Source organism: Ambystoma mexicanum, chromosome 6q, assembly GCF_040938575.1.
Source record: "Ambystoma mexicanum isolate Mex_15411 chromosome 6q, UKY_AmexF1_1, whole genome shotgun sequence".
Taxonomy (NCBI): Eukaryota; Metazoa; Chordata; class Amphibia; order Caudata; family Ambystomatidae; genus Ambystoma; species Ambystoma mexicanum.
Genome location: NC_090937.1, coordinates 1,591,624,557 through 1,591,696,645, shown reverse-complemented (window position 1 = coordinate 1,591,696,645; position 72,089 = coordinate 1,591,624,557). Strand labels below are relative to the sequence as shown.

Below are 72,089 nucleotides of genomic sequence, written 5' to 3'. Positions count from 1 at the left end.
GCACCTGCCAGCAGGCCCCCACTCATGTCCCACTCATGTCCCCCTGCACCCTCACCCCCCAGAATTGCGGGGCACCTGCCAGCAGGCCCACATTCTTGTCCCACTCATGTCCCCCTGCACCCCCAACCCCCAGCATTGCGGGGCACCTGCCAGCAGGCCCTCACTCATGTCCCACTCATGTCCCCCTGCATCCCCACCCCCCAGCATTGCAGGGCACCTGCCAGCAGGCCCTGACACATGTCCCCCAGCCAACACGTCATCACAATCTAGATCCCTGGCCCTTATGGACAGCCTCCACATGCCAAACACCCACCCATGTATCGCATCCACCCACTTAGAAATGCCAATTACATGATACAACCCCAATGGAAAGTATGTAAATGAACACATGTCCCTCGCATACACACAATGGGTGTAAGCGAATGTCAAAACCCATATCATGACATGCATGAAACCAATGAGATGATACTACACATTGAAGTTTGATGAAAAAAAAATGTATTAAAAGCAACATAAATGGGATTAAAAATAAACAATCGACAATGGGAATTAAAAACCAAAAGCAGCATGTCTGTAAAATTATGAAAAACCACAAATCATAATCCAAAGGAAAGGTGTCCAAAGTCACAGTTCAAAAAAGTACATCCAAAGGAAAAACAAAACCGAAAACCATTGCTCCATGGGTAAATCCAAAAAAAAAAAACTATAATCCAACAGTCAACTATATACAGATAAACAATCCAGGGTCCATGATCCCAACTGAAGAAATGAAACCTATCTAAAAATACTACATACAAAAATGTAGTCCATTGTCCAAAAGGTCCAAAATAAAATAAAAAAGCAAAGGAAACCTAACACTAACTACATAACTATTTACAAGGGCAGCGGGCTAGTCCGACGGCTCACTGGTTGTTGTCATGGGCCAGGGCATCATCGAACTCCTGTTCAATGGCTTGGAGGCGGGCATGTTCCCTGGCCCCGAGGTCTCGCAGGGATAATGCAGTGTCCAGCTCCAACTCCCTGCGAATACCTTCGAGGCACTCGGCCTGCCTCAGAACCCTCCGCATGGAGTACTCCGCCCCGACGATTGTGAGCCGTTCCTCCTCTGCCCGCTGCCGCTCCGCACCTATCTGCTAGCCCAACCGCTCCCACACGGAAGACACTCCCATTCCAGGGTTCTCCTGCCCTCCGGCCGATGCCTGCCCCCCTGATGTTGATGTCCCTGAGCCATGATGCCTCCCACGTCGAGCCTGCTGCTGCCTCCGACGCAACTGCCTGTGCCAGCACGACGGCATCCAGGCTGATGGAATCCACCGACGCCGTCGTGCACGTGCCCTGCCCGATGATGCCGTCACATCCTCCATCTGCTGGGGTCCAGTTGCTGGTGTGTCCACCCCTGCTGGACCTCCGACTCCCGACTGTGGCAGGGATGGGATCCCCACCGAGTTGGCTGCGTTGGTCGGGGCAGGTCCGCAGGGGGCCCTGGTGGCATCTGGGCCGGAAGACGGCATGGAGAACGACTGGCGCATAGCCTCCACAGAGGAGGAGAGGGTCGCCAGAGTGGCCGACACATGTACGAAACCCCCGACCACGGCCGCTCCCAACTGGGCTACGTTGGCACGGTGCTCTTCGTGATGACGTGCGTGCTCCCCCCGGGAAGCACGCACCTCATCACGAATGACAACCGTGCGCAACGCGACACCAATCAGGACCTTCTCCATACGGCCTGGGGTCCCCTCGTCCTCAGGTGGAGGGGAGTCAGATGACATGGACATCCCCCCTACCTGCGGACGGGCCTGGGATGGGGCATCCCTGCTGGTGCATGGTGGTCAGTCACAGTGTCAGGGACAGTGACATGCACAGGCACAGGCACCTCCTCGGCGACCTGTGCTGCCCCCTGCCCCTGGACTGCACCACTTGCACCAGCAGGGATGCCCCCGCCAGGCCCCATGTGCGGCTCAGTAGCGGCCTCCTCCTCCTCTGTGGAAACCACCAACCTGGATGGCTCCACCCCGTCTTCCGCCGTTGCAAGCCCCTGTGGGGGCTCACCCACCCCTTCCGCTGCAGCCGTGGGGACATCCCCGCCACTTTGCTCCACAGCGCCGTCTCCGCCCTCTTCTTCACTTTGCGCTGTGTAGAGGGAGACATAGAACACAAGCATCAGGGTACTGTACAATGGTCCCCTAGACAGGAAGCAATAGCAGATGAGTGGCACTGTCAAAGATCACTTCCATCATGTCCCTCCACAACACATGGGTCAGTGCAGGCAAAACACATGCAGTAACAGGCATGGCGCATGCTATGGACATTAGCACACATGTCCAAGGGACTCTTGAAACATACAATGTTGTTTTTGAACTCACATGCATCATGGGTCATGCCGATCACATGCACACACTTCACCGTACTTTCATCCATCTGGACTCTTACACCCCAGACACAGTGGATGCAAGGATAACTAGGCTGCATCAGTGATTCTGAACATTGTCACAGACATGTGTCATGCATCCATGGCATTCACAAGTCACAGACACGCAGGTCAGACACACAGACATGGACACCATACATGTACATGGCATCAGCACCCATCCCTCACCCCCACCCATGTCCAGGAACAGAGACTGGCATGCTCTCATGTGTCCATTCCGCATAGGGCTCCCCATGTAGCATTTAAACACATACACCAACCGTGTGCTTCACACATTACTGGTCTCACAAGCATGACCATGATGTCCCTGCACACACACACGCGTACATGGCCTATGTCACATATACAGGCAAGTATCAGACAACCAGCACACTGCAACATGCCCTGTCTCACACAGCAATACTTGGCCACTTACCGCTCGACTCCAGACGGGTCTGCCTCTCAAGGATCTGGGCATGGAGCGCTGGGCGTACGCGTTCCAGGACCCTCAGCTGGATGGTACTCATGCTGCCCCGGCCCCCCTCCACGAGGCACCGGGCCTTTATGAGGGTCCTGGACCTCAAGTCCTCCCAGCGCTTCTTGACTGGCTTGATGTTGCAGGTTGCCACCCCCTCCGCGTTGATGGCAACCACAAAGTCGTCCCAGATCCTGTCCCGTCCTTCCTTGTCGGCGCGTAATGATCCGAAGAGGGCATCATAATGCCCCAGGACAAGCTCCACCAGGCCACCAACTTCCTTCTGACTGAAGTTGGTGGCCCTCTGCCCCTCTGGCTGGGGGTCGCCAGTGGTCTCAGATGGCGTTTGCCCCGACATGGCGACCCCCGAGGCAGGCGTGGGTGGGCAACTGGGTCCTGGGGCTGGGCTGTGGAGCGATGGTAATCCAGTCGGGAGTCTTCTGTTCCAGCAGGGGTGGGCACCGCAACTGGACCCCTGCAGATGGCTGATGTGCAGGCACCAAATGGCAGGGCACGGTGGCAGCAGGCAGGCAGCAGCAGATGGCTCGTGTGAGGCTGATCGGGGCTCTGGGGTGCAGTAATTCGGCCGTTTGGGCAGGAGCGTGATTTTCCGTGTGCTTACGCATGGCCCGCTTGATACGGAGTGATTTAGCATGTGAAAATTCTGCACGTCAGCGTGTAATTCGAGGAAAGGCCCTTAGCGCGTAACCGCGTCTGCACGCATACGCAATTTCATTGGACCGAAGGCTCTTCAAGCCTAAGCGCCTCTGTGACGTGACGCGCGCGGGCGTGCACGGGCGTTTCAGCACGCGTGAAAAACTGCACATCCGCGTGGGAATGCGTGTAATCCGAGGAAAGGGCCCATGCGCGTAAGTGATGTGACGCGCACGGGCGTTTACCTCAGCACGGGTTAAAGGTGAGCAGGGCAGCAGTTCGCTGTACGTGCCTTTGGTGGAGACCGACGTGTGTTGCTGCTTCCTGTTTCGCGCGCCATCACAACTTCACAGCTATCAAGGACGTATCTCTTCTTTTGGCGGGGGTATTGGCTACGCGTGTTTTTCTGCATCGCACTAGTCAGACGGTGAGTCGCACACGCTATTTTTCCCACTGTGGGGCCCCCTGTGTATCGCACCCATTTTTGAGGTCATAGTAGCCTGCGTGTCCCACGCGTACGCGTTATTCGTGTTACTGGGTGCCACCGCGTACTGCGGGAGGTTGATTCCACGCACATAAGCTGCTGCAGGGTTGCGTGCACGGTTTTACTGCAGGTTTGGGGTGCCTGAGCGTTGCGTGACCCGTCACTACATCACCGGGGTCACATACAGCCTTGCAGGTGCAGGGGGGCTGTTAAGATCTTGCTTCCCACCCCCTTCACTCCAATTGCTGAGGTCAATTGTGGTGTACACCTCCCATTGGCACTACTCCATCTGTACCGGCACTACTACATCTGTGCCATGGTTGGGAGGACACCAAAAGGTGAGGGGCGCCTCAGCTGGGCGTACTCCTCATGGCGGGCATGGTCGGGGACGTGGCCATGGTGACCAGGGAGTAGGGGGACTCCAGGGTGTCCAGGGCGGCCACAGAGGGGGAAGAGGCAGGGGTGCGCCACTTGAGCACAATGTTGTGCCATGTGTTGGTGCAGTCATGCCACCACCCCCTGTGGTTCCAGGGGATGCAGCTTCTGCATCAGGCACTGGCTCCAGTGTGACCCGGCAGTCCGTTCCATCGACTGCCAAGGGCCCAAGGGTAGTGGTAGCTGCAGGTGCAGCTGTGGACACTGCCACCCAGGCTCAGGGTCTGCCAGCGCAGGCTGCGTTGGCGCTTGAGGAGCCCTTGGTAGATTTCCAACAGGCCAGGAGGGAAACCATAGGGGCACGCAGGGCTGCTCTGACCAAGACACGTGTCCCTGGGGCAGTTATGTCATCTGCTGCCCTGAACAGCCGGGTGTTGGCAAGTGCAGGGGCAGATGCACCCAACAACACCCCGGTTGTGAGTCTGCCAACCAGGACCGTTGCGGTCAATGACCCTGCCACAGCGGATGTTGCCGCGCAGGGTCCATTAGAGGGCACCCAGATGCCACTGACACAAGTCAGGCCTTTGGTCGTTCCTCCACCTGCCACTCCCTTGGCTCAATCCACCGAACCCACTGGCCATACTGGTCAGGGTGGCATTAGCCAGCCAGGGTCTGCGTCACAGTCCAAGAGGAGGAAGGTTGCACCTGCAGCACAGGCTGGGACCCCACACACAGCCACGACCTCCTGCACATCGAGGAAGAAGCCTTTCTGCAAGCAGGAACTGGACTTCCTTGTGGACTACGTGCGGGGTCACAGCCGTGACATGGTAGTGGGTGCCAATAGTCAGACTACGGCTGCCCACTGTGACACCCACTGGAAGCATGTTGCGGAACATGTCAGTTCATTCGGCCATGAGGTGCGCACGGCGCAAGAGTGCAAAAACCGTTGGAATTACCTCAAACACAGCGCTAAGGCTAAGCGTGCCTCAAATTACAACTTGACTCTGGTGACTGGCGGTGGGCCTGCACCAGAGGAGGAAGAGCTCACTCCGCATGAGTCACTCGTTGCGGAGTTCATACCACCTGAATTGGTCGAAGGAGTGGGAGAGATGCTGGACTTTGATGCCCAGTCCAGTGAGTGTTGATGCGTGTTTGTTGAGGACGTGTGCGTTTCACTTGTGGGATGTGTTGTGCATGATTGCCACTACATGTGACGTGTACATGGTAATGATGTGTAAGTAATGCAATGCTTCCGTGATGCATGTCTGCTCTGCTGGATGCTGGACATGTGGAGCAGATGGGGACTGTCCGCATCACCACTATTGCACCCTACTCACATGCTGGTTACAAGTATGCCCCTCCAGTCCATGTTCCAGCTCACTGGCCCTTCTGCATGTGGCGTGGGGTGACCTTCCTCTCAGCCCAGGCACAATGTCATTGCATGACCGACGTGCATGTGTCCTCTGCCTGCATGCGGGTACTCCATGTAGGCATGCTCCCTTGCCCCTCCTCCGCCACTCTGCACCCCAATTCCACCTTTGCACTGGTCTGCTTCAATCTTGCCATTGTGTACTCTCCTGTTCATGCGTCCTGTGTACATGCTAACTTCCAGCGTACAATCTGCCAGACATATGCCGTGTGGTACAGCCTTAGTACTTGATGTAGGGTATCTCACTTGTACTGTGCATAGGTCAGATGTCCCGCAGGGACATGAGTGCCCATTCATGCTCCATGTGCATTGCACGCATGCCCCTATGTGTCCTTGACTGGATGATCACTGTAATACAAGTCCTGGGTGACATACATTGCATGGCATCTCATCAGCCTTCCCATGTCAAGTGTGGCTCAGTACTGCATTGCACACATGTTTAGGGTCTGACAATCTGTGTGGCTCACAGGCCTCAGCCTGTTTAATGGCCAATGACTCTGTCCGACTGTTGTAGTGTCTTCTTCACACGTGGGCGGGCTCCAGAGTTTTCATCATGTGTCCTGCTTACTGTCCCATCATCATTTGCAGTGTTGTCACTTGAATCACATTAAGCTGTGGATGCCAGTCAACACTGCCTGTCAATACACAGGTCTATGGTCAGCCTTTTGATACCATGCTAGGCATCCCTACTTTTGTACTTGGGTGGGGGGTGCTTTGCTTGTAGATATGCTACCCATTGAATGCACAGTGCACGTGATGCCTGAATTTGACCTTGCACTGCCTTCACATTTCCTGACACACACCATGGAGTCCTTGTACATGTAGGTAGTGAGTGACATACACATTTTCTGCACTGCATAGACCCACTTCCATGCAAACTGCCACTTTTCAACAGGTCTGATCACAGAAGCAATTCAAAGTTGACCCAGCATGCATGCCAGGTTCTATGTTGTGTGCCAGGTTCTATGTTGTGTGTCACATGTCTGCCTGATGTGTTTGTTGTCGGTGTGTGTGTGTGTTGTGTGCTTCTGACATGTGTAGTGACCTTTTTTCTCTCTATTTTTCAGGTGATGACGCAATGGAGGCGGAGGATGGTGTTGTCATGCCAGACACAGGGATGTTACCACTACATCAACCCAGCACAAGTGGGGGTCGTGGGGTGGTAGGCCACAAAACCCCCCAAGTGCTACAGTCCATCTTGTCTCTTGCTGCCTATGAGTCCAGCCCATATGACTCTGACGTCCATGTAGAGTTGGATGAGCATCAAGTCCATGTGTCAGGGGTGAGTGATTCTGATGTGGACACTCCTCTGTCCGCGACACCTGCACTGAGGGGTCAGACAGTCTTGGTTCCTCTGCCCATGGTGGATCGGGACGCAGGGTCCCCCTCCACACCAGTCACTGATGTGCCTGGGACATCATGTCGACGGGGCCATGTAGTCGTGCAGCCGCGGGCGGTGCCAACACAGCGAGAACACCCAGTCCTTGGGTCCCGCAGGGGTCAAGCCCAGCAACGCGGTCACCGCGCGCAACCGCAGTATACTGAGTGAGAGCAAGACATGACTGCCAATTCAGAACGGCAAGGGGCAGCAATGGAGAAATCGCTGAGAGCATGGAGCGTGTGGCCCGATCTGTGGTCCCCCTGCTAGGCAGGTGCTTCTCCAGCAGCAGGTGGCACGGTCCACGGCCCGCTCGCTCAGGCTGGGCATGGCGGCCTCAGACAGGGCATGCCAGGCTGAAATGTCGTCTCTGCGTAAAGCAATTGCTGCTCACGCAGAGGCGCACAGATGCCCTGAGGGAGGAGTATGCTTCCCTCAAATCCACTCTGGGTGTCCTTATGATGTCCCAGATGCAGCGGGCAGAGGAGAGGTTTGCACAGCTTGAGCATACCATCTCGGCTGAGCTACAGGCTTGCCGGGAGGTGCAGCGGTTGTCCAGCCAGGCCTTGCAGGAGGAACTCCGTGTTACATGTGCTACCTTGCAAGAGGAAGCACGTGTATCACGTGAGGTTCTGCATGCAGACCTACGTCACATCGCCACACAGAACCAGGGTCACCCGTCCGGCAGACTTGCTGCCGACGAGGGGCAAGCTGCGGCTAGGCGTGGCCAGGCTACTGTGCCACGTCCTACTGTCCAGGATGAGCCAGACTCGGACGACCATCTATCTCCCACATAGGTCGGGCTGTGCAGGCGTTGAGCCCATGGAGGTTTTTATTTTGGCTCAGCATCATCGCATGTAGGTGTTGAGCAGCACCCTGTACCTCCCCCCTCCTGGGTGCCTCCCCTCCCCCCCAGGTGGTATGTGGCCATTTTTGATTTTTCGTTTAGTTTAGTTAGTTAAGTTTCTGTTTGATAATTAGTTTAATTAGGTAATGTAGGTTTTTCATAGTTAGTGTAATTAGTTAATATAGTTTAAAATTGCTTGTCTATTGTGCTTTCATGTGACGGTGCGGTGCTTTGTGGGTTTTGAAAGCATCCACTGTCTGTTCCAGCTGGGCCCTTCAGGCTTGTCTTGTGTATGTGTTTGCTGCTTGGGGTCCTTGACTCACATATGCCACTCCTGCCTCCCTTATCCATGGGCTCGCAAGGATGGTTCGGTGTGACAGCCTATTGCACAAGGGCTTTGTACTGTCATATCTGTGGCTTGTCTGGTGCATTGTAACTTGTGTTAACACCCCTAGTGGGGATGATTGCAGTGTTATTGACCACTGTTCAGCTTTTGCTAGATGGGGTGTTTCATGATTAATGTGTACATTCATTGCTATGCATTGTGTAGTATGTTTCTTATCTTTACTGTACACGTGCTTGTTGTAATTCATGCCGTAGATAGTGTGTTCCACACTTTGGATGTTAAAGACGGACTGATGGTGTGATTTCTGATGTACGTCTCTGACATGGTCCAGTAATGAGATGCCTGAAGAGAGACACACAGATGACTTTAAAGCATTAATCATGTGTTTCATGCCCTTTCTGCAGGGGGATGAGCCTCCAGACCACCTTTGCCAGCAGACATGCCAATTGGACGTCTGGATTCTGGACACATTTGTTGGTGCCCACATGCACATGTGTGCGCAAGCAGAGGCACAGGGATTGCAGACATACATCCTAGAACTGCTGACGTGTTCCAAGGAACTCCAAGCAAGGTGAGCAGCATAGGGGGGCCACAACACAGCAAAGCTTCCACCAGGCCAGTTGCACATGCAGGCTTAGTAGCAGCACCGAGGGTGAGCTTGGACGAATATTGGTGTTGAAGCACACAATACAGCTCAGATGTGTTGGTGGACTGATGGCTGTTGATTATAAGGTTGTCTGGGGCACCTGCAGGGACAGTGGCACATACCCTCCGGTACACCAAGGTTCATTGAGGCACTTGTATCACCCATGTAGCCTTCCGAGACATGGAAAGGAGCAGCTCACAGGGACATACAGCAAGGGACATACTCTGGTGCAGTGCATTTCATTTCCATGTACATTTTGAAACATGCACTGCCTACTTTGTTTCGGTCATGGTGGAACATGACTTGTTCTGAAGTCATGCCTTGCTATATGGGTCTGTCTGCTTACTGAGGGAACATTGCATGTTGTGTGAATTGTGACACATTGGTGTTCCATTTGCCACGCACCAACCGGCGGCTGACTTACTGCATTGACTGTGTATGACCCATCACAGGGGTAATGTTACATATGGGTACGAAGCATCCACACCAGATTGTCTGTTTGTAGAGTAGTTTGTTGCTATGGGGCATATTTGGTGGTGTGTTTTTGTGTTATGGGCACGCACAGATTATTAACTGTGGCTCGCTTTGCAGCATTGAATTGCTCCTGTAACCGGGCCTGAGTGCGCAGGCAGGAGGCCAGCACTCAAAACCAGAGCTAAGTGTCTTGTTTTTCTTTCAAACTGCTCTGCATAGGCTTGCTGGGGGGTGCACTAATGCATGGATGAATGTGTAATTCAATTTGGTATGTTTTTTTTTCCCCTAATCACCCGGAGTCCTATCCAATTCTAAGCCCTGTACCCTCTACCCAGTGTTCCTGCCTCCCGTACCTATCCAACCAACGTTCCCTAACCCTCTTTCCCCGCTGGGGTTGCGGATGCCTGTGTAAGCCCCAAGCTTGCAGGCGCCGAAACCCTAGAGGGGGTGGTTGGTTCGTGCCACTCCTAAGCCTGGACTCCAGAAGGCCCCGACAATGATGTACAGGTTTGTTCGGATTGTGTATGTGTTCATGCAGGTAGTAGATTTTTGTGCATTCCCTACTTTCATGTGTCATTCCTCCTCCCCTCTCCTGCCACTCCTTCCAGTTATCCAGTGTGCCAACGCCTGTCCCGACTGCATATCCCTGACCCTCCTTCCCCACCAGTGTCTCAGAGGCCTGTGTGAGTTTGACCTTGCAGGCACCCGGGCCACGGTGGGGGTGGTTGGTTCGTGCCACTCCTGCACCTGTACACGGGACCTGTGACAGTACACATCCGTTCGTGGTGCATCATTCTATGTTATGTACCACACATGGTTCACATCCTGTTGTGACATTGTTTTACTGTGCTACCTTGGTTGTTACATCATTGTGGTAGTACTTGGCCTTTGTGAGGTACTGTTACTTCAAGTCATCTACTGGAGGCTGTTCTGGTTCGTTTTTCTGCCTTGGATTTTGTGTTTTTGCAAATGAAGGCGGACTCTGAGGGTGCAGGCACCTTTTTACACACAAGGTGGGAGATGGTGACGAAGGGGAAGGGTGATCCTGTGGCCAGGTGAAATTGAGGGTTGAAGGCTCCATGACCCAGGTGCAGTTGTTCAGTGGGTCATGGTCATTTGTGAGGGGGGGTGTTTTCTTGCTGATAGTTGCCTTGCCCTACAGTGTGATGGGAACCCTGACATTGTAATTGTGGTATCCTATGTACATGTTGTGTTCTGCTGATCAATGCCTGTTCATGTGTTGTGTTTACCTTTCAGGTGTGAGGGGATAGTTGTGGTTTGACATGCTGGGGTGTACACATGGAGAATGTTCACATGTGATGTGTAGAGGACACTGATGGTCACTTGATTGCACATGCATATGTTGAGTGCATGTCCTTACTGACTCACACTATGATGCACTACATGTACAACCACCCTTGGACATCCACGTGTACACTCTGTTTGCCTTCTGGTGCCCACTTTGTCCCTGCAGCACATGTTCTGTGACCAATTATGGATCCTGTAAATGCCTAATTTGCTTTTTGATGTGATTTGTCGCTTAGATGTGATGCTCAGGGTGTGCATCACACACAATAGCTGTTCACTGTGCTGCGCACTGAGCAGTGTGTTGCAGGAGTTGGACACAGCACACAGAAGCTGCAGTGTTGATTTTGCAATGCACAATGTGCATGTAGACAGGCATTCATTGTTATGTTACGTCTACAACTTTTGCAATGCATTTGGGAATGACTTATTTTGGGTGGGAGGTTGTTGGTCAGTCATTTCATCTGATTCCATGTCAGGCATCATTGTCTGATGCCAATGTATATTTTTAACATGGCAATGTGTACCTTATTGGTACTGTGTTGGTATATGGCTATTGCTTGCCATGTCATGTTGTGGTTTGGGAGGGTTTGAGTGACATAACAGTGATGGTCATGGCCTCTTTTGCAGGTGTGTGTGATTCACACCTTGCATGTCAGGGTCAGCCGCTTTTCGAAGCAACGAGCTGGGGGTAGATCTCTCTCCGCGGCAGGGGCCTCCCTCTGGAACAGCCTTCCTGCCTCCCTGGAACTTGAGGAGAACCATCTCCGGTTCCGGAAGCACCTCAAAACCTTCCTCTTTGCTTCTGCTTTCTCTCTCCCTTGCTAAATTCTTCACTGAAACTGCACTGGATCTGCAACTGGGCCACTCTCACCGACCTCGGTCCCTGGCCCAGCCACTCTCCACTTGCACTGCCTCCCTGGTAACCCCTGCACTGCGGGACTGTCTCTCTATCCCTACAGCCCCCCTTCCCAGCACTTGTCTGCACTTACCTTTGCAGTTGCCACCAGCTGGCCTTTTTATTTGTTTTTTATTCTACTTACCCTGTACTGCACTCCCCCCCTCCCCTTCCCCTTGCACTTTTCCCTTCCCCCTACCCCTGCACTTGCGCAATCTAAATGACACCTGGCCTAGTAGTATCGTTGTCTGTCTTCCCTTGTTCCCCCCTCCCTGCCTCGTTGCACCTTGAAACACTTGTGTATAGGCACGTTACAAATGCCATATCATGTCATGTCATATGTGTGCCTTTTGGTCACACAGGATAGCTTGTGTTTAAGTAGCTAGGGATGCAGACAATGTGGCACTTCCATGGCAACAATCTCAGGGTGGTAAGGTTGTGACAGTTGACTGTCTCTTTGTCATCATCGATTGTCACCTGGTATGTGCCAGGCCTGTGTGCAGTCCGAAGGGGTGGGAGTTTAGGTGAAAAATGTGGCTACAAGCTGGGTCCGGGCTTCCTCGCCACGTGCCCTGTCCCCTCCCATGGGCAGCACCTGTGGTTGGGGATGTGGGGGCACCACCATGTCCACCGGTACGCCCTGCCGTGTTGCAACATTGTGCAGGACACATGCTGCCACAATGATCCTGCACACTACTGGGGGTGCATAGAGTAGCTGCCCGCCAGAGCGGTCAAGGGAGCGGAAGCGTGACTTGAGCACTCTGAATGTGCGCTCCACTATGGCCCTGGTTGCAATATGGGCGGCGTTGTATCTTACCTGGGGTGGTGTGGTGGGGTTCCGGATTGGCGTCATCATGTGGTTGCTCAGAGGGTAGGCACTGTCCCCTGGGGAGGTGTAAATGGTTGCGATTATTGGTGTTTGTGTATTTGTGTGCGTGTGTGACATGCATGCATGTGCAAGGGCATTTGTACTCACCTAGGAGCCATGTGTCGCCATGCTGCCCAGCTTCCAGGGCTCGGCTCAGGGCGGACATTCTGTATATGAAACTGTCATGGTTGGAGCCAGGGTAGTTTGCAAAGACAGAGGTGATGATTCCCTTTGCATCGCATACCACCTGTACATTGATGGAATGCCAGTGCTTGCGGTTTCGGTAGATGTGCTCAGTGGCCCTAGGTGGACGTAGGGCCACATGGGTGCAATCTATGGCACCGAGCACTTTGGGGAAGTGTGCCACCCTGTAAAAATCCAGGACAACGGCCTGCCTTTCTGTGGGTGTTCTGGGCATGTATATGTGCCTGCGGACTGAGGGGCGCGCTGTCATGATTGCCAGTACCTGGTGTAGGCAGCATGACTGTGTGGCCTGTGAAACCCCCCCACTATGGCAGTAGTCCGCTGAAATGACCCAGTGGCCAAGAAACGCAGGACATTGAGCACCTTCTCCAAGGTGCTCAATGCTTGGGAGCAAAGGGTGGGGGATGTAAGGTCATCTTCCCACTCCCTGACCAGGTCTAGGATGATATGGGGTGGAAACCTATACCTGCCGTAGACCTGGTCATCAGGCATCCCAAAAAGGCTTGTCCGTGGTGCGAAAATGCGTGCCCTGGCTATTCTCCTCCTCCTGCGGTGTCCCACGATCAGTGCTGCGACAAATTGGGCATTCATCGTAGCTGTATAAACGTGTTTGTTGTTTGCAGGCACTTTTATACTGTGCGCGGGGACGCTTCCGCCTGCCTTCGTGTGGCGGACGCGTTGACGCCTGTGTGCGTCTTTTGCTGTGCGCTGGTTTCCCGTATTCGAATCCATGAATACGGGTTGTTCGCGTGCATGTGGGCCTTCCGTGTAGTTCCCTGCAGTACTTCCCCAGTTACACCTTCTTTTTCACGCGTTATTCCCCATTCCGCGTGTTACGCCCACTGTTCCACCCACTTTGGTTGTGTGCGCCGCGCTATGTGCGATTTTGCTGTGCGCATATCGCACGCCGTGTGTGCCCGCGTGCGCCATGGCAGGATTTGGCGCACGGACAGCGGGAAACACACGCAGCGTCTTCCTTGAATCGCACGCGTGCGCTGGGTTTCTCACGCTTGCGCCACCTTGCGCCTGCTTGCGCTGGGATTTTCGGCACACGTTTGCTCCATGAATCGACCCCTTAATGGTTTGAAAAAGTCTAGCGCCAACAACAATATTTTGACTCACCACTAGAGGACAGTGTTCAACAAGTAATCAGGTGCTGCAAAATAATGCCTTAAGAGCGGCACTCAATATTCCGAGAGTCAGCCAGAAATGTCCACTGGCTCCCAATCCAGTATAGAATTGCCTTCAAAACACTTTCTCTGATACACAAGTGCCTCTAAAATACAGCCTCAAAATATCTAGTTAGCACATGTACAAGAAATCAAACAGACCTACCTGGTCTACACATGCACACCTTCTAAAGATCACTAGATTTAAAGTACAAAACGCAGGGAGGGTGTGGGGGGGCGGGAGGGAGGGGCTTTAACAGTTTCCAGGTACTAGCTGCCAAACTTTGGAATTCTACGCTCCAGCTCTAAGAGCAGACCCTTCCTTTTGGAGCTTCAGAATAATTTTCTAACGGGGATGATATTACCCGCATCCTCATAGGATTCATACTGTTGGGAAAGATTCTTCAGTCGGGGACTGTGTAACGCTTTTATAACACGGCACACTCCTGCCAAGGGCTCCTTCACCTGACAATGAATATGGCGCACAATAAAAAGGCTTTCTATCTTTAATCAACCACGGGTTCTTTATTTGAGTAGGCACCCAACCCGTCTCGCACCCATCCTTCACAAACACCCCATTGTCACAATAGACTTGGAACCAGGTTGGTATGTATCAATAAGATATTCATTAATGTTATGGTTTAATGAAAATAAATGCAAGATCAAACAATTTGACAGCAGCAACCAATGTTGTGGTAATACAAATGCAAAGATTCCTAAAACACAATTAGTTCAAAATCCCCACAATTCACATGAATCTTTAATGGCAAACAGAAAAAAACGATTTTAAAGCATGAGATGGTACTAAGGTTAAGCCCTCCCCCTGCAACACTCACCCTCAAACCTCTGCTAACTTAATTCATTTTGGATGGAAGGCAGTGGCAAGGAGTCAGGATGAAGAGAGATTTGGAATACAGCCCACCACCCCAAGATGGGAGGCCAGAAAAGAAAATGAAAACCCCTTTAATGAGCAAAATGGCACAATTGGATTTTACTTGTTACTCGCACAGCAGCTCACAACCGTGGTGGGACAGCGAGGAAAGAAACTCATGTTGCTATGCTTGAAGAGGGAAGTAAGCTTCAAGTCTACTAAACAGGGCACCGTGAACACCAGGTAAGAAAATCGATTTTGGGAAAGAAAACAAATGCAAAAGGAAACACGCACAGCAATTGTGAATTTAGTGTTTACACAGGATTTGTGATGACAGCACCCAAGGAAAAAGGCTTAGATGTTAAAATAGGAAATCAGTTTTAAAGCTAATGACAAAGGCAGATACCGGATAGGATTCTAGCAGAAAGGGATTGTCCTCAGTGGGACTATGGTTTGGGTTTTTCTATGGGACAGCCGCAAATCAGAATTCATGGGTAAAGCACACAGTACATGGGCAAATTCTTTTTTGTTACACAGAGACTAATTCTATTTAGGCTATATTTGAATGACTATAGTTAGTAAAAACACTCGACAAAATTGTTGATTTCCAATGGAAACAATAATGAACGTGAATTTTCAATGGGGAAATTAATTGATTTACTTCAAAGTAAGGCTAAGGACTTATATAGACTACTGAAAGATTTCTCAAAGCAATACGCTAATATACACAGGCTAAAACAGATTCTGGTGAATAAATGATATTGGCAATTTGGGACTTTCAATGGAATTTTCAATGGGATGCAAGATTCAAAAGAGAAGGGTATGCAATTTGGGACTGGGATTAGTTGCTACTTACAATGCAAGCTTGAGTTTGGGATTCTGGACAGCCAGCGAGGTCGCTGGTCACTCTGGACACCTCGTGCAAGAGATCTGGTTACTGCGCTCTCTTGGATGGGGTCAGCTAGGCAAGTGTCTGGTCCCTGCACTCTCTTGGAGGGGATCCGCTGTGTGTCTTGCCATGGAAGGATGGATCGGTGGATCTCTGGTGTCTCTCTGTGTCCCCCTTAAATAGCCCAAATGGCATCATTCATTTTACAATCTGGTGGAAGTACTCAGGAATTACTCCTATCCTGGGATAGGACAGCCTACCATTCCTCCGTCCTGATTGGCCCAAGTGGTGAGCCGGCCGGCTCACCACTTAGCATGTTTGAGTGACAGCTAGGCTGAGTGAATGGGGGTTTTCTGCATAAAAGCAGGACTTTGGGGACTGGAACTTCAGAAGTCGCCACAGGACCTAAGAATCCGACGAGGGAGAAGCTGAGCCGACCTGCCACGACACCACCACCGGTGGAGCCCTGCTGGACCGTCTCACCACTTTTCCCAACGACAGAGGAGATCTCCCGCCGGAGAGTCTTCTTTTTTTGACTGGTGGGGATAACCAGTTTTACCGTCTTTTCGCCTTCCCGACGTACCTCGTGGCCGCCTTGCCTGTGCCAAGCACCCCGGCAACCGGGATACCACGTTTTACCACGACCGCGAAACGAAGGTACCACCTTTAACCGGAAAACTCTGCGGCTGGTTTCTTCCCTGCTAGTGCAACGACCTTCATCTTTCCTCCAAGTCGAGATCTTCTCTTCCCCTGGGCGACGACGTGACTTGCACCCACTGCCAGGAACAACTGCCACCGCTGGAGGATCATTCCCACTTAAGGTACCGTGCCCCGCCTGGCTTCCCTTGCTACCAACTGTACGGGGTAGATTTAGCCCCCGGCTTTCGAACCTGGGTTAGCCTGGGACACCCTGGCTTAACTTTCCCAAGCCTCTCTAAACTCTTTTTGGTACTCTCTGCAAGACTTTCTGAGCCTAGTGTAACTGTGTGATCTTGGGCGCATTTGTGCTCTGCTCTCTCTAAGAGTGGGCCCAGCCTTTGGACTTTGGCTCACCAGTGACTTTTTCCCTCCTTTCTCACAAACTTATTGGAGTGCCATCTAGTTAAGCGCCCACCTCTGTATGAAAATAAGTGGTGTTTTACTGTGACTTATCTGATAAGGAAAAAGGGGTGTATATATTACAATAGTAACTGTGTTTAGAATATTTTACAATAAGAATGCTGGAGTGTTTCAAACAGTGTGTTTTTAAATAAATAATTATATACTTTGATACCAAAGCTCTGGTCAGTGTTTGCTTGTATTGGTGTGTCTGAGTGCCTATTGTGTATACTTTGCATACTGCATAACTCTTCTTGAGGGAAGTCTGACTGCTCAGCCACAGCTACCAGGTAAATCTGGGTGGTACAAACTGCTACCAAGTGGGTTTACTGCCAACACCAGTAGTCTTAAATCTTTTGCAGTGTTCCCTAAGGGAACTGCACAGGTTTCTGCCTAACAGGCATCATTTGTCAATTTGCATTTATGACATTTCTTTGTCTCTCAAGTCTACTCTTTAGCAAAAATTAGTTATGGATCAAAACTCCAAATGTATACTAGCCACAGCTACAAGAAGTAGATATGTGGATTTCAATGGGTCACAGGGAATTGCCCAAACCAATTGCCGACTCTGTGCGAGGTAGCATCGCCCTTTGGCACATTTTTGCTTTTTTCATGACGTGCATAATAATTAAAATTCTGCCAATGTTTACACATGTTCATAATTACATTTTGCATCTTTATCCCCAAGTTTACTATTTGTCCCAATGGTAAATCAGCCAGAAACGTGTGGCCATTTCAGGTCACAAAGTGCTAGAAACATGCACTTGGTCTCTTTACATCCACCTAAAATCACATGTAAAACTAGCATAATACTAAATTATTACTTATTCAGAGTGCTGGGAAAAATTTCTTAAAATGAAGAAGTCCTTTAATGTCAAGGGAGAGGATTTGTCACATATGGGGGCAGTGCTACAACCCCCACAGAAAATTGTCTCCTCCTGGCTCTGCTTGCAACAAAGGACATTCATGATGCCCTTTGAAGTTTAACAGTTCATCCTGCAGAGGGGGTGCTGGAGGAAATCACACTTCTTGGTCACGCCCTAGCCACACTGGCTTCCTTTGTTCCCTCCTCCAGTACTACCTGGTAGTCTGTCAGGGCAGAGAATCCTCACACTCTCGGCTACCTCACATGCCATTGTGGGATGGTTCACTTATTGGTGAGATTTTTCAGTGGGAGGCAGGGCTTGCAAATGAATTCTGTGCCCGAGTCACAAACCAGTTTTACTAGTTTCTGAGCCTTAAACATAATGTACCTTGTATAGCCAAATCCCCACCCATACATATTCACAGACATTTCTGTGCAAGCAAAAGCTATCATATGACGTTGGCTTTTAAAAGATATTTTTCCTTATTTTTCAAAGACAAAGATTCATACGTGTGCAAGCCTTCCATTTAAAGTTTCAAATGCAGTTCTGTAGGTCAAAGGATTTTCTTTCAATTAATTCTTTGGAGGGGTTTGCATGTACTGTTGGTTCATGGACACAGAGGGATACTGGACAGGGTTTCTTTGATTTTGACACAGAAAAGAGGAAAAGCCAAGCTATTTCTTTCATTTGCATTGCTTTGAGCGCAATGGTTCACATCAAAGGGAAAACAAAAGCCGTGTTGAGTTGCAATGTAGAAACCCTTGCCCCTCATGTGAATTATCAATAAGACAAGGCTGCTTTGGATGTCGTGCATACTTTTTGTTCTTCAGATGTAAGAAAAACAGACAGAGCAGTGTTCTGAAGGCAGGGCATAACGTCTTGTTATGCAGAAGAAAATGAAGCAAACGCAGGACCGTTTTTCAATGCAGTGTTCAACAGCTTGCCACACATGTGTCAGGAAGACAAAAGCACAGCCATTTTGGTTGCACTGTTTAAATGCAGTTTTTAGGTGAGGGGGATTTCTGCTTAGGGCCTTAAATTCACCCCACAACTGGAAGCCATTATAAGCAGCTCTGTTTTGGAGTCGGTAAGAGCCAATTAACTGAGTGCCATCCAGGTTTGGATTTTAATATGGATGTAATTCACGGCTTCTGTATCCTCCTGGTAGTTAACCGTAAGTTCAAAGAGGATCTGTGTGTCATCTCCATAGTTTGCAAACTTAACACTCTGATCATCAAGAAGGTCGAGGAATGGTCTGATGTAAGCAGAGGGGACAGGCTCGAACCCTGCAGAATGCACCATGAACTTGAGAAGGATCTAGCTTGAGCTCCGGTGACTGCCCCTATAGAAGTTCTGGGACCCAAAAATGATGCAATCCATTTTAGCCTCATATGCCATGTGTAGTCACCATATCAAGCATCCAGCCTCACGTGCCCGAGTGCTGCTATTGTATGCCAAGTGCAGTCATCATCACAAATCAGCAAAGGCCAGCTTCAATGATGAAGTTGCTTAAATCATAAGTTAAGCTGACACTCGGATGCTTACGGGCCGGCATAATATTCCAGGCAAAGCCTCACTGCTCATCTAAAGTTATCATATAGAAAGTGCAGCCTTGCAAACCCAACGGATGCCTTTATAGATCAAGCATAGTCTCAAATACTTAAGTACCATTTGGGCATATTTGTTTGCAATTTTGAGGATGGGTTTTATAATTATTTTTGCTTGAAGGTTGAAGGAAAACATTTGTTGTATGCAAATGTATTCTCTGGATGGCACCAGGCAGAAGGAGGGCAGGGGAGACAAATACCTTCCCAGCTTTGGTTCACGCTGGCAATTTAAACCTTTGCCACACTAGGGAGGAATATGCATGTTGCATGGGTGGTCAGTGGGCAATCACTTGCTTGAACGTTGATCACATGCTTTTTACATTAAAAGTCCTGTAGGTAATCTTGTCTCCTTACCCGAGAAATTAAAAGATTCATCAGATGGTCTGGTCTATACATCAATTGATGCAAGTCAGATCTTTTTCGTCTAACAGATACCACTGAACACCCTCCTGATATTGCCCTCTACAGGTGGGCTGCTGAATCAATTAAATACTTAGGCGGGTGCGTCTGGAGGGACGAGTGTACGTGTCTGAAACTCAATCATTACGGATCCCTCGCCACGCTAGAGTTCAAAATAAAGGATTGGTTGCTCTTTCTCACTCCCCCTTTGCTAAAATTTCAATTGCAATAATGTTGCTTCTAGCAATTTATACCTGTTTGGTTGGGGTGCAGCTTGTCACTGAGCTCTGCTCTCTACTTGTATATCTGCCTTGGTACGCTGCACTGCCCATTTAAGTTCTTATTCTTTAGTTCAGAATTACTTTCTGCGGGGAGTAGTAGCTCAAAATATTGAAAGAGTGGGGCTGTGGAGCTATTTTACAGACAAGCAATGGCCACATGACGTTCCTATTGTATGAAGGCCGGATTGAATTCCAAACACAGAGTGTTCCAAGTGAAGCTCCTGCCTAGCGTATAGTCCACCAGATCTTGACTGTATCGCTTGAGTTTGAGTGCTAGCTGCCTCAGATGCCGACATACCTTTCCCACCACTACCATGCCCATGCTTTGGAATGCCCATTATTAGCACCCAGGGAGAGCGGCCAGCCATTCATGTAGCCAGCAAGGTGGGCAGAATCTATTAGAGTCTGCCTGCATTCTATCAGCCAACATACTTTCCTCTCCTGGGCGTTCACCATCTTGTGTTTGCCACCCCCCTTTGCCCCATACCCCATTGTGCTTTCATCCCCCAAGCCACGATGTTGCTGCCGCTCAGCCAGTGAGTTTACTGCTGCATTACCCTTGGTGGTAAAGTGGTGTCAATACCCGTTTTTGAATTCCACAGGACTCCATGGAGATGTTTATGGATTTACTTCAGGTAGTGATTCTGCCACAGTAAATCCCCCAATTTTCAGAGGTACTTAAAGGCCTCCTATATCATTGAGTCCCCTACTTCTCCATTCCCGTTCATGGTCACATAGCCTCCTTTACTATTAATAGCTAGCCTGTAATTTCACGTAATGCATCCCAGAATGGAAGCTATAAACCCTAGCGGTGGGGTGATACAGCTCCCACAGATCCAACAGGTTAAACTCTAAGGAGCCCCTTTAATGCCCTTTGAACCTTACTGTCTACTTCATATTGGTCTAAAACATCAATGAAATCACCTCCCAGCAAAAGGCTATCCCGCGGAGTGATCTTGTAAGTGTTGTGTCAACTCGTTGAAAAATGTGCTAAGGGACGGAGGCATGATGGCAGCACCATAATGTGCTTCCCAACGGAGCTGCGGCCGGTGCATAAGATGCAGCTTCATTGGGTGAATTGTGGAGACCACCAGAGAAGTGGAGATCAGGGAGTGGCAGTTCTCATCCTACCGAAGACAAGAAGACTGTTTGGGAGTGAGATAGCACCCGCATGAAGTGGAGTGGCTGTTCTGCAATGTTACCACTGGTGCGGAGGTTCGCTGCTGGTCCCCAGCAGATTAAGATTAGGGCTGGGAAGAGCATGATCGGCGAGATTGTTACAATATCCTGGAAAGAGAAGAGTACACAGAGTGGCTAATGGCGGTGAAAGATGATAAGCAACCAGGTGCACATGGTGCGGGAGAACAATCGGTAAAGTCCTAAGGGTTGAGGGGTTGAGATTGCTCAATGTGGGTAAACAAGTCGCAGCGATGGTGTTTTTATGGCAGGGAAGCAAACTAAAGAATGCTCTGGATAATTTCATCCACTTGTGGTGGAGATGCACTCCCAACTTCAAGAGTCAAACATTTCTGCTGAGTGAAGGCATTAGACAGCTAGGCCGTCCTTCAGGTCCTTCTTAAACTCTTTAAGACCTAGCAACTTGCATAGGGTCTTTAAGAAAAGTATACACAAAAATTCTGTTCACTGAGAGAAGAAATTAGGAAATCTCTTGAACGCATCATGGTGAAAGTTCAAGTGCTGGAGAGAGTGGCTCTTTACAAGGAATCCATCACCAAGCTTTTAGTCAAAATCCTTACATGTCAGAGAGATGTGTTGGCCTTACATGACAACTGCTGGATAAATGTGAAGACTTGGAAAACATGTTCAATAGAAGTAAACCAAGAGATGGAAGGGGCATACCTCCATACCGCCAAGGGGACCTCCTGCCTGCCAGAGGCCAAGGTTTGGATCTTAGGATAGACAAATCACATGTTCTTCTGGCCTTCATGGATTTTGGGTGGTGTCAGCTGGATTGATGACCTCTTTAACGAGGAGAAATGGAAGAGTGCTAGAGACTTACAACAAGAATTACATATTGAAAATTTCAGATTTTCAGATTACAGGAAATTAAAGATTGCTGTTGGTGAGATCAATTGCCAGGCTAGATTGAATCTGGATTTTCTTAAAATAAAATCTTTGATAGATGAGGGTGGCTTAGCTAGCCAGAAGATGGTGCATGAATACAATAGCAATGATTTGCTGAGGAATGAATGGAGTCAAATAATTGGCTCTGACATTACAGTGGAGACTTGGACAAGGATGTGTGCAAATGTCAAACTTTATTCCTTGGGTTTGACTGAAAGAACGAGACAAATTAAGATCCTAAATAGGGTTTATTGGATCCCGGAGAGATTATCGAAGAGAGGTTTGAAGGATGATCTGGAATGTTGGGAATGTGTTCACTATTTGCCTAACTGCTATCTGTTAATTCCTAAGCTCTTACTCTGTACACTACTGTAACCAAATATGAACACCCCCAACTGTACTTTGTAATTTAGCGCATATGCTGTAACCAAGTAACCGCTTGTCTTAATTGTAATCCTGCCTACGTACACTTTCTTGTAAAAAGCACCGCAATGTCTTTGGGTTGTAGTGCGCTCTAAAAATGTAAAAAAATAAAATAAATAAACTGGTACGTTGGAACATATGATGTGGGATTGTAGAAAGGTATGAGGATTTTGGAGCGATATTGGTGAGATTTTTGAAAAGGTCCTGAATGACTCAATTGATTTTAGCCTTGAGACATTAATTTTGGGGAATGATTCAATCTTGGATGATCTCACTCAGTGCCAAAAGAAAAGGTTTTTTAGAGGCGCTACAGTGGGTAAGAAAATCCTTAGAAATTGGAAATCTACTGTTACATTAGAGAAAGAAATTTGGCTGAATGAAATGCATATTTTGGCAGATTTGGAAGAACGTTTATATAGGAAACAAGGCAAAAATGTATTATTTGTGAAGATTTGGGGAAAGTTGTTGGCGTTGTATTGAATCTGACTTTGTATATTATAAGATGTGAACTGTGGGTTTCTATGGGGTTTGTGTCTGTGATATTATTTTTGATATTTATGTAACTTTCTAAATAGCCTCTGTAAATAGGCTGTCAATTTTTAAATTAAAAATAAAGTTTAAAAAAAAAATAACAGAGTGGATCAGGACCCAGGACTAGCGCGATCAGGCCAGAGAGACATCCTCCTGAAGCTGTGCTCATTTTGAGCCATGGGGAAAAAAAAAGAAATCAGAAAGCAACAAGAAAAAGACCTAGCTTCAAAGAAAAGGATGTAGAGTGATGTTTTTTTCGAGATGGAACCACCGCCGCACAGAGACAATCCTCCCTTCCTTGTTTTTCTTGTGTGAGACAGCCAAAATGTCCCGGGAGGATAGCTCAACGGCAACGTGTTCGCCTTGGAAGCAAGACGACACGAAGGGACACAGGTTCGATCCCCAGGTCTGCGCTTAGAAACCTCTGGGTATTTGAGCACGTTATAAACACGCAACTAAGACAAAAAAAACAAATACGACAAAAAAAAAAATTCCTTTAACAACGCCTCAATGCCTGTGGGCTGTGTGAGCACTTTAAAAATGCAAATAAATAAATAAATGTTACATTTTTAAGTATTAAATTGCCATCCCCTGGATTTAGAGTTTTATGCTGAGGCAGACCCGTGACCATCCAGCCTCTACACAGATTTTGTGATTCATCCCCTTTCAAATGAACATCAGTTTTGAGTTTCTCAAGTATGTAATGGCCTTTATCATCTTTAACTGGGTTATTGAGTCAATTAACGTTCCAGGACAAAAATGGCAATGCTCTTTTGGTGTGCAGTTTCCCCTGCAAGTTCAGGGGCTGAGTGTTCACTGATGACGCCGGCATGTCAAGTTGTCAGGGGATATTCAGTGATGTCTCAAATGTCACCACTAAATAACTATCTAATGCACAGGGGACAAGGGCATTGAATCTTCCTCTACTTCTAGGATTCTTTTTACAGTTGATATTCGCTCAAACTGTAGACCTATATGATAGCTTCTTACTTAGGTGTGGACAAAATTGCCTTTACATGTCGAGTTAGCCAATTTCTCTGCTAATGATATACAGTTTTTAAGAGTTTGTAACATGCGAGTAATCTTGGAATTCTAAAATGTATTGTGACAAACCTGGGCATGTCGTCCCTTCTCTCCTAGGGGGGTGGGGGAGACCTTTCCCATGGGGCCAGAGCAATACGTGCACAGTATAATATTCCCCCTGGGGGTGGTTTTCCAAGGGAGGATCACATGAGGAAGGAATTCCCCTTATGGGATTGGGGACGACCATTATCAGAGAACGCGGTATGACTTTGCTTCAGTACACTCAACCCCTTCTACAATACTAAATCTTCCTTCACCCTTTCTAGTTAAAGCCAATTGAGTTTGTCGTCAAGTCAGTCAACCAGATATACGTGACAAGACTGAAAGACCAGAGAGGACAAAGTATCATGCACATGGTTTTGAAGCGTGTTCTGTGAAGGTGATGACCGGGAGTCCAAGGATCACTCTAGAGAACCAGAGTGAGCGGTCTAGTTTCTCGAGGCAACTGCCAAAGGAGTACAAAACATGCAGCAGTTTGAAAGAAGCTTAGCTGGGACACTTGTGACGGAGAGCAATCCTCTGAGGAGGAACAGCGGGAGCCATGTACCAGAGCAGCAGATGCGAGCTTAAAGGGAAGGCATGGCCAGAGAAAAAGGAGAACCGGAACGTGGTCCAGGATGGAAGGACTACTCAGACTGCTGCTGAGCGAATCCTCTCGGCACTCCAGGTCCCGGCGAAGCGTGAGAGCGAACATGCAGCTGGGAAGAGAGAGAGCCGCTGCAGACCCTGTCGGTTACCCGAACACTACCGGAGCATTGAGAAAGGACGCAGCTGCCTGGGAAATACCAGTGCCTGCAAGGATGAAACAAACATGTACGTGATTTTCCCCGAGAGGTGCTAGAGGTCCGGGGAAGCAACGGGGTGAACACAGAAGCTGGAAAGAGGGTCTGGATCCTGAAGCATGTAAGAAGTTGGGAATAAAAGGGTATGCGACCCTGAATGTGAAAGAAACAAACCAAGAAGAGTTGTATGCTTGGCAGGATAGTGAACCAAGCGAACACAATGCTGCAGTTCGAGTCTGGGACCAGCACCCAAATAAGAAGTCAAGAATAAGAGGGTCTGGGGCCCTGATGATAAAAGATGCAAACAAGAAAAAGTTATATGCTTGGCAAGGAAGTAAACCAAGCAGTCACTACGCTACACTGCGAGTCTGGGACCCGCACCCATATGAGAAACCAAAGTTTAAAATGGCAAAGATAAAAGGTTCTGGGACCCTGTGAGAGAAAGCGAGGCAGTCCACGAGAGAACACTCGCTTGGCAAGAGAGTGAGCCAAGCCATTTAGAATATTGCGAGTCTGGCACTGGCACCCACTTGAGAGGTTAAGAATAAGAGGGCCAAGAACCGTGGAGCTGACTAAAGTAATCCTACACTTGATAGCGAACTGTGCAAAGTGTGACAAATCCCTCAGTTACATCACTACTCTCCAGTAGGGGGACCTTTCCCATGGGCCAGTTGGGTGAAGCTTCTACCCAAGTGTCCCTCTGGGGGTGGTACTCAGTGGGAAGATCCCATGGGTGTGGATCCCCTCTAAAGGAGAAGTGAGGACAGTCCAGGGGGAACGCAGTATCCACACCATCATGCAATCAGATCTTTGTCACCTGAAGATACAAATAGGGCTCAGGCACCCTTTTTCTCCTTTTTCTTCTACTAATTTCCTTATACGTGTGCATCATGCAGATAGTACAGTGACGAGGAAGAGTTAGGAAAGAGTGAATATGGATGATTCCAAAACTACTGCCACACAGACAGCAGGGTAATAGAGAGCCCTACACTGACCCGATATGAACAAGCTAGCTATTGGAAGCTAGAAAGGCAATTGGGCATACAAACTTAAGGGGACGTGCTGCAGACCTGAACTCCTGGAAGAAGCCAGGGATCAAAAAGGCAGAACAGAGCCATGACCTACCTGGTGCCGCCGAGCAGTGAAAAACCAGTGTGGTGGAGCCACCGCGAGTTGCAAGAGCACAAGAGAAGCCGCAGAAGCTTACTGGTGCTGCCGAGGACCTGGACCCTCATTGACCAAGAGCAAAAGTATGTGATGGGGGACTGGGAAGTGCAGGGAAATCTTCCTCGTCCAAGTGGGAACGAAGAGAGAGACCAGTTGAGAATGAAGAGGGGGTGAAAGAGAACCTCAAAGAGACCAAAAGAGAGGCCTGGCAGTATAGTGAACCGGGTCTAGTGAAGAGACATTATAGAGCCAAGAGAGGGATCAGGGACCCAAATCATGAGAAACCGAGAGACTTATACATACGAAATGATTCCTGGCAGGTTAGTGAACCGATCAAAAACAAAAAGGGGTGCCCGATTATAAACCTTGGTCCCTCAGGCTATACATCGTATTTAAGAACAACAGTATGGGCCAGTGGATGAGGGATGACACTTAGCACTTAGTTTATCATTTCACATATATTATATTGATAAACACTTTCCTCAAAACAATTTCAGATTTTATTATTATGTAAATCATTAAAAGTAAATCAAATTACAAACATCAATTTACACAAGTTAAAACATAAATTCTCCGCTCACAAACACACATTTTCACCCTCCATTCACTCTCGTTTTATCTTCACACACTTCCCACACTTAATCTATATTGGTCACCTTTCACTGTACAATAATTCACTATATCTGGTTCCCTTTATCCATTATCAGATAACACAATCTGTATGTTGCTATTCCCACAGATTTCATTGACTACATGTGTTTCGGTTGCCGTAGTTGGACTCCATAAATAATGTCCATTAGATAATGCAACCTTCGTCAGGACAGAAAACAGTAATCTAAATATATCCTATTTCAGATGGTAGGGTGAGCCACACCACCTATGTTAGGCAGAAACCTGTGCAGTTCCCTCTGGGACCACTGCAAAAGATTTAAGACTACAGGTGTTTGGCAGTAAACCCCCTTGGTAGCAGTCTGTACCACACAGATTCACTTGGTAGCTGTGGCTGAGCAGTCAGACTTCCCTCAAGAAGAGTTAGGCAGTATACAGAGTATTCACAATAGGTCAAAAGAACACAATAGAACAAGTAACACTGACAAGAGCTTGGTGTAAAAGAGATATCATTATTTATTTAAAACCACATCTAGTAAAACACACAGGCACTAAGGTTAAGCAGTTAAGAAACACGGTCACTAAAAGATATACACTCCCTTAAAAGAATATTAGACAAGTCTTAAGTAAAGCCCCACTTATTTTCAGACAGCGGTGAGCGCTTAACGCAGATGGCACTCTAATAATTCGTTTTAAAAAGGGAGAGAAAAGCAGAGTATAATTTGAAACAGATCCCAACACTTTCACAAGAACATAACAAGAGAGGAAGGCAAAGTAAACCGTGAAGTTAGAGTTCAGAAGGCCGGATCCACTTTAAGAGGATCAGAACGAAATGTGTCCAAGGTCACACGGTTGCAGTGCACAAAAGTCTTGAAAGGGTTCAAAAAGAGTTGGACCAAAGAAAGGGACCAGTTAGATGGTCAAGGCGGCCAGCACAGTCCAGAAGGTTAAGGGATTATTATTACCTTGTAGCAATCTTTAGAAAGGGAGGCCTGGTGGACACGGTACCTTAAAGTGGTGAGAATACTCAAGCGGGGGCAGTTGTTCCTGGCAGCGGATGCAAGTCGGTGCTTCGTCCGGGGGAAGAGAGGATCTCGTCGGGGAGGAAGACAGGAGTCCGTTGCACTGCCAGGGAAGAAACCAGTCGCGGAGTTCTCAGGTAAAAGGAGCGGTCCTTTTATTTGCGGTCCAGTGGTAAGTGGCTATCCGGTCGCCGGGGTGCTTGGCACGGGCAATTCGACCACAAGACGTCCTGGGATGTGAGGAAAAGAAGGTAAACTGGCTGTGCCCACCAGTCAGGGGAAGAAGCCTCTCCAGACGGGAGATCATCTCTGTCGTCGGGAAGTGGTGAGTCGGGTCCGCAGGGCTCCACCGGTGGTGTCGTCGTGGTAGATCGGCTCAGCTTCTCCCTCGTCAGATTCTCAGGTCCTGTGGCGACTTCTGAAGTTCCAGTCCCCAAAGCCCTGCTTTCATGCAGCACACCCCCATTCACTCAGCCTAGCTGTCAATCAAACATGCTAAGTGGTGAGCCGGCCGGCTCACCACTTGGGCCAATCACACAAGAGTGCGACTTGCGTTACCAAGGTAACTCATTCAATGGTGCCTAAACCCCCTCCCTCACCCCCTATGGTACCCAGACAGTGGCACCACTTTTGGAGGCTTCTGTGGAGAAGCCCGCCAAAAAGTGGAACAAAGGGCTTGACTTGGGTTGGAGTCACAGAAGAGAACACAAACGCCATTTTAGAATCGAGTCCTGGCAAAAAATACCAACCGGCGAATTAATATTAATTAAATAAACCGGCAGTATGTTTGAGGCTATGAGAATTAAATAATTAAAGTTGGTAGCCTCGAACAATGGGAAAATCCCATAGGGATATATTCGCGGTCGAATATAAAAAGTAGTATCCACTGCCACCAGCCAAAACTCGATCAGGGGGGATGGAGACGTACCCCCTCGACTAACAGACCCCGGGGCAATCGAATTGCCCCGACCAGTACATCCACAATATGATGGTTTGTACCGGTGCCTGTTCATAATTTGGGACTAGTAAAGCCAATGGTGACTTTACATGCCCTGGGAGACAGTAGTTAGTCCCAGGGTATGGAGTCTATGGTGGGGTGTCACTATGACACCCCTGTGTCACTGCACGGAGGGTGCTGTGTAAAACACATAGTAAAAACACATGAGACCCTATGGAGTAAAGGACCCCATAGCCCATAAAACACATTAACAGTCAAAGGCACACCATAAATCATGTCCAAGAGTGGGAGAAAGAGAGTCTCACTCTTGGCAGGAGAAAAAAACAAACTCCAGAAATCCAGCAAAGCTGCTCGGGGACTCACTAGGTTAGGAAATTCAGCCTAAAGAGAGATTTCTCCCTAACAACCTATAAAAACCAATAAAATCCATTGTCATTTCCATATATGTCACCCCTCCTCAATTATAGAGTACTTTTAATGTATTATAAATAAACCCTTAGTAGTCACATGGTCTGGCTCACCTCCACATAGCATTCTGTGGGGGTAATCCAGATGTATGGACGTATCCGAACTTCGCCTCTAGGCTTACACCACAGCCTCCAGTCTCACCTATAAAGCGAAGTAATAAACACTTTGTTGTCTACAGTCTAAAGGGTACAGCTCAACCCCAATCGCAAAATCAAATATTATAGCCCCTAATTAGAGACACATGCATGTACTCACGTTCATCGTGGCAAGTGCTGTAGATAGCCTTGGCGCGATGTATCCAATGGCATATTTATCTCAAACATTATTAAGAAAACAGGGGCATTCATCTCCCTAGAAAACACATCATTTATTTAGAACAAACTCTTAGTTTTTATTCTTTTATAATTAGTGTGTCTCTTGACAGGAATGAGGCTATATATACTTACTCTCACGATCTCCGTTGTTGTGTTAGCCAGCTGTCCCTTGGATCAACTGAATATATTCCCCATTCATGGGTTAATCTCTCACTATTCGCGCATCAAACGAGGGACTCTATATTCAATACCTTGCGTCCTAAGGGACAATAATTATAGATCAAGTTAGTCCACAAATGCGTATGAACTCAGTCTCTAACATACATTTCTCATATGGGAACATAACATTAGGCCTTCTTCCTCTCCATATTACTGTGACATCCAACATAAAAATGTTGAAACTCGTTACTAAAATACGTCCCAAACTTCTGCTTATCTATTCCGTCAGCTACCCTGATAGAGCTCAATAAATATTCTCGGGACATTTTTGACCTGCAATCCCTTGGGTATAATGCCCGTCTTGAGATACTCAAGCATAAATTTACAGTGAAGTTCAGTTCTAGTCCATTTTTTCATTTTTTGGGAAATTTTATCCATATCATCTTGGCCGCCCCTCATGGTCGCCACTGTTATAGCATTAGTCAATAATGCTGGGGTTTCAAGGAGCTTCTTAGAGTGCTCCTCTGAGAAAGAAAAAATATTCACTTTTCCCCATTTTTTTGTGTTCAAATTACACTATATCCACAGTGCACGTTATTACATTTTACGAGCTTTCACCCGGTGGGTTTACGCCAAAATCTTCCCTATGGGTAGTTCCTACGGATATGTAGGAATTGTACAGACAAACAAGAGTTTTTAAAACACGCAGCACAGTTAAAAGAAAGACTTAGTGAAAGAGGTTACCCCAGGTAACAGAGAAAGGATAACTTAAAAAGGGCACCCAGTACTAGTCAGGATGTATGTTTAAAACCCCGGGAAAAGATAAAAGACTGGTCTGTGTTACGACCTGCAATCCAGTCAATAATGATATTAAGAAGATCATAAATCGGAACTGCGACCTGATAAAACAGCCGGGGAGTCTGTGCAAAAGACCCCTTTTTGCATTCAAAAGGAGTCAGAACCTAAAACAAAAGGTTGGTTCATACATATCAAGATACAAATAGAGACCAGACGGTCTTAAATCAGTGGGACCTGCCTCCAATAGTAGGCCATCACAGGTGTGGCGACTGTGTAGCATGCCCTCTTACAGAAGCAAGACTGGAATTCAACTACGAACAAGTGAAGTGGAAGTTAAGAACTCATACAAATTGCAGGTCAAAGAATGTAATATACATCATCATCTGTCCATGTGAGTTAATGTATGTGGGAAAGACAATACGAGAGGTTAGACAGAGGGCCTGATCACGAGTTGGGCGGTAATGCAGGGGTTTTTTCCGTTGAGCATTATTAGCACTAATGCCAAGCCCCCTTGCGGATAGTCCGCCAGATCACGAGTTTGCGTTCACACGCACAGGGACATGGCGGTAGCGCAAATAGCGCTCGACGGGAGAAAGGCCCAAGAACCCGTAAATCCAGCACACCGTGCGCTACCACCATACTGCGCTAATAGCGCGTGCTATTAGCTCGCAAGAAACGAGTTACCACTGGAACGGGAAATAAATCGACGGCCATCTTGGAAATCACAATCAGTCAGATATCACAGCCCCTGCAAGCCATCCACCCCTGGGAAGAGTGAATTATGTCACAGGAGCGCACTAGGGGCAAGTCAGCCCTGGACAGGGTCAGGAAACCAAAATGTAGACACCAGGAGCTGGCCGTACTGGTGGAGGAGGCAGAGATCCACTATGATGAACTGCAGCAGCGCAAGACAAGTGGGCAGCATCGTGCACAGATCTGGCGGAACATCAGCCAAAGGGTATCTTCAGTGGGGTGCGTGCCCCGGGATGGTGAGGAATGTCGCAAGTGCCTCAATTACTTGCGTGCCAGAGTCCACGGCACACTCTCACAGCACAGGAGTGCAAGCAGGGGCACTGGAGGAGGGCCACCACCACCCCCACCCAAACTCACACCCTGGGAGGAGAAGATGACTGCCCTAATCGACATGGGCACCATAGAGGGAATAGGTGGAGCGGAGGCAGGCACTGGTATCGAGCCGACTGCAGGCGAGTCCCACGCCGAATGCATTCATCTGAAAGGACCACACATGCAGACCCTGAGTGAATGAATGCGATGAAATGTGTGTGAGGCACTGCAGACACCCGTAACTGAGCCCTTGAACCACTGAACCGTAGTGGCGCCTAGACTGCCCTGCACGTGCAGTGCAACAATACAAGGGCATGGTGCATCCCAATCCCGCATGTGATGATGGCACACAAACATTTCCATGCAGTGTTCCTCCACACTCACACATTCCACCAATCATTACATCAGGATTGAACAAAATGCAAGTGCCATGCATAATTGCTACTGCCTACAATCCCACTTGATGGCATGAACTGCTTGATACTCATGTAGGTTGCCTTGAACTCAATCCACACCCTATGTACCCCACAGGCAAACAGCGATCTTCACGTGATGACGATGATGGTGAGGAGGCCACTCCATCACAGTGCCCAAGGCAGCATACCTCGACCAGCAACACCACGCCGCAAAGGGGCCGCGCGGAAGGGAACCGACGCCGGACCCATCCCACATCACCACAGCCCAACCAGACCGCTGCAGCACCCACATGGCCGCCTGGTGTCAGCATCTACCTCACCCCAAGCCACCATGCAGACTTTCAGAGCCCGATGTGGGACTGACACCTCCAGCTGCGCATCAGGCAGAACATTTGCATTCCCCCGGAAGCAGCGACGCCGAAGGGATGGGCAAACCACCGGGGACACCAGGGCCAGTCACACAGGGAGCACAAACCCCATGTGTGCATGTGCGTCGTGTCCACACACCAGAGCCAGATGTAGACACACCATCATATGGCAGCCCTGAAGACTGGCACTCAGAGCCCGGCAGCCCCATCCAAGCCGCCAACATGTCCCCATGCAGCCCCCCACCCACAGAGCACAAGTGGCAGGCCAGTACCTGCCACACCGGGGGTACCTTTCCTCACGGGAGCAGCTTTGATGGGACGTCTCGACATAATTGAGGACAAACAGGCAAAAGTGGAATCCATGGCCAAAGTGCACAGCCGGCACATCAAGGCCATCAGCGCGTCCATACGGCATGGCTGCAAGTACATTGCCCGAGACAACGTGCGCTCACGGAGCGTGGTGGAGCAATGCACCTCAGCCCTGACAGGTTTTGGCCAAAGGGTACGGCTGTTGTGCGAGGCAGTATCTGCACTAGCTGAGCAGACGAGGGAATCAAACCACCTTCTCCGTCAGCATCTGCAGGCAACCAGGTCAGTCCCATCAACCTCCGTTACACCCACGGAGGGATCCCTTGAGCCTTCACCTAGGCACCGTTCATTGCGCCAACTGAGATCCCCCACACCAGAGTGGCTAGTGCATGGAAAGCGCCCGCAACCATCATAGTTGGACATGGCATTGTTGTGGGTGCCTTGAGAAGATGCACCTACCTGCACTGTTCTAGGGAGTTGGGGGAGGGGGGAATTGGGTGCTCGGAGTTCACTGGGGGGAGGGAGGAGAGAATCTCTGAATAAATCACGTTTAAAATTCATACAAAGCATGGACAGTTGTGATTGTGATTAAGTGCTCTTTAATGTTCAAGTGACATGTGCAAAATGTAGCCGTCACCCGTATCAAAAAAATGTTCAATCAAGCCCTGTCTGGCCAACCTCCCCTCCCTCAACCCATTCCTGTGTGCACTTGCAACACCTTCTGGCACATCATCATCTTCACTCCCATCCTCAGGTGGCTGCACATGAGCATCAGGGGGTAGTGGCACATTCCTGCGACAGCAAATGTTGTGCAGCATGGCACATGCAAGTACAATTTTCCCAACTTTTTCTGGTGCACACATCAATGCCCCTCCCGTACGGTCTAGGCACCGGAAGCGTGCCTTCAGCATTCCAAATGCCCTCTCCACGCAGATGCGTGTACGTCCATAGGCAATGTTGTATGCCCGCTCAGCTGCAGTGTGTGGACGACGCACAGGGGGTCATGAGCCATGTGTACTGCGGATATCAAGAATCACCTGCAGGGGAGAGAAAGCAGTTATGGGGACAAGGTAGGTTCAGTGGGTGCACAAGGCTCATTCAACAGTGACATTGTCAGCAGGATCAAGTTTGTGTCGAGAAGGTCATGCTATCTATCTTGCAATGTTGGCATCCAACCTTTGACTTCCAGGACATGCATGGTGTGAGGTTGCCATACAGCTGTGTATCTATGTATTTGTGAGTTATGTGCATCACAATCATGTATTACATGTGGCCTACTTATCATTTGGTCACTTACATTGTGGAGTGTGCTGTGCTAGGAGCAGCATTGAATCACTGGAGTACTTACAACTTGCTACGCCTCCGTTTCTAAATGTAACAGTACTCTGTCCCTTGTCACTGGAGGAGGGGACCCTTCCATCTGCTTGTGCAAGCGACATGTGGTTAGCCCATGTGTCCTTGGCATTCCCTTTGGCTGCTGTTGCATTTGCTGGTTGCCACTATTATGTACTGTTCTCCAGGCATGTGATTGGCCAATCAGGGGTCAGTGCTTCAGGGATGTACATTGTCGTTAATCAGACTACTTTTCTGTGGTGCTTTTGTGGTTGTGCCGACTTTCGTGTAACATTGGCATGACTGTCGGGTGGCCAGGGTGGGTGTCTGAGCTGTGTCAGGGTGGGAAGCTATACTGCAACACACACATGGTCCACAAGGCTTTCTGGGTCAAAAATACTTTCAGCTCTCTCTCCGTAAATACTTCCCTCCCGAGCTCTTCGCTCCTCCACCTCCAACTCCCTCAGGTTAAGTAATTTTTAAAAAAATTAGCTGGGGGTAGATCTGTCTTCAGCTAGATTCCCCTTCTCCAGTGTAGCCAACAGAAGGCTCAGATTCTCCCTTTCCAGTGGAGCCCAAAGTAGGCTCAGATTCTCAGTGGAATAACTTTGCAGAAAATGTTGGAGTAGGGGGGAGGACATGACAACTGAAGAAAAGGTGCCCCAGCCAAATGAATAGGGAGAAAATGGTGTGCCATGAAAGTTGGGGGTGACAAACACCCCTGTCCCCCCTAAAATTATGCCCATGCAGAGTTTCCTTATCCAGTGCAGCCAACAGCAGGCTCAGATTCTCTCTCTCAAGTTCTGCGGTCATTCTCCAGAGTCTGAGTATCTAGCCTCCGTAGGCTAGCACCACTCTTCTCTCAATGGTCACTGGATCCGGATGGGATCAGGGCTGTTGCCCTCACCAGGTTCCTTAGAGGAGTCCGGCCTATGTGTGTCCAACACTCAATGTGAAGAGGTTTGTTGTAATTGGTGAAAGAGAATCTAAGTTGGTGTGACTGGCAGATTATAAAACATAGGCACATGGCAGGGGGGGGCGGGGAGTAGGAAGTCTCGTTACTCAACTATTTTTTTTGACCTAGCTTGAGTAGAAATTAAAAAAGGTTAACTCCCCAAAGGCCCGCCGCTCATACTATTAAATTAGGTCATCAATCAAAATAGCTGTGAAAATTAATTTCTACTCCCCTGCACAGGTGAACCACCAGGTACTATGAATGGAAGAGAAAAGGGCCCCTTATGCCCGTTGCAGAAAGAAACCGTATCGCATTTTCTGTTTATTTGCACTGCAGAGAAATGTAAAGCCTTGCCCACTAATCCTGGCATCAGAGATATCCACACAGCTGAATTATCTTGCAGAAACATGTCCCACGAGGACAATAGATTTGCAGTAGATGATTATTTGGGCACGGCTTGGTATAAAAAGGTCCAAACACGTGAAGACCTTAGCAAGCAATAGAAAAGATAGATACTGGCAACTAATTAGCATAAATATGTCTAAGATACTTCACGCTAGAAAGTTGGTATATGCAATAATTTAATGTAGCATAGATCCACAAAATTGAAATACAAGTGATGACCAGCAACAAACTAAAAGTGAATGTGCATCACCGAATGTGAGATAATTTCAATACTTAATCAACCTGTGGATTGACACTTGGCAAACTGTAAGGTTGTATATTAGTGCTGAGTTGTCTCTATTACCAGCAAATTGATCAAATGTGTGACAACTTGCTCTCCAGACAAGATGGAAATATATATATATATATATATATCTCAATCAGACAACCTCCCAGGAGGATAGCTCAATGGCAACGTGCTCGCCTTGGAAGCAAGACGACATGAAGCAACACAGGTCCGGGCTTAGAAACCTCTGGGTATTTAAACGTGTTATAAATATGCAACTAAGACAACAGCAACAAAAAGAATTCTGTAACAGCGCCACGGGCTGTGTGAGCACTTTAAAAAAGCAAATAAATAAATAAACATCAATAAATTAAAATATTATGGTCAAAGAAGTTATTAGCATACAATGCTATTGAGTTTCAATCTAATTCAATCACATCACATGTTATAATTACTATTAGATGGATTGAAATGCATTAATGGTTTGTTCTGTACATTTTGTGACATGGGCGGAAAGGGCAACCAATATATTGATTGTATCTTTGTTCTTAAATAATGTTGACTTGTATTACCTGATGCTTTTATGGCATTTTTGCTGACAAAGTATATATGGTGAGGAATGAATACAAGGTCCGAGCCAATGGAAAAATTATCCTGAATGTAAATGAAAGAAAACTCAACTATACTGCCCCAACCGGCAAGTATTTTTCTTTCTGAATCATTATATTAAATTTTGAGAGACCATGTGCGTTGGGGTGTGGGAAAATGGAAATGATGGGATAGACCTAGTAATTGAATGCTGCCATGTTACAAATGGATTAATGAGTTGCATGGAAGATCTCTGTGAGAAATCTGAAGATGTCTCACCCGCTAGTCCCTCGGGATCTGTCATCCAGGTGGCCAGGACACGTTCATCGCTATTGGAACCAGTTCATGGGGGTGGACCAGTGCGGGAGGATCACCTGGATGAGGGGTCTTTGGGGAGTGGAAGTGGGACACCAAAGGGTGAGATGCGGTATCCCTTTCCTGGTAACACCTTTTCCCCGAGAAGCTCAACCTCCTCCCCTTTCCTGTCCCAAACACTTTCACAGAGACAGTCCATCATGAGCGACAACGGACTAACACCAGAGCCGTATACATGACATGTCCCAACACCATGGTCAGGCAAGATCAGGCAATTATTGATTATTACACACACCCGACTCCCATCACATTTCCCCACACAGATAAAAGGCAGAGCACGAAAGCACACTCTGAGCGAGGAAAATCACACGAGGAAGAAGCAGTTCCAAGATGGCGATTTAACACAAGGAGAAAGGCGGCGAGACCAGAGTGGGTTGCAATGAGGGAAGTACCCTTGACCTCTAGAAACTGTTACTTTCACAAGCCTTGAAATATGAGAAGCCTAAGACCGGGAACTGAAGCTGAACAAACCTACGGCATTGATCAAAGGTTCTGTGGTGCTCCCGTGTCGATAACCCAGGCCAGGAGGAGCGATTGCCACCATGGTACTGTCCTTGGCTCCTGCATGAAAGCTGTGCCAGTAAAAGCAGCACAGCTGGTGAGTAGGAGAACCTGATACGAAATCAGCTTGTGTTTGAACAAAGGTTGCAAGTGGCAACATTGTATGAAGAAATCCACAAAGGACAGTGTTTGAAGCGCAGGTGATGAGAGTTGCGAACAAGTGGAAACTAAAGGAATGAATGTACTTTGAAAAAGCCAACTAAGATACTGTGTACAGAGTAGTCCGGCACTACGTGGGTGCTCATTCGAAAGTCTCGGTTAGGTATCCAACCGAATAGCAACTGCATTGTAAAAAGGGAACTTTATATCGAAGTGGTCCTGCAATAGGTAACACTAAACCCTGTGCACATTCGAAAGTCTTCAATAAGTATAAAGTGAACTGTAGTTGGTCTGACCCTGGCTGAGGGAGACTAATTTAATGTGAAGAAAAGATCTGAGCGCGGCTGAGTGGGATCCGGGGTAATCCGCGAGTCAGCCAAGAAGGAATATTTGTGGAATCTTAAAATAAAATGGATCTGAGACCGTAAGAGGTGGATCTACCATAACAGAAAAGGGATCTGAGCCCAACTGAGGGGGATCAAGGGAGAGACAACCTAATCACATAGTTATAAGAAGAAAATAGGTTTCTATTTTTGTTTTGTACAGCAGGCCCTTTAAATCAAGAGACTTTGATGAGAAAACAGACTTGGACGCCGAAGGCCCTGATGCTGAAATTGAAACTGTAGCCTTGTGTCGAGGAAGCCAGAGTGTGTGCTTGGCTTGAGTGAACCGCCTTGTCCCGTGCTGAAAACGTGGCGAAGGGTGACCAACGGCACAAACATCCCGACTTATCATTTTGTGAAGACTTCTTTCTTTTGTCTGAACATTCCCCCACACTATTTGTAAATTAGAAGTAAGGATTGGCATTAGGTGTTTTAGGCCCTTTTATTTTGACAAGCCTCCATTAGTACTGCCTTATTACTATTTGATGGTAGTAACTTGCTATCATCTGTAGATTTAGGTTTAAGATAGTCGTTTTTCACCCCTTGTGAAAGTTCAATAAACACCTTTGAACTGTGGTCACTTGTGTCCGTGTTACTTCGATTCCATGCCTTCCTTACACCTCCCATTACAAATTCCTACAGAACGCAATGCCTGAAAAAGTTTACATTTTAAAAATAGTTGTTGAGAGTTTATCCCGCTCTCACATGGTTTTCCTTCGTGGCATAAATGCCCCATTAACTCTGGTGTTGTGCTATTACTGTCGTTCAAATTTTGTATTGTCTCAACATTAAGTGCTAGAAAAAGTAAAGAATGCATCCAAAATCTATGTTTCAGGAGCAACACAATAAAGTTATAGCTTTTCAAAATCACAGATCTCCAAATACTTACACACATTCCCTATCAATCTCTTTATTATGCAACCATTCATGGCATACAAACAAGAATATACTGAAGTCCCAATTGGATGTTACTTTTGCAATGACCAGTCTCATACAGATGGCTACATGAAAGTCATAATACAGTCAGGGTGGCAAGAAAGCTATATTTACTCACATACGTGTTATGTCAAGAAGCTTGGCTTCAGTATTTTGTGTTCAATTTTGTAAATGGTTAAATGTCACTACAATCATTTACATTCCATTACTTTCAGACGTATAGTAAGATTTCCAAAATGGGGTTCCTTGGTTTTTGTTTCATTTGTGCTAAATTTGGATTGCAGAGTCACAGCGTGTGAGGCATATGCATTTCTTAGTTTTGCACAATGTGCCTTGAACTTGCTTTACACAGATGTAGATTTTGGTATGCACATGATACTCAGAATGAATGGCAATATTTGTGCTAGTATTTTTCAGCGTTTTCATAGGTTTAATAGTTTGGTATAACAGCTTTGATCTCTAGTAGTCGTTTGATGGGTGTTCTGTTTCTCAGTTGAGTGCATCTTTGATATGGGAGATGATTTAATAAACTTCCTCCTCAATTTCAATGTGTTTCCTGGCATTTCATTAAGTTTGACAGCCTTGTGAAATACCTTGAACAGTCTTTTCATGGTTAAGGCCTCTCACCTGTGTGAATGCTCCTATGTCTAATTCGATTTGTCAATGCACTGAATGCCCCGTCACAAACACGGCAAGCGTTTGGTTTCTCACCGTTGGGCATTCGCCAATGAATCATCAAGTATGCAGACCAGTGGTAACTCTTTCCTCATCCACTACATGTAGAAGGCTTTTCCTGTTGTGTGCATTTGAGGGAGCCGGAAACACGGAAGCGCTTATAACATATTGTGAATTTGCATGGCTCTTCATCTGTGTGTATTCCTTCATGTTTGATTAGCTCTGCAGTCCTTTTGAAACATTTTCCACATGTATTAGAGGCCTATGGTTTCTCTCAAGAGTGCGTTATTTGAAGTTGGTTTAAGTGAGGAGGTAGGCTAAAACACTTTCCACACTGCTTACGTGTGAATGGCTTTTATTATGTGTGTGTTTTTGTCTGTTTAAGGATTGATAATGAGCTGAATTTCTTGCGACATTCTTTAGACTCATTAATAAGTCTTACACCCTTGTGTAGTCTCTGGTGAACAAGCAGACTTGTTAACCAAGTATAACTTTTACCACACTCCTTACAAAAATAAGGTTTATCATTGGCGTGTATTCTCTGGTGAATGCTCAAGTATGTGCGCCGACCGAAACTCTTCCCACATGTATCACAATTATAGGGTTTAACTCCTGTGTGCACTATATTGTGTTTGTGAAGGTCTCCGGACCGGGCAAACTTCTTCCCGCATTCCTTACATGTGAAAGGTTTCTCTCCTGTGTGTGTTCTCTCATGTATGATGAGAGAGCTTGACTGGCTATACCTCTTACCACACTCACTACATACATAGGGTTTCTCACCTGTATGCACAGATGTGTGCAATTTAAGGTGGTATGATCGACGGAAACTCTTGCCACATTCATTGCAACTATATGGCCTATCTCCAGAGTGTATTCGTTGGTGAGTGATAAGGGATTGAGACAAGGTGAATCGTGTTCCGCAATCATTACATGCATATGGTTTCTCTCCACTGTGCGATCGCTTGTGTGTGGCTAGGTTCGATGACTGGTTAAAGCATTTTCCACATTCATGACAGGTGTATGGCTTTTCTCCAGTGTGTATTCGCTGATGTGTATTAAGCTCAGATTTGTTCCGGAAGCTCTTTCCACATTCATTACATATATATGGTTTCTCACCGGTGTGTACCCGCTGGTGCGCAACAAGGTGTGGTTTCTGGCTGAAATTCTTGCCACATTCGGTACATGCATATGGTTTCTCTCCTGTGTGTGTTCGCTGATGTAAAGTAAGTTGTGCTTGCTGTTTGAAACTCTTTCCACATTCACTGCACTGATATGGCCTCTCTTGCGTATGTGTTAGCTGGTGCGCTGCCAAATGCACTTGCTGGCTGAATTTCTTTTCACACACGTTGCAGGGGTACGGCTTTTCCCCTGTATGTAGTCGATGGTGCAGTTTAAGGCTTGATGACACACTGAAACATTTGCCACATTCTTTACACAAATATGGCTTTTCTCCTGTGTGTACTCTCTGATGAATGATAAGGCTTGAGCTAGTACTGAAACCTTTCCCACAGTCACCACATATGCGTGATTTCTTTCCAACACTCCTCTTCTGCTTGCGAGTTTCTTTTGACTGGCTGCAATCCTTTTGAACAGGTTCATGAAATTGGTTGCTTTTTTGATTTGTATGATGCATCCTTTGTGGCTTCTTGACTTTTCTTCTACCGTTTTGATGTACCGCAGGCTTTTTAGAACACAGTCCATGATTTAACTTCTTATGTGTATTGCTGGGCCCCATGTCTGTTAGTTAAAAATAAAATGACACATTAAGCAATGTATTGTTGGTCACACATTTGACATTCACCACTTAAAAACACCATTTCAAGTTTAATTAATCAATGATAGTGTATTTTGTATTAAGAGCAAACAGTATTCAGTATCCAAGGTAAAATTGGCAAGTTGCCAAATTACCATATAGCATTCTCATTGAACATTGTCCACTGCAAAGATGTATAACTGAAATACAGGATATCCTGCAATGCAAGCTCAAACATTTGTTAAGGTACACCAGGGAAATTAAAAGCAAACACCTTTGCTGCCTACCAACTCCTGCAGTGCTGGAGGATCACATGGATGAGGGGTCTCCAGGGAGTAGAAGTGGGACACCAGAGGGTGAGACGCGGTATCCCCTTCCTTGTAACACCGGTTCCCCTTCCTCCCAGGTAGAATAGCTAGGAACTCAACCCCCACCCTTTCATTCCACTCCTTCAAGAACAATGCTAAAACATGGCTGCTCTCCCAAGATTCATGAGACCTTGACACAGTCCAGACTCCATGTGGGGTACAGGACTGAATATACATTTTCTCTCTGCTCTGTCCCTGTATTATACGCTGTTAATGGTACCCTTCGGTACATGTATATATGCTGTATATTTTTGTAACTCACTGTAACTACTGCTTTTTGTAACATGTTTAAGAATATGCGCCCGGTTGCACCTGTGCCTGGTTTTTTGCGCTTTATAAATAAAGTAAAATCAAATCGAATCAAACTAAATAGTGGATGTTTGGCTATCTTCTAGAGCAGGATTACACATTGTGGCCCTCAAGATGTTTTGGACTTAAATGCTTTTCCTACGCAATAGTTTAGGTTCATTGAAGTTGTTCTCCAAAACATTTGGAGGGTAGCATAATGATTAACCAAGCATTAGAGGGACAAACTTGGATCATCGAAAATGAAACAAAAAGCTTTCAGAAATCCAAATCAAATATCCCACTAAAAACTAAAAAAGTGATACTGTTGTTCTCTGCATTAATCTGTAAACAGACTCAGGTGTGTCCTTACCAGGAGGATGAGACTGTCAAGGCTAAAATTAAATCTGGCCAATGCCTGTACCTTGCCCAAAAGGTGACGAGTAATGAACTCAGATAAAAAGTGATAAGTGTTTCATACACAGATGAGTTTTGCAAAAATGGTATTACACAAACCAAAGGCAAGAGATATGAACAATAAGAGACCTAAGCATAACAGGAGTGCTGGAATTGTCAAAGGCTACACAAGATAAACAAATATGAGAAAATCTCAGTTCATCACACATTGACACAGCTCACAAAGCAAAAGGATATCTGCAGCTTCTAAAGGTCAGGAAAAAAAACAAGCAGCAGCTCATGCATGTCGAGTATGAATGCTTCGGGCAAGCTAGGCTCTGATGGTGTTCGCTGTGTATTAGTAGCAGTCGTGCCATTTACTGCAGGGAAAATAGGGGTAGGGGTGCAACATTTTTGAAACGTGTGGCTATCTCAATATCTAAACAATATTGGTAGTTAATTAAAAGCTGAACAGCTGGCTATAATAAACCAGATGAAATGTTGATAAAGGATGTCTGAACACCCCTTGTCCAGAGGTTCACGAGATGAGGAATGTACCACATGTGAGACAATCCCGTTCCTTTAATTCCAGCTAGTAAAACTAAAAGCAAGGACAGGATTGGAATATCGTTTGGGCATTTTTAACCAGAGAATGGCCAATGATAGAATAAGAGGATACATCCGATCCTATAATACGTGTAATTGGATGGTTTTCCTATCACACTGACCGTCGCACATTGACATCAAGAAATTGATTAGAATTAAATCAATCACCACCTGTGTTAGTGGGCAGGAGCAGACAGCACAAGCAAGGTTTGTGGTCAGTAGAACAAATCATTCATGTAAGAACTTATATACAGTGCAATGAGACATGTGAGAAACCTGAAGGTGTCTCACCCGCCCCCAGGGATGTGTCATCCAGGTGGCCATGACACAGCCATCGTTTTTGGATCCATTTACTGGGGGTGGACCAGTGCTGGAAGATCACATGGATGAGGGGTCTCCAGGGAGTAGAAGTGGGACACCAGAGGGTGAGACGCGGTATCCCTTTCCTTGTAACACCGGTTCCCCTTCCTACCAGGTAGAATAGCTAGGAACTCAACCCCCACCCTTTCCCGACACAAACATCTTCTCACGGACAGTCCACCATGAGCGGCAACAGACTAACACCAGAGCAGTATACCTCACACTCAAAATGCCCAGGACAGCCCTGGCAACCACCTTGGTAATAATGGTAGCCTCATGGTACCTGGTAGCATGATAAACCAGAACCAGGATGAACCGTTGTCCACCTGATGTGAGAGGGTCTAAGGGACCAACAATGTCAATGCCAACCCTCTCAAATGGAGTGCCAACCACTGGCAAATGCTGCAGTGAGGCAACAACACTGCCTCCAGTCTTGCCAGACAAGTGACAAGTGGGACAGGCACGGCAGTGGGTATCCACCTCTACTCCCATCCGGGGCAAGTAGAAATGTGCAGAGAGCCTTTGCTTAGTCTTCTCATGCACCTCATGCGCTAACTTCAACAGGAAGGGCATGTAAACCTTGGGTACCACCAACCTCTTCAGGGCACCAGTGTCAGGCTTAGTGGGCTCACTACAAAGGAGCTTGCCCTCTCAAATCTTCAATGCCCTAGGCACTTCCCCCTTGGGCCTGGGCCTGTTTTCTTAGACCCTCGAGAGAGTGGCACTCTCGGACCCTTGCAGACGTCTTCCCTAGAGGGCCCTTTCATCCAGCAAGCATTGAAGGTCAGGGTGATCCTCTGGATTGAGTGGGTGCTTCTGAAACAACAGGAAGAGAAGGAGCCTCCTTCACAGAGGTAGTCCTCTTGCTCTTCCTTCACGCCTTGGGTTTCCCCTTTGGCTTGGGTACCTGAATAGCAGTCAGACCCTGTGTGACCTGAGACCTAGTGACTGCAGCAGCAGCAGCAGCAGTCAGGGGTAGTACATCAGAGTTCAACCCCAACTCTGCTAGATCATTTCCCAATACGATGTGGGCAGGTACATTGTCCTGAACCAGGACGGGAAGCTTTGCCGCCTTGTCCGCAATCGTGATGGTGACAAGGGCTACAGGAGATGATTTGGGAGGCCCACCAGCTAACCTGGTAGTTCTCAGAGGAGCACCTATATAGTCCTCTGGCATGAGCAGGGCCCCGTCCACCACTGTCAGACTTGCCCCAGTGTCTCTGGAACCAGTAGAAGTCTGGCCATTCAGGAGGACACTTCTCACAAATCTGCAGGAATTATATGATAGGATATGGCATTTGTAACTCACCTATACAGAAGTGTTTCAAGGCGCGACGAGGCAACGAAGGGGGAACACAGGGAGGACAGAGACAACGATCTTACTAGGCCAAGTGACATTGAGATTGCGCAAGTGCAGGGAACGGGGAAGGGGAAAGTACCAGGGGAAAAGGGAGGAGGCAGTGCTGTGCATGGAATCAAAACAATAAAAAGAAGTGCGGTCAGCAGGTGGCAGGTGCAAGGGCAAGTACAGACAGCAGGTGTCCAAAAGTGCAGGTAGGGGGACTGTAGGGCTACAAATACAAAACCAGGTGTTGCCGGGAGGCAGCGTGGGTGTGCAACTGGGTGGGGAGGGACTAGGGCCCAAAATCAGAAGGTAGCCAGGTGACCAGTACAGTATCAGATAGGAAATCAGCAGGGGAGAGGAAGAGAGAAGGCAGAAGCAAAGAGGAAGGTCTTGAGGTGCTTCTGGAACCAGAGTTTCAGAGAGGCATGGAGGCTGTTCCAGAGGGAGGCCACAACCGAAGAAAGAGATCTACCACCAACTCGTTGCTTGGAGGAGCAACTGACTCTCGAGGGAGTTGGAGGTGGAGGAGCGAGGAGCTGGAGTAAGAAGGTATTTACAAAGAGAGAGTTGGAGGTATTGAGGACACAGACCCCAGAAGGAACTTAATCCTTGCAGCCACTTGGAGCCAGTGCAGAGATTTCAGTCCTGGAGAGATACGATCGCTGGGCTTGAGGTCAAGAACAAGTCTTGCAGTCCTGTTTTGGATGAGTAGAGGCAGGCAGATTTAGAAAGAGGTTGTTGCAGTAGTCCAGCCTAGAGAGAACCAGAGCTCTGGAGACAGTGAGCATCTGGGGGAAGGATGGGTAACGGCAGAATACCTCTGAGGAGGTGCAGCTGGTAGTGTGACTTCTTAAGAGATGTCAGAGATGTGTGGAGTCGAAGATTACCCTGAGGTTTTTGGCCTCACAGGTGGGAGTAGGAAGAGGGCCAAGAGAGGCCGGCCAGAGAGTAACAGGAAAGGAGGGAGCGGGTGTGCCGATGAGGAGTATCTCAGTCTTACTGGCATTAAGGCAGAGATCATTAGGGGCATACCACTCCTGGATAACAGACAGACAGTCAGAGATGAGGGAAGGAAAAGAGGTGGCTGAAGGGAGCCTGAAAATTAGCCGAGTGTCATCCGCATAGCACTGAAAGTTGGGGCAGAGAGCGGCAATGCGGTGGGCAAGAAGTGCCAGGTATTGGTTGAACAGCCAGGGAGAGACGTTAGACCCCTGGGGAAGACCAAAGATAGAGGAGAGAAAGGACCCAAGTTGGACCTGGGAGGGTCGGTCGGAGAGGAAAGAAGTCAGCCAAGCCAGGGCCTGATCGGTGATACCCTGGTTATCATGGAGACGGTTCAGCAGAAGGGCATGGTTGACCGTGTCAAAGGCAGAAGAGAGATCAAGTAGAATGAGGACACAGGGGGTGTTGGAATCAAGATTGGAGAGCAGGTCTTCATGGATGTTCAGGAAAGCAGTTTCTTTGCTTCTGGGCAGCTCTGAAGCCAGACTGATGGTCATGGAGACAACCAGCAGATTCAGTGTGAAGATTAAGCTAGGAGATGGACAGCCTTTCCAGTAGTTTGCCCAGAAAAGGGGTGATGGAGAGGTACAACGTCCTTACATCACCTGCATTTTCATCCCCTGGCATTTTAATGTGGACATTCCATCGAGAATGCTCCTCGAAGTTTTTAGGGGGGGATGGGAAAGTGCAGATAAGGGTTTGGGCGGGTAGGCAACAGCCAAAAATAAGTGTGGGAGGGGGGATTGGCAGGGAACCCCCCCAAAAACTAAATAAACTATAAGCATTTTCGATGGAATGTGCACGTTAATATGACCGGGGATAAAATTACAGGCGATGAAATGACATGGAATCGATGGAGATTGGCCGATAGTTAGCTGGGCAGGACGGGACGGCAGAGGGTTTCTTAAGAACAGAGTGCTCAAGGGAGTGCGTCAAGGGGGAAGGGAAGACTCTGGTGGCGAAGGAGTGGTTGCAGAAGTTGGCCAGAGCAGGACCCAGGGCGTCAATGTGGTCCTTGATGGTTTTGATGGAACAGGGGTGAACTTGTTTTGACAAGACGTTCATAGATCGGACTGGTCTAGAAACCTTGTCTGGGGAGAAAAGGGGAAAGGCAGAGAAGGAGGAAGGCAAGATGGCCGAAGAAGGGCCGCAGGAAGAGCAGAGAGTGGAGGGAAGAAGGAAGAGGAAGAGAGAGGACAGAATGTCCTGGGTTTTTTAAATGAAAGGAGAGCCAGAGCTGTGCAGAGGGCCAGGGAGGAGACAGGAGAGGTAGAGACTGCAGCAGGATTGGCCAGCTCCTTGCAGATTTTAAAGAGTTCGGCTGAGTTGTTAGATGCCGCAGAGACATGGGCTTGGATGTGAGCTCTCTTCTTGGTGTGTCTGTATTGCAGTTTGTCAGAGGACGTACCAGAAGCACGCGATTTCCTCTCAGCCACCCTGCACTTGCGTTTGAGGGTGACTAGGTCTGAGTGCATATTGCTCACACACTCTATTCACACAGGTCCCACCACAACACAGTCACTTGGAAGGCTCCAGCCACTCTGGTCTGAACTACTCAACAACACTATATATGGTTCTTCAACCCAACAGTCAGTCAGGGGAAGGGACAGAGTCAGGGCTTCCCCGGGCTTTGGGAAACAATACAACAGGTAATAGAAACAAAGAGGCCACTGGGGCCATCTTGCCTTCTTTCAGGAATCCACTGATTCCTATGGCAGGGCCTGGGCATCCCAAAATGGTGGAAAATCAGAGCACCTGTCAAATTCAGCATTGAGCTGCCACCAGCACATACCCAGCACTGTGGGCCAAACACAGGTGCCCTAAAACATACACTAGGGGTACAGGATTGTACCCCCACCCATGGGTGCCATAAGGGTATCCCAAGGGTCCCTGTTCACCATGACTAAAAGACGAAGAGCTGCTCTGCCAGGAGTCCCAACTGGACTCCTGTGCTGAAAACATCACAGAGCACACATAAGGGAGTACAGAACAAGGACATGGAGGCCCTGTCCCGCCAATGCATTTCCAGCATCACAAGAGGCAAAGTCTACAGTCCTAAGAAACAGTGTGTTGACAAACGTGAACCCGGTAGAGTGATGTCCTCGATGACCTGTTTAAAACAACATTGAGATTTGTGAACTGCCGAAAAGCCAATGTGAATCTCGGCAGAGGGAGGCCGAAAGATTCTAGAGAGGTCAGCACACAGAAGAGGTGGATCTAGGGGTGAGGAATCCTCACCCTAAGAAAAACAAGGAAACAAATCATTTGGTTGAAGGAACTTGTTAATAAGTAAATGACCACGCTTCACGCTGATGCTTGTCTTTATAGAGAGGCTTTATTTCTTTAGTTCATCCAAGAGAAAGGCCCCCAGCTGTGGCTGTCCTCCTGCTCTCAATCCTCTCTCTCTCTGCTGCTAGAATGTGGAACCTTTGCTTAATCATAACAACAAAGGTTCCTTGGTAACTAGGTTACATGGCAGCAGCTGAATTGATGTGATTGTAAACTCAATGAAGTAAATGTAACCACCTCCTAACACCTCCCTTCCTTTTACCAAAATATAAGTATTTGCCTAAACTAGATAATAGATTTCATTGAACATAAGTAGTTCATTATTTACATAGTATCTGATACACCGCTATGTGAAGAAATAATTAAATTGCTTTAAATACCTTGCAGTGCAGTTACAAGTTGTTGTTTACCTTTTTGCAAATTGCTATCCTCTCCTTGTTCCAGACCCCACCCCCTTTAACAAGCACCGAAGATCCCAAATCTTTAACAACTTGTTTGGGCTGTGAAAATATGGATGCACCTTTGCGCACCTTGGTGGGAAGTTTGATCTTGATCCAATCACCTTCCTCAAGACTGAATTCTCTACAAGCATTCTTCCTGTCATATTGCTCCTTGGATCTGACCCCAGATTCAAATATCTTCTCTCTCACTCCCTCCAGATCTATTCCTACGAATTTTGACCTTCCCATCCAGCCTGGACACATGTGTGAGTTAGGTTTCCTCCCTCTTAATAGTTCAAATGGGGATACACCCGTAACACTGTGTGGTGCTAGTCTATATTGGAATGTTCTCTCAATTATGGTCCTGATCCAGTCACCTCCTGTTGCTACCGCAATTCTAATTGCATCCATGAGAGTGCGGTTGAAGCGTTCTACACACCCATTGGTCTGGGGATGATATAATGAAGTGGTTACTTGTTGTATTCCATGGTTACTCAAGAACTCTCTAAATTCCTTGGAAACCAATTGGGTCCCATTATCTGATAAACACTTTCTGGGGAATCCCTCTCTCCAAAATAATTGCTCCAAACATTTAATGATGCTACTGCTGGATATGTCTCTTAGTGTAAATATTTCGGGCCACTTGGATAATAAATCTATGACAACCAGTACATAGGTGTCTCTCCCACCCTTACTATTGAAAGGCCCTAGTAAGTCTAAAGCAACCTCATCCCATGGAACTGTGGATGGCTTTCTAACAGTCATGGGTACTTTTTGAATCCTGAGACCCTTATTACCTTCAATGCAATCACAACAATTGTTGACCACTTCTTCAGTGTCTTTGTCAAGATTAGGCCACCAAAATTCTGCTCTAACCAAGCCTTTGGTTCTAGGCAGTCCCAAATGCCCAACATGAGCTAGCTCAATTATTAATTTTCTCATTTTAATAGGTACAACCATCTGATGTCCTCTATGTAAGTATCCTTTATCAATCCAGAGTTCTTCCTTAACTTTGGCAAACCCGCCTAAATCACCAATATAGTTTCTTATTCTGTTCTGCGTCACCAATGTTAAAACTCTCTGGTACAATTCATCCTCTGAACATGCATTGTCCCACTCCTCTTTCTTTACTGACTCATGAACCTGAAATATTTCAACACCTTTCTCACGAGTCAGAGGAGACTCCTCAGACACTGTTTCTCTCACTACTGATCTGGATAAGGCATCAGCAACTACATTGGTTTCACCACTAATGTGAAGCATATCATATTGCAGGCCTTGTAGGGATGTCACCCACTTCATGATGCGTCTGGAGACTCCCTCCAGACCACCTTTGGTAAATATTCCTATTAGGGGTTTATGGTCTGTACATACTGTGAATTCTCTGCCCCACAAATATCTTTTGAACTTTTCCACTCCCCAGACACAAGCCAATGCTTCCTTTTCTACCACTGAATATCTGTTCTCAGGTCCTTTGAGAGATCTAGAGGCAAATGCTATGGTGTGTAAGCCCTCCTGATCTTCCTGCATTAGGACTGCCCCAATACCATAGTCACTTGCATCCACAAATAGTAATGAATGTCTACTTTCTTCAAACGTTTTCAAGATGGGTGCATTGACTATAGCATCTTTAATCTTACCAAACTCTTCCTCACAAGATTCATTCCACTTGAACTTAACACCTTTACGAGTCAACATCCTCATGTTCCTTGACAAATTTGCCAACCCTCTAACAAACTTGCCATAAAATTCAACCAGACCTAGAAAAGATAGTATATCTGCTTTGGATTTTGGTGCTTCCATCTTGCAAATAGCTTCTATGGCCTTTTCTTTGGGTTTGATCCCTTCACCTGTAATTTCATGACCTAGATATTCAACTTCGTCAGTTTTGAATATGCATTTCTCTAACGATACTGTAAGGCCAGCCTCTTTGAATATGTTCAACACTCTCTCTAACCTTTTATCATGTTCTGCTTCATTTTTCCCACATACTAGCACATCATCGTGGTAACACATGACACCTCTCTCTCCTCCCAGTAATCTGTACATGACGTTCTGAAATACACTAGCTGCTGAAATCAATCCAAATGGCATTCTTATACATCTGAAAAGGCCAATAGGGGTAATGAAAGCTGTGAGATCTCTCGAATCAGGGTGTAATTCTACTTGGTGATATGCAGATTTGAGGTCAATAAGAGAAAATACTTTGGAATCAGAAACCCCTGCCAATAAATCATCTATTCTGGGTAAAGGAAATTTGTCAGCCACTACATTTTTATTCAGGTGTCTAAGGTCTATGCATATCCGCAGAGATCCACTGCTCTTTCTCACTATTACAATAGGACTAACCCACTCTGAGGAATCAATTCTCTCTATCACCCCTTCACTTTCCATTTTATTCAATTCACTCTCTACATCTTTTCTCAGGGCCAAGGGAATGGTCCGTGATTTGGCAACTTTGGGAATGGCATCCCTTTTCAAACGAATTTTGTGCACAAATCCCTTCAAGCACCCTAACTTAGTGCCACTCATATGCCCTCTGGCCCCTTCCATAACAATGCTCGAGACCGATTTTCCACCGGATTTTCCACCTTCAACAGTCAAAACCTGTTCTGGGTGGCTTGCTTCAAGTCTTATCTTGAGCTCTGCCTGATCGCTCCAGGACAACAGCTCTCCACCTCTGTTGGCTACATGGATAGTCCCTAACGCCTTCCTGTCTTTGAATTGGAGCTCAGCTTCAAAGCACCCTAAAATTTCTATGGGCACATCTCCATAAGCATTTGCTCTGACTACATTCTCCCACAATGTACAACATCCAAATTTCTCCTTCCACACTTGCACACTTATCAAAGTATAATCTGCTCCACTGTCCATGAGCATTGATTCTGGCACCCCTCCAACTAACACAGTTGCATATGGTTTCTTTTTCTTGACCTTCCCATCAATGGCATTGACTGAAAATATAACTTCTCTACCAGCATCATCAATTGATATAAATTCTTGATCTGCATTGACTTCATGTATTTGACTTGGGGCGGTATAAAAATTCCTACAGCATCTAGCCATGTGTCCTCTGACCCCACATTCATTACATATAATGTTTGATGCATAACATTCTTTGTCAGATGCTTTGTGATGTAGACTCCCACATCTGAAACACCTCCTAATTGATGCACCTCTAGGATGACCAGAGTCCCTGCCACCCCTGAATGTAACATTCTCACTGGGCGACCCTCTGGTAGATGATCCTTGTCCCCATGCTCTGGTAAAGGGACCTTGGCGACCCTCAGGTCTCCTACCCATTTGCCAAGTGCGACGCGCAGTTGCCGCATCTCTCTGCATCACTCTCGAAACCTTATGTATGGCAGCTTCAGTGTCATCAGTTTTGTGCTTATCTTGAGATGTATTATCCACTTGAAGCATTTGTATACATTTGTCTGTGTGTTCTATCATTTTCGCTATCTCAATTGCTCTATCAAGAGAAGGATTTCTTTCCTTCCATAACTCCTTCCTGATGTTATCATTAGAACACTTAATCATGAGTTGGTCCCTGACATGCTCATCTCGACAATGGTCAAATCTACATTTGATGGCTAAACCTCTAAGAGCGGTTACAAATTCCTCAATACTCTCTCCAGTTTTTTGAGTTCTCGTGGCAAATTTGTACCTTTCAAGAATTATATTTTCTTCAACACAGTAGTGTTTGTCTAATTTTGCTAATGTTTTCTCATATGGACCCCCATCAGGAATGTCTGGAGGTTCTGGTAGTTTTTTGACCACTTCCTGTCCTGCGGCACCTAAACAGTGAAATAGGAGCGCCTCTTTGCGCTCATTGGAGAAATTGGGTCCAAATGCTGCCAGTGCATATTTTTGAAAACCCTCTTTCCAGTCTATCCAACGCACTCTGGGCTCACCTGGTGTAGGCAGGAAGAAAATTGGGGCTGGGACGTTTGCCATGTTGTGAATTAATTAATGTCACCCCCAGGTAGGAAACCTTACACAGCCACACTGTCACTTACTTGTACTTAAATTTTATAAGGTGTGATTTCAGGTGGAACCTGTGCTGATATTGTCAGCGCTGTCTGTGGTAGTTGCAATTTGTGATCCACAGGTCAGCCTCCTCCGTAATCCACAGGTGATCCAATTTGTGATCCACAGGTCATCCAACCTCCTCAATATTCGTGCTCAGCTCCAGTATGCTTTTATGGTTCTCTCCACTGCCAAGCACTGACTTCTTTCTTGGTGCTCCGCTCCAAAATGCGCTTTGCTGGTTTACTCCGCTCCAGGAGGATGGCCGTGTTTCTCGCCTGCTATTACACAACACATCTAGTGTAACACTCCGTCCATTTGCATTCAAACTGTAATCAATATTGCTGCAGTGTTGCTGCTGCTGGGGGCCTTTTCTCCTTGGCCCAATCCTCGTCGCCAATGTTAATAAGTAAATGACCACGCTTCACGCTGATGCTTGTCTTTATAGAGAGGCTTTATTTCTTTAGTTCATCCAAGAGAAAGGCCCCCAGCTGTGGCTGTCCTCCTGCTCTCAATCCTCTCTCTCTCTGCTGCTAGAATGTGGAACCTTTGCTTAATCATAACAACAAAGGTTCCTTGGTAACTAGGTTACATGGCAGCAGCTGAATTGATGTGATTGTAAACTCAATGAAGTAAATGTAACCACCTCCTAACAGAACTTTTGTTTTCTTATGTTGAATATGTCAGGTCCACGAATGGCAGAGACTTTCATGACAAACGAGACTCGGCCATCGGCGGCCCTGATAGCTAAAAAGGAATTGTCTTGTGGAAAAGAAGAGGAGGGAAGACAAAACAATTACCCATTAGTAATTGCATTAGTTGTAAGGTTTGGCAATAGGTTTCTTAGTATAGGCCCTTTTAATTTGACACAACGCCACTAGGACTACCTCATTTTCATTCGATGATCAACGCTTGCTCCCATCTTATATTTAGTTTTAGATTAGGCGTTTTTCCAACCTGAATACAGTTTAACACCCTTGAACTGATCACTTGTGTCTGTCTTTACTGTTGCCACCATGACATCCTCACTTATGGTGTCAGGAGAGAGATTTGACTAAATTGAAACAAATTTGGGGACCCTACAATTTCAAAAACTTTGTCAGATAGTCTCTAACCCTTCCATCACCACCAAGGAATCAATACGGTTTTATATCTGTAGCATTAGTGTTACAGTGTATTAATCACAATCTGTATTATGTTGTGCTGAGCCTGCGAACGTTTCGGTTCCCTGCATTCTTCCCTTCGAGAGTGCAGGAGAGCGGAACGGGAGCGGAAGCAGCGCTGAGGCTGGACTGCGGTAGCCCGCCGGAGACTTAACAATAAACCTCACAAGAAATCATAATTGTGTCCAGATACCTATTTTGTAACAATGGCGACGAGGAACGTTCCCTAGTGTGTATGGAAGGAGTCTCCGACTGATGCGCACATTATCCGATGTTTACGGTGTTTCACCGCGAATCCAAATGTGAAGCTTGACATCGGACACCTCGTGATGATGAAAATGATATGAAGAGGTACGGAGGGACAGAAGGAAGTATACAGAGTCATCCGGCACCTTACTAATGAGGGGGCATTTTTTAAGTGTGCGCGCGGGCTGCCAACGGCTATCTGAACAAGCCGTGCTTGGATTGTTAGAGTAAAGGACCTAACGACGTGAGTGGACGTGCCTCCATATTAAGTGATTTCAATAGAAACACCATGGCAACCATACGTACAAACGAATACAAATGCCTCCGTGAAAATGTAATGATCGACGGTTGTGCATAAAGTGGTTTCAGCAAGGGTGACATTGCTAAAGGCTTTAGCAGCAAGAAAAAGGGTCATAAGTAGACAATTGCCATAATCAGCTGAAGTGTGTCCAATGTTCTGGCTATATGAGTTCGCAATAGTGGTCATAAAGGAGTAATGGAGACTGCACAATGAACTTGGAAATTGTTTAAAAAAAAAAAAAAAAAAAAAAGAGAGGAGAAAACAAATAGAGAAAATAAAAACAGAAGACAAATTGAAAGGCAACCCGTAGATATTTAACATCAGCAGCCATGCAGAGTGTGGTGGCTCCAATGAAATTCCTACCCTTGCCTGGTAATCCAACGAGTCCCTGGGAACAATGGCTAGACAGCTTTCAGGTTTATCTAAGAGCAGTAGGTGGTGCAAAATACAATGACGATGTAAAAGAAGCCACTCTGCTGAACTGCATAGGGGCAGAAGCCTTAAGAATTTTCAGGACTTTGCCGGAACCTAGTTTTGATGAACTAGGGGCTGGGGACTCTGCCTCCACTTCAAGGAAATACGAGATTGCTTTGTTAAAATTGAACAAACATTTTGGCAATAAGACGAACATTGTTTTAGAAAGATATAGGTTTCTGTCCAGGAAACAAGGCAAAAGTGAATCTGTTGATGATTATATTGCAGCCCTTAGAGGACTTATTTCGACATGTGAATTCACTGGTGTGGCTGATGAGTACATGAGGGACCAATTAGTACTACATGTGGCCGACAACCGTATACAACAACGTCTTTGGCAAGCTAAGAACCCATCTTTAGAGCAAGCATTGAAATAGCGCGGACTTTCGAACTGGGAGAAAAGTGTATGAAGGAGATTCAGAACAAGAATGACAGTGTTGATGTCAAATCTGTACATGTCACCAGTGAAGGGAAATACGATGGTGATGAAGAAACATTTGTTGCCGCGGTGAAAAGGGTAGTAAAGTCAGATGTTAACTCAAATTGGAGACAAAACAGAGAGTCATTTCAAAGATCACAGAACAAGTGCTTTAAATATGGTTGGGCGAAACATGTGAACATTGAGAAAGAATGCCCGGCTCATGCCATGGAGTGTTACAAATGTGGATATGTGGGCCATTTTAGTAAAGTTTGCCGCAATGTGAGAGGTAGAGGTAGATTCAATTCACGTTATAATAACATGAGAAGCAACGGCCAATGGAACAGAGGGACTATGGCATCAGTGGGGAGAATAGAAGAAGCCTCTATGTCAAATGATCTTGTCGCAATTACCAGTGGACTGGAAGATAGAGTGCATATACTTACCATAGACACAACTGGAAATGCTATGGGCTCATGGGTGTCAATGACAATAGATGATACTATGTTGCAAGTGATGGTTGACACAGGATCACCTTATACCATGGTTGATGCAAACACTTTTAGGAATGTGTTGAATATGGACATAAGAAAGCTTCATATGCCTACTGTCAAAGCCACAGGCTATGGGAAAACACCCAGACATAATTGGATACGCCTGGGTGAAATTGTGTTTCAAAGGGAGGAAGACCTTTTGTAAACTTTATGTTGCCAAAGAGGGTTACTCAATAGTTGGTTGGTGGGAGCAAGCGTCACTAGGAATTAGAATACATCCTGGAGAAGAAGAACCAATAATGAGTGTAATGAGTACCACTTGTGATTCTGCTGAAGATTTAGTGAAAAGCTTTCCCAAAGTTTTCAACGACAGCATAGGAGCTTTGAAAGGTTTTAAGCATCGTATAATATTGAAGAGAGGAGCTAAGCCAGTTGTGCATAGGGTACGAAATATTCCCATTGGTACAAGGGAGGCTCTTCAGAAGGAGTTAGATAAATTGTGCTCTCATAATATCATTGAACCGATTGAAAGCTCAGAGTGGCTTTCTCCAATTTTCATCGTGAGAAAACCTGATGAGACAATTAGGATGTGCGTAGACTTAAGAGATCTCAACAACAACATATGGGTTGACCGACATCCACTACCCAACATTGGAGAGATGTTAACAACAATGGAACCAGCAAAATTTTTCTCTACTCTAGACCTGTCATCAGCATATCATCAGATTGTATTAGATGATGAATCTAGGCACCTCACATCATTTATAACACCGTTGGGGGCTTTTCGATATAAAAGGATGCCATTTGGTTTAGCTTCAGCGGCCACCGTATTCCAGAGACTGATGCAGCACCTGTTTGCGGGTCTAAAAGGTGTACATTATTTTCAGGATGACATTTTAATATCAGCCATGAGTGAAGAAGATCATGATGCCAAACTGTTAGGAGTCCTGCAGATAATTCAACAAAGGGGCCTAACTCTAAAAATAGAGAAATGCAAAATTAAAAAGAAGGAAGTTACATATTTAGGCCACTGTATCAGTGAAGAGGGCATAAGTCCCAAGGAAGCTCTGATAAACACTATCCTGAAGATCCCTGATCCTACAAATAAAGATCAGCTTAGAAGTCTACTTGGTCTCACTGAATATTATTCTAAGTTCGTTGACCATAATGCAGAAAAAACTGTTCACATGAGGAATATGATGACCAAAGGCACGAGATTTGATTGGTCAGTGGAATGTAAGAAGGAATTAGACAATATAAAGAATGTGATCAATAAGGCACCCACACTCAAGATGTTCAACCCTGGGGCCAGAACTGTGTTGTCGGTTGATGCAAGTAATGTTGGTTTGGGTGGAGCTCTGGAACAATTCCATGATGGTTTACTAGTCCCGATAGCTTTTGCTTCGAGAACTTTAAAGGGAGCAGAGAAAAATTATTCTACTATTGAAAAAGAAGCACTAGGCGTCAAATGGATCTTAGAACATTTCAAAGGGCTCATTTGGGGAGTTCCCATTGAATTGAAAACAGATCACAAACCTCTCATCCATGTGCTAAATCCCAAGAACTCTCACTTAACATCACCTCGCATTAGGAGATGGATTTTGATCATTATGCAGTACAATGTGGTTATAAAATATACCCCAGGCAGATCTAACAAAGTTGCTGACTGTTTTTCCCGGTTGCCTTGTACTGATGAATACCTTGATATGCCAAATGACGAGAGTTTAAGTGAGGATCAGGATATGGATTCCATTATTGCACAGATTCATCCTGGTTTTGATAAAGGAGAATGGGTGGCAGCTGCTAATTCAGATCCAGAACAAGAGATGTTAAAAGAGGCTGTAGCGGATGGATGGAAGAATGTACAAGATGGTATTAAGCTATGGGAAAAGATCAAAGATGAAATATCATATGATGACCTATATGTCTATCGTGGTGACCGCATTGTGCCACCAGTTACGTTGAGGAGAAAAATCATGGACATTGCTCATGAAGGACATATTGGCAGAGATTTGACGAAAAGGAGAGTCAGAGGAACATATTGGTGGCCCAGTATGTGGGGTGATGTAGAGTCACTGGTCAAGGAATGTTCTGCTTGCGCAGCCAGTGATAAAAGCAAATTAGTAAGAGTCACACCCCTTCAACCAGTAAATGTGCCCAATGCAGTATGGTCTAAACTAGCTATTGACATCGCTGGCCCATATGAAGTGTTAGAACCCATGAAGATATATTTGATAGTTTTAGTTGATTACACATCAAAGTGGGTCGAATGTGGAATTTTGGAAGAATCTGTGTCGACATATAAGGTTACAAGATTTTTGGAAGAAATCTTTAGTAGAGAAGGTGATCCACAAGAGTTGATTTCAGACAATGGCACTCAGTTTGTGTCGCAGGAGATGCAAAAGTTTTTAAATGATAGAGCCATCAAGCATAATACCACAGCTTTGTACCATCCAATGAGCAATGGTCTTGTAGAAAGGATGAATCGCTTTATGAAAGGAACTATTCAACTGGCAATAGCAAATAACCTACCATGGAAAGATACTCTTAAAGAAGCATTAAATACATATAAGGTTACACCTCACTCTGTCACTGGTATAGAACCTTTCACGTTGATGAGAGGTAGAATGGCTAACAGACTCAAACCGGCTTGGATGTCTACTGGGAAGGATGCTAACATTAACATGGATGAGATCATGGAGAGGGTCAGGAAAAGACAAGACCAATACAAAAAGTACTATGACCAGCATAACCGTGTGAAGGAAAATGATACCAAAGCTGGAGATTGGATTAGAGTAAAAGAACCGAAAAAGGTTTTGAAGGGAGAGTCTAAGTTTAGGGCTCCTCAGAAAGTTATCAAGCGTCTAAAAAAATCTGTAGTTTTAGAAAATGGAGACAAGTGGTCGTGTGATGACATCACTGTAGCAGGAAAAAATGAATCAAAGTGTAATGGCAATAACTCTGTTAAATGCAGACAAAGTGTGGATGAGAGAGGAAGAGAAAGGAAATGTGGAAAAGAACTAAATGGAGAGAACCAAGGGGTTTCAAGTGGTAACGGCGAAAAGTGTTCAAGATCCAGGAGAGTTGTACCCAATTATAAGGAAGGGTTCATCTATTATTGACTAATCTCCACAGATCAGGGACATTAACGTGAACCGGAACGCTATGCTGATTTATAAGCAGCCAGGGTGTATCAGCTAGGGTGTATCCTTTATTCCAGCAATGGTTTTCATAAATATCAGAAGGGATAAGTATATCACTATGTATAGTTTCTGCTTTAGAAATCGTTTGCTAATTAACTTCAGGTACATGGTTTTAATTAATGTTTAATTTTAAATCTTTGGTTTCTTTCTTTCTTTCTTTCCCCTTTTCTTCAATTTTCTCAGTTGTGTATTAGGAAGGGAGATGTTACAGTGTATTAATCACAATCTGTATTATGTTGTGCTGAGCCTGCGAACGTTTCGGTTCCCTGCATTCTTCCCTTCGAGAGTGCAGGAGAGCGGAACGGGAGCGGAAGCAGCGCTGAGGCTGGACTGCGGTAGCCCGCCGGAGACTTAACAATAAACCTCACAAGAAATCATAATTGTGTCCAGATACCTAGGGAAGCGATTATCCCCCTTGGGAAAAGAGGAATGATTCCTACAGACTTTGTTTTGATACACCCTCAGGGGTGCCACATACGATTAACCCCAAAATCTAGTTTAGCATGGAAGTTCGGGATAGATGTATTAGTGGGCGTTATTGATGCTGACTTCTGGGGTGACTTGAAGGTTCTGTTACAGAATCTTGGCGAAGTCCCTTCTGAGGTACATCAGGGAGACCAAATTTTGCAAGGATTTTGGAAAGGAGTCTGTTCGTTCAATTCAAAGAAAGTGAACCAGATAAAAGAGAAAGAGGTAATTTATGCTTTGGGGAAGCTGATAAATCCCCTAATATCGATGAAAGGAAAGGAGAAGAACCCACCATCTATCCTGACCTTGCCTTTGCCCAGCGAAATGATCCAGCTCTTACTGAAGCTTTTTTTACAAGCAATTCCAGAATAGGAAGGCATAGAGAAGGAAAAAGTCCCTTTTTCTTCTTAAAACTAGGGTTACTTTACAGAAGAGAAACCTCCCCAGAGGGTTTTATAAAATCCCAACTTGTAATAACTAAAAGCCATTGAAAGGTTGTGCTAGAGATCGCACATTCCCAGCTCACAAGAGGGCATTTGGTACAGGTTAACACCAGGCGCATATTAGTGGAAGGTTTTATTGGACAGGTATCCGCGCCGATATAAAAACTGAAATATGTCAAAAGACCAGCCCACAAATCCCGGTACCTGCCCATCTGAACCCGCTGCAAATCATAGAAGTCCCCTTTTCAAGAACTGGTATGGACATAATAGGACCTTGGGCAACAAGTATCTCCTGGTGAGTGTGGATTATGTGACCCAATATCCTGAGGCATTCCCAATGCAAAATACTACCACTCAGCAGACCCTAGAACATCTTCTACCATATTTCTCTAGGGTCGGTTTTCCCCAAGAAAACCTAACCAAACAGGGTTCAAATTTTATGATTAAGTTTAAAGTCAAAGAACGTGTACCATCCTCAAACCAATGGTCTAGTAGAAAGATTCAATAAGTATGGGAAAGACTGGGAATGAATGATCCATGAGCACTATTTGCATTGAGGAACCCCCCGCGCCCTCTACCTAAGCTTCTACTGGTTTCTCTCCCTTTGAGCTACTCTATCAAAGAGAACCGAGAGATGTCCTAGACATGCTCAGGGAAACTTGGGAAGAATGAGAGGAGGCTCCCCATTCCAATATCGCAAACCGCCACTAGAATGCAAGAACATATGAAGTTGGTTCAGGGCTTAGTTTGTACTCATATGGGTAAGGCCCACAGCCAACAAAAGGCCAGTTATCAGACAGAAAGTACTAGTCCGCTTACCCACCTCAGAAAACAAACTTATCTCCAAGTGGCACGGCCCTTATGAGATAATATAATGAACGGGAATGTGCACATATCAAATAGCCCAACCAGACTGAAAACAGAACGTCCACTTATCACAAACCTCTTATAAGAGTGGAAAGAAACCCATCTGACACCCATGCCAAAGCACTAGCCTGCCTGGTTCCCGAAGACCTACATAACTGACTTAATTCCTTCAGTTGTCCGCCTCACATTTCTGACCCCTCACAGAGTTTCCACAACCATTGACACGAAGAAGAACAGGCAAGGAGGCAGAAACCCACTGCGGAACCAACATATGAGGTACAGGTAGGGCTAGAGACAAAGATAAAAAGGGAAGAAGAACTATGCATTGCGACAAATCCTCCGCAGAGGAACGGAGAGCCGGCTGGAGGCTCATTACGGAGAACAGTAAAGGATGTCAGAGCCTTTCCGAACACACGTGTTAAACGTTGTCCAGGCTGGAGAATCAGAGGTCTGGGAGAGACCAGGAGTTGGACCACGTGGTCAGACCGAGAAACGCATGCCCGAAATGGACCAGACCTCGGAACGCTGCGAGAACACACAGACCGCTGACCAGCGTGCAGAAGCCTGCAGCGTAAAGATACAGTTCTGCAAAGCCACCGGAGTAAGCCAGTAACGTCACAAAAGGTACCTGGGTTACCTTATCCGGTGGTGGAGATAAAGAAGACCGAAGGAAGTGGTTGGGGGAAGACTGAAGAACCCCATCCCTCTCATACCAATACTTGGGGGAGGAGGTTGAGGGGGGGGCAAGAATGCATATGAAACCAGTGCCTGGCAGGTTAGTGAACCAGGCCTGGGTATGGAATGTGAACCAGAGAGACGGGTCTGGGACACATACAAAGTAGGAGAAGGCGTGCAAAAGCAAACACACTGGGGTCTGGGACCCACAAGAGCCCGAAGAAGCACACAACCAAGGGGCCCACAACAAATCAGGGAAGTCCCGAGACAGCATACAGGGGTCTGAGACCCACACGAGAGAGGGAAAGAGATGAAGATATGAGTTGAGGACCTACTGCCAAAAGAAGAGACATTTTCTGGAATACTAAGATCTGGAGTCATGTCTGGCAGGATAGTGAACTAGGCTTGATGTTACACTTGAGAACTAGAGAAAGAACAGGGGAATTAACCCTCCCTTTTTGATACTTGGAGATTGTGTTTTATGAAATATGACAAACTGTGGAGAAGAAGAGGAGGGAAGACAAAACAATTACCCATTAATCATGTTGCGTTTTGTATACGTTTGGAAGAGCATCCTACAGAAATAAATGTTAAGTTCAAGAACAACTTGTGCTTTGCATCAAGAACTGAATATATGACTTGGTATCCAGAACGGGAGGCGCCTCCTTCTGGATCAACGAGACACCCCGTTTTCCCCCAGTTAATCTAGAGTGTAAGGGACGGAAATAGGTTTGGCCACAGGGCAGTGGACATTTACTTTATTGGACATCCTGGTGTTTTTGTTGAGATAGGGCAAACCTATAAGTTTTCCTTTATATATAATTAAAAGACTTTGCCAACAAAAATGCCACCACTGTGTCAGACTTGTACTTCTGCACACATATATTATACTGTGAGACTGGCATGGTATCATGAGAGAAACACATACACAATGATGCAAGTTTATGAAAACCTTTATTTTGTAAAGAAAGGAGTTTGAAGTGTATTTAACTTACCCCAGGTTTATAAATGGGAGTAGTCCTATGTTTATAGTGGGAGTAGTCTCGACCATCAACAAAGTCCAAAGTCAGTCAAGTTAGTCAAAAGAAAAGTGTCTGTGTTAAACCTATGCTTGCCCTCGCACTCGAATACAATAACGTGCATGGAATTGGACTAAATAAAAAGCATGCTTCAAAGTAAAGGTCAGGATAGTATTGGAGCTGGTCTGCAGGTCCCTTCCCCAAGTCTTGAGACACTTCCATGCGTTCCTCGGCTTTCAAAAGGCACTGCATAAAGTTCTTTTTACAAAGTTCAAACATTTCTGGTCGCCCAAGTTCAAAGTTCTTTTAGGTTTTAGGTAACCATTCCTCTATATCACCTATGCTCAGGAAGATTGCTACTTATCATTAGCTCACAAGACTTTCACAGTTCACAGCAGGTTGGTGTATTGGGGTATCAGAGCCTTTCGACAATGCCCAGTATTCCCCAGGCTGGACTACTCTGACACCTTGGCTCTCCTCACACAGTTATTCAACAGTTCAACCTATCGGAGACTTTCGATGAACACAGTACTTCCGGACCTGTGTGAGACCACTCGGATACTTGGGCCTCTTTTTCAGTTTTCTTTTCTCATCGTGACCCCAGCACCTTTTTACAGTTCAACTTTAGCTCATCTCAATATTGTGCGCCCAGCAACTTTTTACAATTCATAACCAAATCTCTGCGTGCCTTTTCCCTCAAGCAGAGGCCCCCCTTTACTTGCTTCCATATTTGTTATCGTTCACTCCTGCACACAATGTCAATGTACACTAGTGCTCCGTTCACCACGTGTTAATGTACATGCGCACGTTCGCTACTTTGTTTCGATCATCTTTCAACTTTCACAATGGGCAATCGAAGCGTTCCTCTTCAGCGCGCTTCTTATAATTACTTCTTGCAACATGTTATCCCTCACACTTTGCTGTTATCATCAACTGGGTTAACCTCTGGCTTTAAACTCGCCAGTTGTGATTTCCTCAACGTCACTGTTGTGGTCTCATCGACTGAAGACCAAGGGCTCCTTGTCAGCCCCTCCACCTCTCCTGGGCGTCTTCTCTGGCCCAGGACAATGAACACCCTTCCACAGACTTCTGGAAAACAGCTTTGCACTTCACCCCCTTCTGGCTCCTTGGAGACACGGCTCCCTCGCCACGCTTTCGTTAGCCCTTTTACACCATAGGCTCTCAGCATCTCGGTCCTCCATTCTATACCAGCAGATCTATGTTTCTCTGGGCGTCCCAGTTTGCCAGTGCTCTCGTACTCCGACTCATAGACCTCCTCGGGCTCCAACTCGCTCATTCTGTTTCTACGGTTCACTCATTTTATGCACCTGTGATGTGCTAACAGTCCTCCGGTGTGTTCATTCTGTATTCAGTGCCTGACTGCCTGTCCTTGTTAATGGGACATTGATAGAAATGAAAAAGTGCCTCTGTTGGATTTTGCTGTGTTTTAGCAGAGCGGGAGGTTTTGTCAAAGGGAAAAGTTTGTAGTCATGTAATGGAGGGAATGTCGGGTAGGGGGGTTACTGGAAAAAGGGGGGGTACCATGTCTCACCTTTGGGCAATCCCTCCCCATTCTCAAAGGACCCTCAACCCAGGTGATCACACACACATACTCTCTCACACATACACACACATGCACCCACATGATCCATGCATAAGCCAAAGACGTGTGAAATGGCAGATTAGTTAGTTGCCACTCATTGATTTGACCAACTCTTAACTATGCGATTGCTATTTCTGATCATGAAATATGATAAGGAATTTATAACGCACCTGTACACAAGTGTTTCTAGGTGCCACAAGACAAGGGAAGGAAGACATAGGAAGGACAAAACAAACAATCCTACTAGGCCTTGTGCCATTCGGATCGTGCAAGTGCGACAATAGAAGTGCAAGGGGAAGTGCAATCCGTGCAGCATGGCTCTGAGCGAGTGCAGCCAGGGCAGCACAGCTCTAGGTAAGTGCAGGAGGCAGTGGGGCTGTAGGGGTAACAGTTACAGCCCCTAAGTGCACATTTGGCCCGAAAGCAGTGCAAGGAAGACTGCTCGTGAAGGCATCTGGTAATCAGTGAGACATTGAGGGCACCAAACAGCCAGTGGGCTTAGCAGACAGGTAGTAAGCAAGGGAGCGTGAGAGAGAGAAGTCAGAGGAGAAAAGGAGGGTCTTGAACTGCTTCCGGAACTGCAGGTGGTCCAGCTCAAGTCAGAGGGGCAGGGAGGCGTTTCCAGAGGGAGGCCCCTGCAGAGGAGAGAGATCTACCCCCCACTCATTGCCTGGAGAAGCATCTGACCCTCAGAAAGTTGGAGGTAGCCGAGCAAAGGACTCTAGAAGGTATTTCTGAAGAGGGATTCGGGTGTAGTGGGGTTACCGGCACCAGGAAGACTTGTGGGCAATGCAGAGGGTCTTTAACTTGATCTTTGCAGTGACCGGGAGCCAGTGGGGAAATTTCAGGGCTGGAGAGATACGGCCCCTTGGCTTGAGGCCAAGGATAAGTCTTGCAGTCCTGTTCAGGATTAGATGCAGAGGTAGGCAGGTTGAGACAGAGGCTGTTGTAGTAGTCCAGCCTGGAGAGAACCAGAGCTCTGGGGACAGTGAGCTTCTGGGGGAAAGTGAGGAAAGGTAGAATACCGCTGAGTAGGTGCAGCTGGAAATCAGCCTTCTTGGCAAGGTCTGTGTTGTGAGGAGAGAAAGAGAGGGTGGAGTTGAAGATGACGCCATGGTTTTTGGAGGGCAGCCAGAGTGAGAGGAGGAACTTGGGAGCAGGGGTCCCAATGAGAAGGATCTTCGTCTTACTGGCATTAAGGCAAAGATCGTTAGAGGTGCACCAATCCTGCAGGAATGAGCAAGAGAGGAGGCTGAGAGAAGCCTGAAAGAGAGCCGAGTGTCATCCCCATAACACTGAAGTTTAGAGGAGAAGGTGGAGCTCAGGTAAACCAAAGGGGCCAGATAGATACTGAAGAGCGTAGGTGAAAGGATAGAGCCCTTGGGACATCACATGTGGAGAGAGAGGTGGCGGGGAGAAAGTACCCAAATTGGACCTGGGAACGACGGTCCAGGAGGAAGGAGGTCAGCCAGTCTGTTAATCAGGGTGGGATGGTTAACCATGTCCAAAGCAGAGAAAAGGTCAAGGAGGATGAGGACAGAGGGAAAGCTGGAATCGTGTTTAGAGAGCAGATCTTGACAGGTGTTTAGGAGAGCAGTTTCTGTGCCTCTGGTTGCTTTGAAGCCAGAGTGGTGGTCATGGAGGTAGTCAACAGATTCAGTCTGGATGGTAAGCTGGGAGAGGGCCAGCTTGTGCAGGTGTTTGCCCAGGAAAGGAGTGATAGAAAACAGGCGATAGTTTGCCGGGTTAATAGGATCGTCAGAAGGCTTTTTTAAGAGGAGGTGCACAAGGGAGTGCTTGAGGATAGAGAGTAAAGATCCAATGGTCAAAAGAGTGATTAAAGAAATCAGCAAAGGCTGGAGTGAGGGTAGCAATGTGGTCCATGATGGTATTGGAGAAGCAGGGGAGCACCTGCTTTAGATGACACTTTCATAGATCAGACTTGTCTAGAGACATCGTCAGGTGTTGTCAGAGCGAAGGAGGAAAAAGGAAGTGGAGAAGAAGAGGCGGCCAACAGGGTGCTGAGGGAGGTAGAGAGAGCGAGGAAGAGGAAAGTGAGGACAGGATGTCCTGAGTTTTAGTGGTGAAATGAGAGGCCATACTGAGGTCCTGGGAGGGAACAGGAGAGGTGGAGACTGCAGTGGGATTGGCCAGCTCCTTGCAGATTTTCAAGAATTCGGCCATGTTTTCGCAGAGACGCGAGCTTGGATAAGGGCCCTTTTCTTGGAGAGGACAGAGTTTGTATTGCCTTTGGAGGAGGCGGCAGTCCAGTTTGTCAGAGGATGTTGCGAAGTCCTCCACTTCCTCTCAGCCACCATGCACTTGCATTTCAGGGGGGCACGGTCGGAGTCGTACCAAGAGTAGCACTTGGAGGTAGTCTTCAGATGGATTCTCATGACAGGGGCAAGGATGTCCAGAGTGTTGGAGATAGAAAGATGCAGGTTAGAGACGGCTGGGTCAGAGTGCAAGTCAGCCACAGGAGTAGTAGTAGCAGAGAAAGTAGAGGCAAAGGCGTCCACTGTCACTCGCTTCATGCGCTGAATGACCGAGAAGGAAGGTGGCAGTGCTGGAGTAGGCTTTGCTTGAGGAGCAAGATGTTTCAGGTGAGAGAAGAGTAGAAAGTGGTCAGTCCAAGAGAGAGGAGTGGTGAGAGGGTTAGAGAGTGGGATGTTTGAGGCGATGAAAACATCCAAGGTGTGTCCAGCAGACTGTGTCGGAGGAGAGGGTAGGATGGAAAGGGAGAGAGTCGCATAGGTTGAGGAAAAGCCCATAGGAGATATTAGAAGCATTCAGGGGGGTGTTGCGGTCTCCAAGGGGGAGAAGTTGGGAGGTCAAGGCAAGGAGGGAAGAAGAGATGTCAGCCCATTCTGAGAGAAAAAGGGTGACATGGCCAGGTGGACTGTAGATGATGACCACAGTCAGAGACAGGCCAGGAGAGATAGAGAGCCTGCAGACTACGCATTCAAAGGAGGAGTAAGCCTGCGTAGGAATGACAGAAGCAGGGACCCACTCCAGAAGATCAGAGCCATCCCACATCCGGGCCGGTTGGTTCTAGGCTCAGAGAGGTTCTTTTAGCCCTCAGGGAGCAGAGTGTCAAAACGTGCGACAGAGCTGGCCGTGAAACATGTCTTGGTGAGAGCGAGGATATCCTGGTCAAGGTCTTTGAGGAGGTGGCAGATGTTAGAGGAATGTTTGACAGCAGAGTGAAAGTAGCTACATGGAGCTGGTTGCCACATTTGAAAGACTTCCGTGGTGGGGTACAGGAGTGGGGTACACCCAGCAGAAGTGGTAGAAAGGCCAGACAGTGGGCAGAGGCAGTAGACAGAGGTGTCATAGGGGCCAGAGGAGTAGGTGGGTGCCGGAAAGGCAGCAGAGGAGGAAGGAGGTGGCAGAGGGGCCAGAGAGGTGTTAAAAGAAGTGGCAGCAGAAAGGAGGAAATTGATGAGACACGGGAGACACCCATCAAGAAGGTGGCAATTGGGATGAGAGCCCTGGACCATGATGGTACCATTTGGATAGACATTGATGACGGTCTTGGAGGAATGGAAGGGGCCACAAGGACCTCCCACCGGGTGTTAAGATGGGTTTCTACAGTAGGACCTTGTGGGCAGAAGTTTCGGAGGCCACCCTGGTTTAGTGGAACAGGGGTACCTTCTGAGCAAGCCAGACCAATCTAGGTAGCTTGCTAGTCGGTCAAAACTAAGCGTCAGGAAGGGTGACAGTGATCGGAAGCCCACGATGAGCACACACAGATTGCTCTTAGACAAGTGTTCATCAAAAATATCTATACATTTATTGTCGGCTGGATCAATTGACACAAGCAAACTTCAGTTATATAAAAACAGTTACCATACAATTCCTACGCTAAGTAATGTATGTATACACAATACGTTTTCTAATGCGACAAATGAGTAAAACACAGCCACAACCTGTAAGGAAAAGGGTGAGTTAATAAACTAGGAGCATTAAACAATTATTTTGCAATCCAGCCCTAAGAAGTGGGGAGCCTTGTGCCCAACAGTACAGTTTTGTGTAAAATGCACGATTGTGCAGGTAGAACAAAAAGCATGTATTCTTGAGGGAGGTGTAGCGAGTCAGGAAGGGGTTTGAGGTGATGAAGAATTAGTTTCCACTATTTGAGTAGGGCCTGCCCTTGGAAGCAGAGCAATTTCCAAAAGGTGGGAATAGCTAGGGAGCGCAGGCTAACCCAGCCAAAAATGAGTACCTTTTCAGGGATATTCGTGCGTATAAAAGATTGGTTGTGCCAGGGGGCCACTGGTAAGTGATGCAAGTACTCACCTACTCTTGGCACAGTCTGGACTAAACTTTGCCAGTTTAATCGTGGTCGCTAGTAGGTTCGAATACTGCAGTTTTTGCAGCACTCGGGCTCTCAGCTGCTGCAGGCCTTCAGCGGCTGCAAGGTAGGACCATCGTCCGTGACAGGGCAGTTGCCTTTTCTCAGCTTCCGAAGGAGATACAAAGAAAGTTCTGGTGCAGCAGGCTTCAGGGCAAAGGAGAGCAGGTCAGCAAGGCACCTAAAGCGACTGTCACCAATAGGTAGTGACGCTGGAATCACAGATGTGTGCAGCATTACGCACTGTACTAATTCGCGACCCAGAGGAGCTAGGCCTACAAAATCTGGCGGGAGAGATCACAGGGCCACAAGCAAGCAATGTCCCAAGTTTCAACTCGAGACAGTGGCGATTCTGCGGGATACCCCGAGGTAGAGCTGGACTGTTCACGGGATGGCCCAGGAACACTTTCGGAAGGGCTCCTTCGGTGGGTAAGCAGGGGGTAGTGAGAGTAGTTGTTCCCACTACCCCGAAAGGGACCAAGTACCCTTGCATGCCTTATTGATCGATGAAGAAAACAGGGGTCCGACAGGACGACAGAGGGATCAGGGTGCTAAACCTTACAGTGCGCCACCAGCGGTTTTACGAGCGTTTCTTTGTTGCAGAATACTTGGCTCCTTCTGCAGATCAGGAGAGAACTCAGGTGATCGGCCTGGAATGGATGATAATAATAATAATGCAGAGCCCCTTCACCTATCCAAGATTAGTTTCGCGCCCAAAATCAAGGACTTCCATTCAAATATCTGCTCTCATGCAGGCATCCCATTCGTGGACCAATCACGGCCCACGGTAGACCCAGTCATTTAGGCACTCCAGACATACTGGCACCAGTAGTGTGGATTAGGACCAGACAGTCCCAACCCGCTTCCTGGGCACACACACGTGACATGCAGAAGCCCGCAAATGAGATTGGTTTTCGCGAGAGGCTGAATGCCCAAATAAGGAAAACCTGGGTCAAGGGGAAGGCAAGGGACAAAATGGCCATAGGACAGAACAAAAGACTGTGGATCAGCCATTTTCAGACCTCACCACAGTCTTCAACCAAATGCAGTTAACGCTATGTGATCCTGTAAAAAAGTAAAACACATAAAAAGTAACCGCTGCCACCAGTTCGTCCTAGGCACACTTGTACAACCACCAAATAATCCTTCGAGGGTGCCTAGGGCCATAAAACAAAAAGGACCCCATTGCGCGGTACTGGAAGGTACATTGTGCTCTTGTTAAAAAGTTACCAAGGAATGGCAACATAGTCAAAGACTAAGGGAAACAGTTTCCCAGTACTGAGTCTGAATGACGTGTTGGTTTCTCCATAACAAGTGAACAAAAGCCCAGGGGAGTGCAGCTGAAGGCTGTGCTCCACTGGCAAAAGTCAGGATAGGATAGCCAAACAAAAGCTAAATGTTTGGGGAGGTCCACAAATGGAGGGAAAATTACACATTAATGAAATCTTTCCTAACACTGGGTGCCACCATTAATGAGAGAGAATGAGAAAGGAGAGAGAGCAGAGACCATATTAGGGGTCCATAGGACTGGAGAGGGAACAACAAAGAGGGTGTCGATTAGAATCTGTCTGGAGGAAGTTCTGATGTGGTGTTCAGCAAGACAGAGACGTGGGTTGGAGACCAGGATATGCCACCTGAATGTTTCCTTCGAGACTTTGTGGGAGGGATAGGATAGGATCTAGAGTAGTAGTTTCAGAAGATGGGAGAGATTGAGAGCACCATAGAGGGTGCGCAGAGGCAAGAAGGAAGAGTGAGAGAGGGAAAGGAGCACAGCCCATAGCCGAGCATCACAGGAGTCAACACAGGGGGATGGAGGGGGGAGGAAATCACACAGAAGGAGGCACACGGGAGGCAGCAAGCAGGCAACCACAGGGGAGTGCAAGATCAGTGTGGACGGAAGACAGTGGGAAGCGCACTGTAAACACGTAGATTAGAATTTCCTAAAAAGAGGAAAAGAGGCCTAGTTTCAACACAAGCAGCAATGCAAACAGGAAAAAGCAAACTCTCCTAGAGAGATACGAGAGATGGCCAAGCAATATTCTAGAAATAAAAAAATAACAATTGGCACCAACATGATGCTGTTTTGAATCTGCCTTTTTTCAAGGAAGCCCGTGATTGTGTGTAAACACACAGGTGAGGGTTCAATTGATTATGATAGAGGATTCTGGTTTACACCATATAGGTGTCTCCACTACTTTTACCTGTGGACCTCCTGCATGCCTCCACTCCGTCAAATATGATTCCTGGAGACACCTCTGCATAGTATCTGTCTGCACAAGAGGCCAGGGTGGCACTAACTCTTCTGAAGGCTGACTGCGCGGCTGTGGCAACATAACCAAACTGCACAAGCGTGCATGATGGAGACAGGTTATGTGAGCTCTCTTTTAGACTGTGCCAAATCACTGCCTTATCAGGCTTTCGCTGGCATTGGGCATGTCCTGTGACTCCTGTCCCTGCCTAGGGGACCCAGACCTTAGTCTGTGGCGCGCAAAGGAGTAGGGATAAGGTGATATCTTTCCTATCCTATCAGGCTAAGTAGGAGAAACAGATAAAGGAGAGGGGTCATGTAGCAGGGAGAGCAGGCTCGGTTGAAGATGTGTGGGGGGGGGGGACTTTCAACATGATGGTTGGGGCCCCCTTCTGAGAGCCAAAACAGTCTGAGGCAACCATGGGGTTCATACATTTACATACATTACAAAAATAAGCTTAATTGCCGCTGGTTATCACAAAAGCGACAGCTAACAGGACTCAAATACTAAATGTTCACTGACGAGCTACAAACCCTTCTTTGTCAGCAAGTGGTTAATGTGGATGAATCTGTGTTAGAAGGTAACGAGGTGATAACACTTCTGTATATCCAGTGGGAAGTGACAGCTGGTAGAGGCTCCAGAAAACGCAGCTTGTAATGCGAGCGCCGCAAAGCGCACATTTTAAGCCCCAGAATGAAAATAGAGAAAAAGAATATATATTTTGATTTGTTACAAGACTGCTGACTGTCAACATGGGGGAAGTTGCTGCCCCTCTCCCCCTTTCCCTCCCTCGATGATGCCCCGTTCATTTCACAAACGCAAAAGGCCCCGACACCACCTCCCATGCCCCAAGGCGGAGAGGGTTGCCAGAGTACTCTTTTTGTACGATGCGTGTACAGAATGCAGCTAGACTATAATAATTCTAGGAACCAACATTGTTGTATAGCTAATTCCGCTTTCCATACAGGGGTTTAGTAGCAGTGCACAATTAAAAAAAAACGGCAGGCGTCTTAGAAAAATGATGTCACGCTGACCCGGGCATTAGGCAAACTCTTTAGCCCACGTCACATAATGTTTTCCTCCCAGAATGCACTTCCGCGCATCTCTCGTCAATTGCAGTGACCCGCGTGTAAATCGTAGCACGTCGGGAACATTTTGGAACCTTTCACGTTTGCCCGTTACATGGAGTAGAAACCCACCAGCATTACGGGGATTGTACATTCGCAAGGATGCCGGATTGCATTTAGAGGTTTCGCTGCGTGTGCTCGCGGGCCGTTATGTTTCAGAAAAAGAGAAACACTGCATTAAAACGCCATGGACACACGGGTGGGGGCATAGGGCACAGAGCAGGACTTTAGGGGGCCACAAGCAGGGCTGCTCCTTATGAAGGCGGGAACATACATGTGGCAGGCCCGCGTCCTAAAATCTTCTTGCCCAGAGCACACGTATTAACGCCCCTTCTCTTCTGCGCCGCTGATGCTGCAAAGAAGAGCTCCATCCTGCTTCCCAGGCGGGGGCCGGTCCCTCCAACCCACGCTCTGCGGGCGGTGATTAGGGTACGTTTCCTACCTGAGCAGACGCCGCTGCCGCTCCTCTCTCTCAGAGATGCGCTGTGCCGCAGCCTCCGTGTGAATAGCGTCTGCGGGCACGGATAGCTCTCAGAGAAGCAGCTTCTGGCCGCAATAGGCTCCGCTCATTGGCTGCACTCGCCAAAGCTGTCACTGCCACCTACAGTTCTGGAGGAATACTGCTTCGATGAAAACGACCTGTGTTGTCATGATTGTCATAATACCAGTAATAGCTCAGCGGGTTGAGCGCTCGCTGCGGCAGCTCTGTTTGTCAAGGCCAACTCAGCCTTTTATTTATTTATTTTTATTTATTTTGGATTTGTAGAGCGCACTACAGGCCAAAGGCATCGAGGTGCTGTTACGGGAGACTTCAAGAAGGCTTGGTTCACTTCCCGCCTGCATGCCTGGTGAGTACCATTCCTTTTCAGACCCTCTGGGCCCGTAACTTCTGCCTGAATTTGGCCATCTTGGTGCCCCAGTCTCCTCCGAGCCCCTCCACGGCCTCTCTCATCTACCCCCACCCATGACTTCCTTGATTCTCTCATCGCCCACCTCCTACCATCCCTGATT

At 47.0% G+C, this 72,089-nt stretch overlaps 1 protein-coding gene across 1 annotated transcript; it reads right to left on the bottom strand.

The window, feature by feature from the left end:
- Nucleotides 1-39,310: 39,310 nt before the first annotated feature.
- Nucleotides 39,311-71,636, bottom strand: LOC138516872 (zinc finger protein ZFP2-like). The gene is made up of 2 exons (XM_069632318.1): nucleotides 71,521-71,636; nucleotides 39,311-40,838 (listed from the first exon to the last, which is right to left on the bottom strand). The coding sequence occupies exon 2, from the start codon at nucleotides 40,834-40,836 to the stop codon at nucleotides 39,460-39,462; it is 1,377 nt and encodes a 458-aa protein (XP_069488419.1). The 5' UTR covers nucleotides 40,837-40,838; nucleotides 71,521-71,636; the 3' UTR covers nucleotides 39,311-39,459.
- Nucleotides 71,637-72,089: the final 453 nt, after the last annotated feature.

Bases quoted from the DNA above. Each gene is read 5' to 3' on its own strand.
- LOC138516872 (XM_069632318.1), bottom strand. From the start codon at position 40,836: ATGGGGCCCAGCAATACACATAAGAAGTTAAATCATGGACTGTGTTCT.